General features: G+C 44.6%; 2 protein-coding genes, 1 non-coding gene and 1 pseudogene across 11 annotated transcripts; 2 read left to right on the forward strand and 2 right to left on the reverse strand.

The window, feature by feature from the left end:
• Positions 1-10,119: 10,119 nt before the first annotated feature.
• On the forward strand, positions 10,120-10,226 carry LOC148699860 (small nucleolar RNA R71). Its single transcript, XR_015973843.1, has one exon. It is a non-coding gene; the product is annotated as a small nucleolar RNA R71 (small nucleolar RNA).
• Positions 10,227-20,200: 9,974 nt separating this feature from the next.
• LOC149751218 (plant UBX domain-containing protein 7 pseudogene) lies at positions 20,201-20,650 on the forward strand (annotated as a pseudogene).
• A 1,929-nt stretch (positions 20,651-22,579) lies between these two features.
• Positions 22,580-50,247, reverse strand: LOC103696985 (homeobox prospero protein). 9 transcript variants are annotated; one of them, XM_039119890.3, is made up of 6 exons: positions 50,122-50,247; positions 49,667-49,752; positions 49,223-49,359; positions 49,097-49,137; positions 48,550-48,694; positions 22,580-23,120 (listed from the first exon to the last, which is right to left on the reverse strand). In XM_039119890.3, the coding sequence occupies exons 4-6, from the start codon at positions 49,126-49,128 to the stop codon at positions 22,854-22,856; spliced, it is 444 nt and encodes a 147-aa protein (XP_038975818.1). In that variant the 5' UTR covers positions 49,129-49,137; positions 49,223-49,359; positions 49,667-49,752; positions 50,122-50,247; the 3' UTR covers positions 22,580-22,853. The 9 variants fall into 9 exon arrangements, with proteins under 9 accessions (XP_038975818.1, XP_038975822.1, XP_038975819.1 ...); XM_039119894.3 differs by having other exon boundaries at positions 49,223-49,401; positions 50,122-50,236; XM_039119891.3 differs by having other exon boundaries at positions 49,888-50,223.
• LOC120105497 (uncharacterized) lies at positions 43,241-45,237 on the reverse strand. Its single transcript, XM_089927598.1, has 3 exons — positions 44,421-45,237; positions 44,212-44,263; positions 43,241-43,636 (listed from the first exon to the last, which is right to left on the reverse strand). Exons 1-3 carry the CDS (start codon positions 45,100-45,102, stop codon positions 43,393-43,395), a joined length of 978 nt encoding a protein of 325 aa, XP_089783724.1. The 5' UTR covers positions 45,103-45,237; the 3' UTR covers positions 43,241-43,392.
• Positions 50,248-60,948: the final 10,701 nt, after the last annotated feature.

The following is a 60,948-nucleotide window of genomic DNA, read 5'->3' on the forward strand; positions in this document are numbered from 1 at the left end:
GGGGGATGTGATCCCGGATGAAACGCCTAGAGCGGAGTTCCGCTGGGGAGAACCTCCTTGTTGATCCCAGATGAAACGGCTAGTTGGCGGAAGTCGCGAGGGGCGCGCCTCCCGTTCCTCCGGCGGGGGTTTCCCAGCCACACGCCGGAGAGGAGGTCCACGATCCATGGCAACCTGAATAGCTCTGGCTTGGCAGGCTCCACCGCGCCTGCACTTATATTTATAGTCAAACTATGGCCCCCCGGTCGTTCCGATGCGGGTGGCTCCAATAAAGGCGGGCGCACCGAATCCGGAGCCGTACCAGCTCTCGAGGCGCATCCTCCCACGATCTCCTAAGCGTCATTCTCCTTAATTGCATTCTTCATGTAGGACACTCCGGGTGGTGTGTATCCCACAGCCCACGTATCTCCGCTCGCGCCCAGGCCGCATCTGCCTCGAAGAACGCACGTATCGCGGCCGCTTAACTGACACTCCTTGCAGGCAGCAACTGGCGATCCGATTTCCCAGGTAACGCTTCAATTAGCATTTATTGCCCTTCTAGTGTTCCCCAGGTGACGCTTGGAGAAGAGGAGAAACACGATCGTAGCTGGCCACGGAGAAATCTCGTCGAGCGGCAAGCGACAAGCGCGTGGCCAACGAGCGGAATTCCCCGAGGCTCGGCCCTCGGATGCCAGGCTAACCCGATGATCATCCCGGGAGCAGACTAGCCTGAAGCCCCGACCGGTCGCCTCGGCTTACGCCAGCCTTGGCCGACCAACGAGCGGAATTTCCCGAGGCTCGGCCCTCGGATGCCAGGCTAACCCGATGATCATCCCGGGAGCAGACTAGCCTGAAGCCCCGACCGGTCGCCTCGGCTTGCGCCAGCCTTGGCCGACCAACGAGCGGAATTTCCCGAGGCTCGGCCCTCGGATGCCAGGCTAACCCGATGATCATCCCGGGAGCAGACTAGCCTGAAGCCCCGACCGGTCGCCTCGGCTTGCGCCAGCCTTGGCCGACCAACGAGCGGAATTTCCCGAGGCTCGGCCCTCGGATGCCAGGCTAACCCGATGATCATCCCGGGAGCAGACTAGCCTGAAGCCTCGACCGGTCGCCTCGGCTTGCGCCAGCCTTGGCCGACCAACGAGCGGAATCTCCCGAGGCTCGGCCCTCGGATGCCAGGCTAACCCGATGATCATCCCGAGAGCAGACTAGCCTGAAGCTCCGACCGGTCGCCTCGGCTTGCGCCAGTCTTGGCCGACCAACGAGCGGAATTTCCCGAGGCTCGGCCCTCGGATGCCAGGCTAACCCGATGATCATCCCGGGAGCAGACTAGCCTGAAGCCCCGACCGGTCGCCTCGGCTTGCGCCAGCCTTGGCCGACCAACGAGTGGAATTTCCCGAGGCTCGGCCCTCGGATGCCAGGCTAACCCGATGATCATCCCGGGAGCAGACTAGCCTGAAGCCCCGACCGGTCGCCTCGGCTTGCGCCAGCCTTGGCCGACCAACGAGCGGAATCTCCCGAGGCTCGGCCCTCGGATGCCAGGCTAACCCGATGATCATCCCGGGAGCAGACTAGCCTGAAGCCCCGACCAGTCGCCTCGGCTTGCGCCAGCCTTGGCCGACCAACGAGCGGAATTTCCTGAGGCCTAACCCTCGGATGCCTGGCCTAGCGCCGGAAGAATTTCCTGAGGCCTAACCCTCGGATGCCTGGCCTAGCGCCGGAAGAATTTCCTGAGGCCTAACCCTCGGATGCCTGGCCTAGCGCCGGAAGAATTTCCTGAGGCCTAACCCTCGGATGCCTGGCCTAGCGCCGGAAGAATTTCCTGAGGCCTAACCCTCGGATGCCTGGCCTAGTGCCGGAAGAATTTCCTGAGGCCTAACCCTCGGATGCCTGGCCTAGCGCCAGAAGAACTTCAAGAGTTAGGAGTCGGCGAGACGCTACCGAGAGTTAAAAAGAGGAAGGACGAAAGTGAAATGAAGAAACACTCTATTTGCATTAACTTTCATTGTTTCAGGGCCGAGACCCATACAACTTGGCAAAACGCCAACATACAAAAAAAAGGACAAAGAAAGGTACAGAGGGTCAGCTTGGAGGAACTCCTGGGTCGGGAACGCCGGGCACGTCCGCAAGGGGTAGGGAGGCGGTTGGAGAATCAGCAGGCAATGGCGCCAGAGGGGAGTCGAGGAGGGAGACCCCACTCAGGTCAATCCCGGGGTATTTAGCCGACACCCTTGCCAAGCCTTCATCGAAGCCTAAGACAAAGGAGTCGGACCCCGCGTCCGACATGTCACGGACGAACTCATCGGACTGACGATAGGCCTGTACCGCCTCCGACATGTCACGGATGAACTCGGCGGACTGACGATAGGCCTGTACCGCCAGACGCCCGATTTCCGCGCTCTTCTCGGCCAGCGCCGCCTCTGCTCGCTTCGTAATCTGAGCTTTTGCCTCCATGACCTTCGCCACAATCCGGTCGTCCGTCTCGGAGGAGACCCTCAGCAGATCAGCCCGAGCCTCCTTGTGCTTCGCCTCGGCAGCAATGCGAGCAGCCTCAGCCTCCTCCAGGCGCGAATGAAGCTCCTGGCCGCTCGCGCGGGACTCCTCCAAGACCAACTCCAATTCGCCCAGCTTGGCTTCAAGAGACCGGGTTCGGTTGCGGGCATTGTCGGCTGACCGCTGGGCCTTCTCCCACCTCTCCCGGAAGTCGGCAGCCTTCCGGGACTGCTTTTCGGCCCGCTCCTCCGCCTTCCTGATCTCGCTTTCGAGACCCGAGGCAACCTTGAGTCGCTCCTGAGCCTCCAACAGTTGCCTCTCGAGGGCGGCGAAGCCGAGTGCCCGCTCTTCGGCCACCTGGAGCCTCGACTCGAGGTCCCTGGTCGTCCTCCCCGCCGCAGCCTGGCCTCCCTCCTCTACTGCTTTCAGTTGGCTCTCGGCCCTCGCCAGGAGCCTCGCCTGTTCCTCGTGGCTCTCCTCCAGACGAATCATGTACTGGGCGAGCTAAAAGATAGGAAAAATGAGAGCGTCAGACGGGGATCAATAGAGCTTATAAGTGGCGGAAGCGACCAAAAGAACACTCACCGACATAAGACAGACGCAGCTGGCAGCCCCGACGTCAGGGATCCTCATCTGCCGGACCTGCCTACGGTCCTTCTCCAGCAGCACCGTCTCGATGAGGTTTCGGGCGCCGGTGAAAGTGAAGGCCGACCCCGACTTCGCCCCGGAGCCGAACGGTGGTTCTACAGCCTTACCCTTACCCATCGCTTGGGGAAGAGTCATGCTGACCGTGCTCGGGGCGGGGGCCGCTCCAGGAATCGACAGGGTCCCGCTCGGCCGGGGCCTCGACGCGCCCCTCTTTCTCGTGTCATCCGAAGCCGACCGAGTCGAAGGTCGGGTTGGGGACCGATCGCGTCCAACCCGGCCGTCTCGGGCGCGCTCGGATGACACCTCCGGAATAACGGTAGTCTCATCATCGGAGGGCAGATACAGCGCCAACTGTCGGTCCGAGCCCGCGGCGTCCCCCTGATCGGTGGGTCCGGACCCGTCTGTCGGCGTCGGAGTCGCCTGCTGGCGGGACTTCTTCGCCGGTGGGACCCCGCTCGGAGGAGTCCGTTTCTTCCTCCGGACCGCTTCAAGTAGGGACGTCCTACCAACAGCCATCGCCTTGTCCGACCGCATGACGTCGTCGATTTCTGCAAAAAGGACGAGATGGTCGGAGACTGAGAAGCTGATGGAAAGAAGAAACGAAAGAGGAGAAAAAAGCTAAAAAAGAAGTGGTGGCGGGCTCACGATCAGCGGGGACCGAGCTCAGGCCGACGTTCACCAAGGTGTCCTCAGAAATAAGGCGAGACACCGGGGGGAGCCGGCCCTCGGCAACCAACCCCTTCAAGACGGCGACGCCATCGGATTCCTCCCTCGACAACCTCGATAGGCCGATCGGGGACTTCATCGGCGTCTCCCAGGTTGCCCTGATTCCCCAAGAGGGATCTACGTCAATGAAAAAGAAACGCTCCTTCCAGCCGTGAATGGAGGAAGGAGCCTCCTTGACGAGGCCGCACCCTCGCCGCGCCGCAAAGCACCACCACCCTCTGTCCTGGGGGTGGCCGTTCAGGCCGTAGCATTCCCAAAAGACATTCAGGGTGGCGGGGACCTCGTGCATGCGGCAGAGAACCTGGAAGGCCGTTAGGGCGCGCCATGAGTTCGGCACCAGTTGCGTCGGCGCCACTCTTAAACCCCGAAGCACCTGCACAACTAAGTCCGAGGGGGGAAAGCGGAACCCGGCCCGAAGGATATCCTCGTTGATGGCGACCTTCCCTGGAGGAGGATGGGACATCCTCTTCTCAGGCCCCGGGAGCGTAACGTTGCAGGCTTCGGGAAGGTGGTACCGGGCCACGAACCTATCTAGGTCTTCGGGGACCAGATCCGACTGAATGCGGTCCGCTCTTACTTCGTCCATACCTAATGGCCAGTGGATCTACGGTCAGGACGGGGCCAAGAAGGGGGAAAGGACCGGAACGACTGAAGTACACTAATACGGAAGGAGAAAGTATGGAGAGCCCTAAATTGAAGAATGGGGCAACTCACCGGAAGGGAAGGAAGAACGGCTCCGAGAGCGTCAAAGGAGGAGCGAGCAAACAGTCCGACGGCAATGACAGCAGCGCAAAGAAGAAACTCGAAGATGCCTGCGAAGAGAAAAGCGGACGGGGGAGGGCCCCCGGTTAAATAGGCAGAAAGGCGGGTGACGCCTCGGTGACACCAGAGGACGCCTGGCTGCCGAAGGATCGCTCGCGCCCCAAAGGCGAATCGACGCCATTAAGGAAGGATGTCCGCCGAAATCCGCAGACTGCCAGATCAGCGACAACCACTATACGCCATAAAGGAGGCGGGGAACTCGAAGCGCGCGCGCCTTTCCGAGGGATGGCGGCAATCTCGAAGCATCACTCCCTTCACCCGTTCCCCTCCTGGTTCCAGGCTCGGAAGTGGGGGGCTACTGTTACGGAGGAATTTAGCCACCATGCCCCACGTGACCGGCACGCGCGCCCAGGAAGACTACGGCAGTCCCTTGATCCAGCAATCCGATCCCGAGTCGGATATCTTCGGCTCCGCAGCCCGACCCCGAGTCGGCTGCCCCTTGATCCAGCAATCCGACCCCGAGTCGGATATCTTCGGCTCCGCAGCCCGACCCCGAGCCGGCTGCCCCTTGATCCAGCAATTCGACCCCGAGTCGGATATCTTCGGCTCCGCAGCCCGACCCCGAGCCGGCTGCCCCTTGATCCAGCAATTCGACCCCGAGTCGGATATCTTCGGCTCCGCAGCCCGACCTCGAGTCGGCTGCCCCCTGATCCAGTCATCCGACCCAGAGTCGGCAATCTCTCGACAACAACAGACTGTTCCTCTGAGGCACGCCGCGGCCCCCTGCTCCACTACTCCCTGCAACGGCCGTATCCGGCGCTGCCCCACGATCTCCTGTAATAGCCGTACAAAGCGGAGCTCCACTATGCCCTGCCAGGGCCGTACCCAGCGCTGCCCCACGACGCCCCGTAACGGCCATGTCAGTGGCAGCCCCATCGTGCCACACGATGACGAATCCCGGAAAAACCCCCCAGCCTGATATATATGGGGCTGGGGGGGAAAGGGGGAGGGTAAGAAAAGGTTTTCCAGAGCATTCTCTTACCTGCTACTGCTATCTCTCCTTCTCCTTCAATCCTCTCTGACTTGATCGTCGGAGGGCCCCCACTACCCCAGTGGTGGTGCGAGGCTTGCTTGCAGGTTTTCCGGTGAAAGGTGGAGCGCAACCAACCCAACTCCAAGGGAACCCCGTTCACACCGCTGTGCCAATCATTCTCGGTTTGGACCACCAGCAACAGGAGACATACCAATCGGGCCTTTAAAAGCAGTACGATAAGCCCAAAGTGCATCAGTTAAACGCAAAGACCAATCTTTGCGATTTGGGTTAACCGTTTTTTCCAGAATATTCTTAATTGATCGATTGGATACTTCAACTTGTCCACTTGTTTGTGGATGATAAGGGGTGGCGACTTTATGGGTGATCCCATATTTTCGCGTTAAAGCCTCAAAAGGCTTATTACAGAAGTGTGAACCTCCATCACTGATGATGGCTCGAGGCGTTCCAAATCTGGAAAGAATGTTTTCTTTTAAAAATTTTAAAACAGTTTTGTGGTCATTATGTTTGCAAGGAATTGCCTCAATCCATTTGGAGACATAATCTACAACTACTAAAATGTACAAATTTCCGAATGAAGGAGGAAATGGACCCATAAAATCTATTCCCCAACAATCAAATATTTCGATAATTAAAATTGGGTTGAGGGGCATCATATTCCTATGAGTTATCCCACCTAACTTTTGACAATGCTCGCAAGCTTTGCAAAAGTTATGGGAATCTTTGAACAAGGTGGGCCAATAAAAATCGCACTGTAAAATTTTTGCAGCCGTTTTTTTAGTAGAGAAATGACCACCACAAGCTTCAGAATGACAAAAGAAAATGACACTAATAAATTCGTCATTAGGTACACATCTCCTAATAATTTGGTCTGGGTAGTATTTGAAAAGATAAGGATCATCCCAGAAGAAATTTTTTATTTCGGTCAGAAATTTTCTTTTGTCCTGTTTATTCCAATGAATCGGGAGTTCACCCGTGACAAGAAAATTTGCAATGTCTGCAAACCAGGATGATGACGTGATCTCAAAGAGTTGCTCATCAGGAAAAGTGTCTCTTATGGATGAATTGTCTATGGAATCTGGAAGAGTGAGACGGGACAAGTGATCAGCTACTACGTTCTCTATCCCCTTTTTATCTCTTATTTCTAGAAAAAATTCTTGGAGCAGAAGGATCCACCTAAGCAAACGCGCCTTAGCATCCTTTTTTGAAAGAAGGTATTTAAGGGCAGCGTGGTCAGTGTAGATAATGATTTTGGATCCAATCAAGTAAGACCTAAATTTGTCTAGTGCAAATACTACGGCAAGTAGTTCCTTTTCCGTAATGGTATAATTCTTTTGTACACTATTTAACGTCTTACTTGCATAGTAGATAACATAAGGCTTCCTTTCTTTTCTTTGCCCTAGAACTACCCCAACTGCATATTCACTAGCATCACACATATTTCAAAAGGAAGCGACCAGTCAGGTGGTTGCATGATGGGAGCAGAGGTCAGCAAGCTTTTAAGTTTATCAAAAGCTCTTTGACATTCTTCATACCACACAAATTGGGTTTCCTTTTGAAGGAGATTACATAAGGGTTTAGATATTGAGCTAAAATCTTTAATGAATCTCCTATAAAATCCTGCATGACCCAAAAATGAGCGTATATCTTTGATAGTTTTTGGGTTGGGTAAATTAGCAATTAAGTCAATTTTAGCCTTGTCTACTTCAATTCCTTCAGATGAAATGACATGCCCGAGAACAATTCCCCTAGTTACCATGAAATGGCACTTTTCCCAGTTTAAGATTAGATTCTTCTCCTCACACCGAATAAAGACTAGCCTTAAATGGTTCACACAGTTTTCAAAAGAGGAGCCGAATACCGAAAAATCATCCATAAAGACTTTCAAACAGCGCTCAACCATGTCAGAGAAAATACTGAGCATGCATCTTTGGACGGTTGCAGGAGCATTACATAACCCAAATGGCATTCTCTTGTAAGCAAATGTGCCAAAAGGACATGTAAAAGTGGTCTTTTCCTGATCTTCAAGATCAATTGCAATTTAGTTGTAACCGGAATAGCCATCTAGGAAGCAATCATATTTATGACCTGCCAACCTTTCTAAGATTTGATCAATAAAAGGTAGAGGAAAGTGATCCTTCCTAGTGACAGAATTAAGTTTTCTATAATCAATGCATACACGCCAACTAGTGGGACCTTAGTTGGAACTAATTCATTGTTTGCATTTTTGACTACAGTAACACCAGAATTTTTCGGGACCACTTGGGTTGGACTTACCCATTTGCTATCTAAAATTGGGTAGATCATACCCGCATCCAAAAGTTTCAGAACTTCTGCCCTAACCACATCCTTCATGTTTGGGTTCAATCGACGTTGAGGTTGACAAGAAGGTTTGGCATCAACTTCTAGGTGGATTCTATGAGTGCAAATTGAGGGACTAATTCCCTTGATATCAGCAATTGTCCATCCTATTGCTCCCTTATGTTCCTTGAGAATTTCTAACAATTTTAATTCTTAACTTTGTTCGAGTTGGGATGATATGATCACAGGAAAAGTCTCTTCGTGACCAAGGTATGCGTACTTGAGCTCAGATGGCAAAGGTTTTAGCTCAAGTTTAGGTGCTTGAACACTAGATGGTAGAGGACTATTGTTGCGTGTGGGCAATTCTTCAAAATGAGATTTTCACCTATCTGTATCCAACAAAGGAGCTGAATCTAATATAGCACTGATTTCTCTAAAGTTTTGGTTGATATCTGTATTTCCGAAATGAGTTAGGCATGTTTCTAAAGGACCAGAAGAAAGAGATGGGACAAGAGCATCTTCTACAATGGAGTCGATCAGATTAACTCCATGAATTTCATCATTTTCGTTGTCATTATCAGGTTGTTTACAAATGTTAAATATATTAAAATCTATAGTCATATTTCCGAATGACATTTTCATTATTCCATTTCGACAGTTGATCAAAGCATTGGAAGTAGCTAGAAATGGGCGGCCTAGAATGACAGATATTGGAGTGGTACAGTTCATGACAGGCTGGGTATCTAATACTATGAAGTCGACTGAAAAGTAGAATTTATCAATTTGGACAAGTACATTCTCGACTACTCCTCTTGGTATCTTTATAGATCGATCGGCAAGTTGGAGAGTAACCTTGTGGGTTTTAATTCACCAAGTCCTAGCTGTTCATAAACTGAATAGGGCAGTAAGTTAACACTTTCACCTAAATCAAGAAGGGCTCGTTGTATCCTGAAGTTTCCTATGATGCAAGATATGGTAGGACAACCAGGATCTTTATACTTAGGTAGAGTGTTGTGTTTGAGAATAGCACTCACCTGTTCAGTTAGAAAAGCTTTCTTTTGTACGTAAAGCTTTCGCTTTATGGTACAAAAATCTTTTAAAAATTTCGCATAAGATGGGATCTGCTTAATGGCATCTAATAAAGGAATATTAATCTTTACTTGTTTAAAGATTTCCAGAATTTCTTGGTCAGGTATTCCCTTTTTAGCTGCAAGCAAGCGCTGAGGAAATGGAGCAACTATCTTGTGATGCAGTATTGGATCATCTTGTTCATTATCATCTTCATCCTTCTTTCCAATAGATTTTTCAGGTTTGTCATCTTTTGTCGGAATTTCTTTGTTAATTATTTTTCCACTATGAAGGGTTGTGACAGACTTAACTTGTTCAAATTTTGGTTGGGATGAACTTGCTTCATGGACCTCATGTTGACCCTTTGGGTTAGATTGAGGTTGGGCTGGAAATGTCCCTTTTTCCTAACATTGAGTTGAGCCTCAATTCTACCTACAGAATTTTTAAGTTCTTGAAGTGATTGCATTGTATTCTGATTTATTTGAGTCTGCCCTTGCATGAAGGTTTGCAAAGTATCTTCAAGGGATTTCCTATGTGGTGGCACATAAGGAGTAGGAACAGAATTTCCTTGAGATTCATTGGTAGTGGGTCCATGTCTCCAACTAAAGTTAGGATGGTTCCGCCAATTAGGATTATATGTTTCTGGAAATGGTCTTTTATAAGTATTGGTGAAATTTGCTTGATCATGCAATACTTCTTGAAAAGCAGGGATTGTAGGACAATCCTTGGTCACATGTGCATTACTCTCGCAAATTCCACATATACTTTCAACAATAGTTTGTGCTTTTCCTATATTGGCTTTGCTTAATTCCATGGCTTCAACCTTCCTAGTCAGATTAGCAATTTTTACATTGACATCATTATCATCTTTAATAAGATATATTCCTCCTTTTGCATTAGGTGCTATTTTATATTTTTCATTTTTATCTGTTGTATCCCAAGCTTGTGCATTTTCTGCTAAAAGATCAAAATAATCCCAGGCTTCATTTGGTTCCTTACTCATGAATTCACCATTACACATCATTTCTACAAATTGTCTCATATTGGAGGACAAACCATCATAAAAGAAACTAATGACCCTCCAAATTTCATATCCATGATGTGGGCAAGCAAGCAAAAGGTCCTTAAATCTTTTCCAACACTGAAAAAATGTTTCTCCATCTTTTTGTGCGAAGTTCATGATATTTCTTCTAAGTGTGTTTGTTTTATGTGTTGGGAAGAATTTTTTAAAAATTCTCTTGTCATTTCTTGCCAGGTAGCTATGGTCCTAGGCCTTAAGGAGTGTAACCATGACTTAGCTTTTTCCTTTAAAGAAAAAGAAAATAACTTAAGCTTAACTACCTCTTCAGTGACATCATTGAAATGAAGTGTTGAACACACTTTATCAAATTCTTTCAGATGCAAATAGGGACTTTCAGAATCAAGTCCGTGAAACTTTGGGAGTAATTGGATTATTCCTGATTTCATGTCAAAATCTCCCGCAGTAGTAGGAATAACCATACAGGATGGGATACTGGTCCTAGTGGATTGTAGATAATCACGAAGCGTTCTAATAGGTAAGTCATCTTGAAATTCATTATCTCCCTGATTACTACCATTATCTTCCATTTGATTATTTGAATTTTGAACAATTAAATTTTTATCTCTTGATTCAACCCGAAATAATCTATTCGTTTTATCTCTCTCCCACAACAGCATAAACTGAATTTTTTTATTTATTTATTTATTTATTTATTTATTTATTTATTTATATATATATATATATATATTGTTGGTACAAGTACCACCTAAAGAGATCTAAACAAACACCTTAACAAAAATTTAATTAAAATTAAACATCCCCCAATAATTTCTAATGTTTTCCTAAAAATTCTACACAGCTCCTAACTGGTTTGAAGAGGACACCTAAGCCTCCAATCCGGTCTAGTAACCTTAGTCGACCAGGTAAGCTCGCAGGTAAGTGGAGGGGTCACGATGCGTGTAGCAAAGGTCCTACTTAAAACCCACTTTCCTCGAACAGAAACTGTCTCCCTTCAATCACTTAAAGGGACAAAGCTTGCCTAGACATCGACCGGGCCACAGAGCGAAATTGGTGCAACTTTCAGTGGCCTTCGTCCTATTGAGCTCGAATATCCTTAGAGGCCAACGTCTAGTTGATTTTAATTAGGCTTAGGATATTGATGCACTGGGATGATTTTTGGGCTAAGGACGAGTGATGAAATCCCAACCTTATCTTTTTAATGGGTTCAACCCTTAGATTATTTTATGCAAATGCTTTATACTATATGCAACAATTAAGAAGATTTTTAACATTTTATGTCATGACATTAAATTGCATTTGAATAGTTGATCAAGCAAACTAGCTAAATTAATTTTTTATTTCTATTTATTTTTTATTTTATTTTTTTATTTTATTTTTTTAACAAGAGTAAAATTTTAATCTAGGAATTATTAAAATAGGACTAGTATAAACAAAACAGGAAAATTAATTTAAATACTCACGGCCGGAGTTCGTTCACTCCGGGAATCCAAAAATGTGATCTTGATCTTTCTCGTTACTGTTCCCGCTGTGTCGCCCTTGAATCTGTAAAGATTTGAAATTTCAGCCGTGTTAAAAATAAAGAAATTGAAGAACTAGAAATTAAAAATTGAAATTTGCAGCCTTGTTCTCATTCGCACGTTGCAAATCCCCGGCAACGGCGCCAAAAACTTGCTACGTCTTTAATCTTGCTCTTTTTTAAAAGGAAAATTAAATGTAGAATACCCCAAGTATAGGGTGTAGCAAAGTAATATTCTCGGTGAGTCCAAAATCGAATCCACAGGGATTTGACAGTGAACAAAAACTAAAGGCTAAATAAATGTAGCCGTGTTAAAAATTTCAGCTTTGTGTCGCCCTTGAATCTGTAAAGATTTGAAATTTCAGCCGTGTTAAAAATAAAGAAAAATTGAAGAACTAGAAACTAAAAATTGAAATTTGCAGCCTTGTTCTCATTCGCACGTTGCAAATCTCCGGCAACGGCGCCAAAAACTTGCTACGTCTTTAATCTTGCTCTTTTTAAAAGGAAAATTAAATGTAGAATACCCCAAGTATAGGATGTAGCAAAGTAATATTCTCGGTGAGTCCAAGATCGAATCCACAGGGATTTGACAGTAAACAAAAACTAAAGGCTAAATAATATTCGGTTTGACAAAAATATAACTAAGGCATCAGGATTCAGCCTAGCACTTCATCATGCTTTTCTTAAAATTACCTATTATCTCAGTTAGATCTGAGTAAAGACCCAACCGGAAAGTGAAGCAGTGAAAATACCAATTAATCGTTAATAAAATAGATTTAGTTTTATGGGCAGCATTACAGTAATTCTATTTTAAACTACAGGGATTTCTAAGCATCTGTTATACCCAGGGAAATAACAAATCAGAAAAATATATAAGTTTGAAATAATTCTTATAAATCTACTACACCATAAATCAAAACATTAAAAACTCATTGATGATTAGAAAAAATACACGAAGAAAATGCTAGGCTTTTCCCTAGCCTTAGCTAAAAGAGATTTAGCTACTCATCTGAGATGGAAGCATATTTGTAAAAGGGATTAGCAAAGAAAAAGAATAAAACATAAACTCTTTCTCCTTTTCATTTAGAAACAGAGCATTTTAGTCTCTCCTTCGTGGCCTCCCAGGGGGATGTAATCAGTTCTCAAAAAGGAATGAAAGGTGGTTCCCTAGATTAAAAGCTTGGAGTCGAATGGAACCCCCCCTTTCCTCCACCGTATCCTCTTCCTCGCCCGGCTGGGAAGATCAGAAGAAGAGATGCGGATGTTTGGCTTCTGAGTTCCTCCTCCTTCTTTGCTCCGTCCTCCCTTCCTGATCCGTGGCCTCCTCCTGTCTCGCCCTCCACCTGATAGCCCCTCTTCAATCCCTCTCCCCGGCTGCCTTTTATAGACACCTTCAGCGTGTTGAAGGTGTGGCTGGGAAGATGGAAGGGTGCTGGAAGATCACGGTTGCAACTGGATGCGGATGTAGGGGCATTGGCTTCGGAGTTGGATCAGGGACGCGGCTGAAACGCTTGGAAGGAAGCGAAAACGTGGGATGAATGAAGTCTGGATGCCATGTATCGTTTGGAGACTCTTCAGCTACTGGGATGATCATCTGGAACGTTGGGAAGTTTTGAAAACGAATGGTTGCTGGGAAGATCATCTCAATCCGAATGGTTGAAATTGGATGCTGGAAGCGTTTTGAATCTGCGGGCGTTCTAGGAATCTGCTGGAACACATGGGGAGTTGGAATTTGTTCTCGAAACAGGGGAGACGGAAGGATGCTAATGAGATGCCATGATGCTTGGAGAGCATGGAATACGCGGGGGCGATGCATGCTCTGTTCATTGGGGATGTGCTTCACGGGTAGATGGGATGAGAAGCTGGGAAGACATTTATGTTGGGATTCTTGGGAAGTTGAGAAGACTTCTCGGCTGGGAGGAAACAGGGGAATGTTGCTGGGACGGTTCCACTGGGGTGTTGCTTCACGAATGAAAGAAAGAGCCAGTTGGGAGACGGGAAGTCAAACGGTTGTTGGGGAGCTTCGGAAGACCCGGACACGTTGGGACGACTCCTCTTGGTGTCGGATTGGACGTGTTCTGATGCATGAGAGCTTTGTTCCGAAACAGAGGAGGTGAGATGGATGTAGCCACGGACGGTTGGAAGACTTTGACGTTGGGAAGTTGCTGGGAAACGGATACTTGGTTTGAGAAGCAACTGAATTACTTTGGGACACTCGAGACGGCTCGGGGACACTTGAAGATGTTGGTAAATCACTTGCTTCAGCCCGTTGACGTGGATGCATGGGAATTTTAGGTTAGGAACTATTGAGTCGCCTCATTACAGACACTGGAGAATTTGTTGAGCTCGGGCTGCCAGGCATTGGGCTGAAACCCAGCGTTTTTGGGTCTCTTGAATTACTTGCACTCAAACATAAATAACACATTAATTAATTAATTTTATTAACAAAAGATTAGCTATAATACTAATTAAAATGGTATGAAGATTATACTTTTGTGCTCTCATCACACTGAACAACTATTAGCTAGACGATATCAATATGTAATAACTGATTGGGTACAGATGAAAGAGAGACTCAAAGAAAAATACCCACCCCGTAACTACCAGGACGATCTTCTTAATCGATGGAACACTAAATCCATATTTGTAAGGCATCCTGACACACAAAGCACTTCCACATGCCCTAATTCCTCAGGGCCTAAACCTTCTATAAGGTCCACTACTTCTAGGCCCCCTCCTACTGCCCATGTCCCAAACCGAGACACTAACGACAAGGAAATTCTTGGTGAGCCTCCCAAATCACATTCCAAAATTTGGTGTTACAAATGCCAAGATTTTGGTCACGTTGCCTCCCAATGTGTTAACAAATCTTTCATTATTGTTCAGCAAGAGCAGGGAGGTGACACAGATAACTTAGAGGAACAAATCTATGAACCAAACTTCGATGACATTCAGGCCACTGAGGAAGAGTGTGATGACAAACCTGAAATCCTAGGATGCACCCACACTACACCTAGCTCGCTTGCACAGTCAGATAGCGAGTCTGACAAGTCCACCATGGGTGTAGTTGAATATGCCCTCGCACAACCCATCGAAACTGATGTTAGGATTTCTGAGCCTGTATATGCATTTGCGCAACACATTCATAAGCTGCATCAGGAAATCCATAAGGACATTCTTGCATGTATTGCTAATATAAGATGCAAGCTAATTTTCATGCTCAAAATTTTAAACTTGGGGTTACGTAATGATCCGTCTTAAGGAATTGTAGTCTCTTAGTATTGGACCATTCAGGGTGTTGCACAAAGATGGCACTGATGCCTATGCCATTGACTTTCCATTTGATTTTGGTCATAGCCTTACTCTTAATATTAAAGATTTGGTTGTAATCCCTGTTGACTCTTTTGTTGCACACTCTCCTGCACCTGATGTTTATCCTATTATTGATTCCATGCCTTCTTCTTTTCCTTTTCTCCTCCATCGAGCACGGAAAGAGTATATTGATTCTGTTTTAACTGAGCAAATAGTTTTTGACAATGATGGAGACATTCAGCATTTTCTGGTTCGTTGGCGTGGACGACCAAAGTTCGGTTACACTTAGATCCAGCACGAAGAAATACCGCCAATTAACTCGGACTTGTTGGGGCTTTACCGAGGCTTAACCAAGCCGCTTTCATCGAGGTCAACTTCTTTCCACCCGGGAAGAGTTGGTGCGGACACTAGTGCCAGGTCGGACGGTCGCCACAGGATGCAGCTAGCTTAGCGGATCCCAGCCGATTCAGCCAACCCGATTTTATTTTGGATTAATTTATTTTAGTTGGATTTATTTTATATCGATTGGGTTTATTTGCTTATTGTCATTTGGGTTTATTTGCATATTGTCATTTTAGGGCCTTTTTGGCATTGTTTTATTTGTAGGGGTCTATTTATTATTTTATGACCCTATATATATGGGTCCACCCTCATGTTTAGGATTTGATGAATGATGAATGAAAATTAGCCTCCTTTCTTTCTGAAATCCTGGTATGAAGCCATGGCTAGAGCTAGGTGAGAAGCCTGGTTCTTCTTTCTCCCCCTCCTCTTCTCCTCTTCTTCCTCTTCCCCCTCCTCTTCTTCCCTCTTCCCTCTCCTTCCTGCAATTGTCCTGCATCAACTTCCTTGCTTAACAATAAAATCCTAAAGAAGAAGGTTATCAATTCGTCAAGCAAACCATCAAATAAGATGACTTATTTCAAACATGAAAAGAATAGGCATAAAACTTTACATATAGTTCTAATACAAATAAATCAAATAGTAAAATTATTACTATTAAACAGATTTGGGTTCCAAAAGAAACCATATGCACTAATCCCCAAGGACCCAAGCAAGCTTGGGTATCTAAAATGAAAAACTGAGATTATTTTGCAGATGTGCCAAAGCAACCCTTGAAACTCATGTGAAACTCTTATTGGGTGCCATGACATATGACTTATAGGTAAAATTTATTTCACCTTTTGTGAAGGTATGAATGTAATTTATCATGTTATCAATATATCATTCATTTCTTATATGATTATTTGAAATGTATTATAATTTGCCTTATAAGTCTCATATGTGCATCATATGTTAAATCATAATCATCTCAAATTGTTTCAATCATAAATAATTAATGTGTTATGATCATAATGAGAAACTCTCTTAAAAAGTTTTGTAATAAAGGTTTGTTTTTTCTTTTACAAGTAATTTTTAAGACTATTCTAAAATCTAAAATCAATAAATCTTATCTTTAAAGTGTTTCATTGAGCATAATCACTGTATCCTTGATTGCATGATTAATATCTTTCTATATAATTATCTCAAATTTTGCTAATTAATTTTAACACATCATATTTAATTTGAGTATAAAAATCTTTTAAAGCATGAATATTAATTCTTTTGAACTATCTCTCATAAGTCAAAATAAAATCTGATTTGCTCTAAAAGAAGATTGTTTATCTCCCTGAAACATGATTATTTATGTTGAAAGTTGAATAATAATCAGAATTTTGATTGCAACAACTGTTTAAGATAATTTGATTAAAACTTAACTTGTTATCTGAACATAAATCAATACATTTTGGATTAAAAATCTTTTTGAAAAATCCAAAAAAGAAATCCTTATGATGAATATCTTAAACAAACAGAATCCAAGAAACTAACATGATTTTGAAAATAATCTATTGCCTCACATGCTTGTTCTTGAACCATCTTGCTTAATGAAATTGTCTCTTTGGTTCAATTAACCTGTGTTTACTTATCTTTAAACAATCTCTTGAGTAGAGTGACTCAATATTCAATTATTGTTATATCTTATGTTAATTAGATTAAAATTAATCTGCTCATTTGTCTATTGCCTAATAGTTTTAATCTTGATTAGATTAGAATTAATCTGTTACTAAGGTTAAGTTCCACTGTGCATCCATATAATTTAGCTTAATTAACTCAAAAGTTTAGAAGTAATTAAAAAAATTTAAAAGCCCAATTCACAACCCCCCCCCCCCCCCCCTCTCGGGCTGCATCTATAGGCAACAAATCAATATTTAGTTTAACTTATATCGTTAAGTTTCTGGTATGGATACAAATTGATGTATTGGTCAAGATAAAAACCTTGGTAAGGAGCAAGAGACACTCTTTTCCTTCCATCCTTATAATCACCTTGCATTTAAAATAGATTCTTGTACTTAGGTTAGTCTCATTCATATTATCACACTAAATTCTTTTTTTGGGGGGGAGTTTTTATAGGAGAAGGATAGTGGCAAATCCATCTTCTTCCGCACCATTCTTCTTGGTAAACATCATTTTATTGTCAACTATCACAAAAAAACCCCTAGGCAGAGTATACACTGCCTCTGGGGGGAGCAACACACAGGTGGTGCAGCGGGGTCCCATAGCCAAGACTTGGACACCTTCTATGTAGTTCATGGGTAATAAAGATCAGCAACAAAACCTCCCAGTTGATCATGGTTACAGTTCATCATGTCTTTATTGAGATCACAAAGACTAACAATTTATTGCATGTTGGTCAGGGTCACGGTTCATCTTGCCTGTACAGCAAACATGTAGGCTAACAACTTACACCTCCTGTTGGCCAAGGTCCATTTATCACAGTGATTGACTGAGAATTTGAAATATTAACAAAATACAGTTCCCATGTAACTTATGGAACTATGGAATTTTTAGAATAACAATAAGTAACTTTCATAAAATCATAACCATAAGCAATGAGTCACATTATCATAAAAAAGCGTTCAAAAAAGCACAACCACGTAATTTCAATGAAAAGAACTAACTTCAAGGTTGCTGATAAAATGGACAAATAAATTAAATTTTCAAAATCTTCAGATGTACTATTTATATAAGTTTACCACTTATTCCTTTTCAATTATGGTAACTAGGAGCCTTAAGGGCAAATTTCATCTCAAGCCAAATCTCGAGCACAATCTTAACGAAGTCCAAATACAACAAAAACTAACCATAACGACCTGAATTTACAAATTTGAATTGTATAATTTTTAAATAGCTGATATACCTCATATGTAGAGATATATTGTTCAGAATTTAATTTGTTGTACTCCACTGTATGAAAATTAAAAAATATAATTTTTATTTGGAGAAAATAAGTCACAAAAATGTAATGTGCAAAAAAAATTAATCAAAAAAAATTTATTGTCCAGTAATTTATTGTACAGAAATTAAAATATAGAACATTCCATGAACAAAACTAGTGTTATAGAAAGAACATATATATATATATATATATATAATTAGATCTAGACGTTTTTCCTAATGGTTGACCCAAACCACTCGAACAAAGCTCATGTTCCGGATTAGATCAAGACTTAGACAGAGATTCTCTCTCGAAGCCTCTTTTTCTCTCTAAGCTAAACCTAGAGATCATAGTTCAAAGCCCTGGCTTCCTTTTAGCTTACATCCAAGTTGACCCCTAGGTGGACGCCCTACACTGCCTCAATACTCAAACAGTATTCCGGACTATTAATTTAACCCCAGCTAGATTTGACCATTTCTGATCTTTACCGTTAGATCCACCTGGCTCGGACTGATCAGATCTGTAGGGCACAATCACCTGACCGAACTGATCTGGAGGCATGAGAACGCTCTCTAGCAATATTTAATTTTGCTTTCTGGAATGATGTAAAATTAATAATATTTTAATGATATTAAATTGGTGTACCTGACTTGTTTGTCTGAAATAGGATTTAAAGCGAAAAGAGGTAAGTAGCCTAATGCTTCAATATGTGTTTTCCAAATTATTTGATAAAAAAATTTATTAGGCAAGTAACCTAATGCTTAAATGTGTGTTTTCCAGATTATTTGGTAAAAAAATTTATCAAATTCTGATATCTATTTTGTACTTAGTTAAATGGGTCAAGCATGTTAATGTTATGATAGTAATTATTTTAAATTATGTTATATATTATGAAATTTGAAAAATATGACTGGGCATATTATGAAAAATCTATTTTGTACCTATGTATTCTCAACATGGCTATGATCTGGCTCTATCAATGGGGATTATTCGTTGGCCCTGTCGACTTATAATATGTGAGAAACTAGTTTCGACACTGCACCACAGAAGATTAGAATAGTGGTATTTGGACATTGTGGCCACTGGTGGTTAATAATAAGTGTTTTTGGCATTTTGTGCGAGCCATACTACTAGGTTACGTGGCCATAGCCTATTGATGTTGGAATTCTGGTATCAATTTTTATAAAAATAATAATAAATTTCAAAAGAATATATATATAGATACGTTTATTGATGATTTATTTCCAAGTCAATATTTTATGCTTTAAATAAATATTGGCATGTTTTTTTCAATTTGGGGTATTATGTTGCTTACTCGGCTAGTGTAGTTCATCATCATGTTTTCTCTATTCCTCAAATGCAGATACATGATCGCACAGGATTGGGGAATGTGCTAGATTTTCTAAAGATTCTTTAAGTTAGTAACATTTTAGTTTGATTAGTAAGAGTATTTCATTTGATTTATGTTATTAGTTGGCACATGTGGACATATCTTATGTTGGAACTTTGTAAAATTGCTTTGAATAATTTATTGATTAAATAAAATTTTAAGATTTATTATTGCTTTGATCTGATCTGTAGCTTTGTATGTCTGCCGTATAGGCACCATACAGACATGCAGAGTCTGTTGCGCTCCGAGTTTAGGGCATGACACAAACTAAATATAAAAGTTGAATCGCATGCAGATATTAAACTTCTCTATTCAGTCCAATTCAAATATGGATTAAATCTGATTCAGTCCAATGCGACAAGGAATCAATTGGACTTCTTTTTGACCCAATACAGATACCGATTTAAAGTGGGGTAGCCAATCCCGATCCAACCCTACTCTACTCATGGTCCAATTTTCAATCCCTTCGAAATTGCTGTTTTGAATCAACCTAGAAGAACTTGGAGTCGACTTGAACTAGGAACACCAGAGAAGTTCGTCTCCTATAACATATAAAAGTTGACTCGAACTAGGAATAACAGTATCTAAAATACTTACATATAGACACGTATCCAATATCCGGTGGAGTTAGAATCAGAAAAACGAGAGTTGATCAACCCATGGAAGACTTTCCGAGCTTCATTGAGAAGGAAGCCCTAATTTCTTTTTTCTTGGAGAATGCCACGAGCTTCTCCTCCGACGCTGCTGTCAAGTATCTGCAGGCGACTAACTGGAGGTTGGAGGATGCTTTAGAACTATTTTTCTTGTTTCGTCCATCATCTTATCTCATATATCATGGTTCCTTCCACGACCCCAAGGTGGAAGCCCATTGTGGGAATAGGTGGCTGCGTGTAAACCTGCAAAACATGGAGGAATTCAGTTCCCACGTGCTCAACCGGGATACATGGTCGAACGGAACGATAGTGAACATGATTCAGGCGAATTTCGTCTTCCGGCAAGGGAACCATGACACTGATGAGGGGAAGAAGGTCTGCACCTACTACAATTTGATCTCGTCGCCTGCAATTCCTGTGATCAATCCCATCACCGGCCGGAAGATGAGGTCATGAAGCGCATGAGATCAGCGGAGAAATTGTTAGAGGATCTACTCCCGTTTGTGGATGACGGTCCAAAGGAGCACCTAGTTCGGTTTATGTGAGGTACTTCTGTTGGATCAAAGAGCCTGGAATATGAAAGTAACCTCACCTTTGAAGAAGCAGGCTTGTCAAATTTCATAATTTCAATGGTTTCGAAATGAGAAGGGATTATTGGGTTTTGATTTTTATGGAGTGCAAAGTTCACGGTGCCTTGTTATCGTTAGTTTTGTAGGTGTGGTCTTAGGGTTATATACTACGTAGTACAAAGTGTTTTTTGAGATGGTAATGTAGTGGAAAGTTGATGTTTTCTTTTGTTTGTTTGTTCTGTAGTTGTGGTCTTACGATGCCTACTGCAAAGTACGTACAGCTAGGCCTGGATATTTGTGGAAAAAAAAAGGTGCGTGAAGAAGGTCCTCGTTTTTGATGATATGAAGTTATTCGAAGGTTATGATTCTTTTTCTAAAGACTGGTTGATTTTTTTATTATTTTTTTTCTATAAATGGAAAGACTTTTAGTTGATCACAAGGCAACAAAAGGCAACAATTCCTTGAAGAGGTTTGGAGGCGACATTGTTAACATTACAAAAACTTGAGAACGATGGAATACGTAGTGTTTGATAATTGCATCGGTATTTATCTTTCTATTAGCTTACCCTTTTGATCTTCATCTAGTTATTGAAATTATTTCTCGAAAAAACTTAACCCTTTATTAATAAAGCTATCAGGGTAGGGTTAGCATTTACTTAACACAAAGAAGGTCAGAGAATTTATCTAAACAATTAATGTAACATCCCACGACTGAGGCCGCAGCAACCATCCCATTTTTCTAAAAAAAAGTCTCCTCACAAGCATGTAAATCAACATCATGTCATAAATCAAGCAGCGAAATAATTAATCAATTAATGAAATCTAAAATTTAAATAATGAATAATTTGGACATTAATCATCAATAATTTGGATAGTAGATATATTAATAATTTGGAATATTGTATACAATGTTTTCTGTTTTCCGAATTGTATAAATTTTTATTAATCATTTTTTTCGTTCTTGTTTCTCATATTGTTTCTTATACTCGTTTCTCTACCCGGTAAGTATGCAAGCTGGCGGGACTGTCTTGCAGCGGATTGCACATGGCAGGGATAGCAGAGTGTATAAAATCCAGCCGAGTGGTATGCCGGTTTAGATTTGGCTCATTAGGACCTATACCATATGTCATGCATTGTGGTCGTTTTTGACCCTTTTGTTTCAAACACAAAAACTAAAAATTTAAAAAATTGACCTCCTTACCAGCTCACTTCTTAGCACGAAATTAGATTTAGTTTCTTGAAATCATGCAAAAAAAGAGCATATAAAGATTCAGAGGCCTGCTCGGTTTAATGATTTCAGAAATTAGTGTTCAACCTGCAATCCATCCATGATATATATCATTGCCAAGCTGCTAAACTTACTATCGGTGTCTCATCTCCTTTCTTTGCCCTATTCTGAATCCCAAGCATTGTTAACTATAATGTCAAAGGTCTGAGGCTTTTCTCTAGCATTGACAATTTATTCTGATAAAACTCATCATTCTTAAAAAAAAAAGAAACGGATAATGCATTCATTGCAAGTGTGACATTCTAGTTTTATCAAATTCATTGTGATTCATAATGCATCAAAGCTGTTCAAAGTGGAAATCACAGATAGCCAAGAGCAGTTGACAAATATTGAATGCATAAACATGTACCCAATCAAGGAAGTAATCTCCGCTAGTTGTACTAAGACACTTAAACTAATCTCACCTTCACTAGAATATGGGGGATATAGAAGAGAACCAGCCCCCATGCTATGTAGCCTACTGCTCTTCCACCCCATAGGCAAAAGAATCCACATTATACCAATATACATCCACTGTCGATTTTAGGCTCTGATAATGGCGTACGAGAAGTATCATTAGTTCTGCTTTTGTTATTGCAGGAGAGCAATATGGTAAATAACTTAAATACAATAAGTTTCATTTCATGCCATACCAATTTTGACCCACCAACCTAAAACACTAAAGAAGCCAAGAAAAAGAAACTGAATAAGCACATGCAAAACCAAAATATTAGCGATAACTCCTTGAAACAGTTTGGTAAATACTTGGTCTCTGCTTGCTTTGGTCAAGCCTCTTCAATCTTTTTTGTTCAGTTAAGCATCCTTACTCAACATCAAAACCCTTCTCTTGGAGCTCCGATATGACCTCATTCCTCATGCGAAACCATAGCTTCTGAGCTTCCTGCTCAAATTTCTTAGACTGCAATTGTTTTTGCATGTTGTCAGAATCCTTGTCAAAATCTATAAATCCTTTGGGTCCAATGGTGGTGCCAAGAGTGCCTCCACTTTTAATGAATTCCTCAACTGCCTCTTTGTCACCTGGGTAGGGAAACCTCCTGCGCTCATACAGATGAGCCATCTCTTTCTCTTCCTGGATACAATGGGTAATTGCCTTCATAATTTGCTATCTAATGAACAACAAAATCACTTTCTTTTTGAAAAATATGCTATCATACTGAAACAAAAGCTGCAGACACCTGCTGTCTTTAAAGTCTTCTAAATATACCAATATGATGCTCATACAAAAAGGCAAAGGTTCACCTCTTATGAAAAAAGAGAGAAAGGATAAGTATACTGAGTCGTCGGCATGTTCATCATAATCACATTATTGTAATCAAGCTGATCATGTGCTAAAATGAACTCACAAATCAGGATGAAAGTGGTGCAACTTTTTTGTAGATGAAACATGCATGCATCAAATGCGCAGATGGACTTGCAGGAAAACACATGCATTGTGTGTGCGCCCAGACACATACAAACTAGAAGCTGAAGGGTCAAATTCAGACAAATGTAATTAGGTTATTGACAAAAGATTAAACTAACTCTAAATGTCTTAAAAAAGGAAAATTCAACAGATAAGCCAAGTATGTTATATTTTGAGAAATTCAAAGTGTGTGATATTTGACGGAGCTTAATGAAGGATAATTGAGAAATGAGTGAGATCATAGATTTTCAATAGATCTCTTCTTCACTTATCCATGCCACACTTTTCCTTAAAAAGATGTCAAAAGATGAAGACCAGGGATGTGGAGGTGCACCAAGACAAGCCAAAAAGTTATTAAGAACGAAGAATTCTTTCATTCTACAATAGACTAGACTTACCCAAAGTAGTCCTAAAGAAGCTCCCTACTTTATTATCTGTCACATGGTCCTGTTTGCCAAGGCTGCAACCATTGGGACCTATCTAGAATAATAATATTATAAGGTTGACATAACCAATAGGAAGGGCATTCCATCTGATAAACCATGGTTAGTTTGAAAAAGTAGGGATCAACATGGGAAAAAGTTAAGAATATCAACAAGTATAAATTTGACATTATTGTAAAAATAGTTAAAAGAGTAGCTATTGGAAAAGAAGGTCTAATAGAGTTATCAACACTTTAGAGAAACATGTATATCAAATTATGCACAAGTGCAGCGTAGCATATTTGAGCTTGGAAAAACATTTTAGGACAGGAACCAGGTTCAAGGTGAATTATGTGCTATTTATTTATAAAAAATATTGAAGCTCAAGGTCCTCCCTAGCCATATCTCCAATAGTTCTAAGAAAAGTCTATTGTACGACCCATACCATATCAGCAAGATACGGAGATTTGGTTCAGCATATGAGCCGAACTAGGCCCAATTTCGAGCGGTATCATGATTGAGAGAAAAAAAGTATTGGAAGTCTATCTAGGTCTAGATTGCATAACATACATATTGAACTAATAATGTACCATTATGATTCTCAGCACCAGCTTCGTAAACCTTGCCTAATACTTTCATTCAACAAAAAGGAAAGCAGAAATTGCTAACAATATAAATAGATTTTTTACATATTTATTCAACTAACTGCTAGTATTGCATGCCCTAATTTTTCTCGGATAGGGATATCAATCAAAGATCTAAATTGATGATAAATTGGTTTCCATGCCAAAGTTAAAAAAGAACCAAGTAAACCTAAGGTTTAGGGTCTAGTGCGAGTCAAAGGTAGCAAAGATGAGGAAACCTAGAATTTGGCTGCTAGGAAGGAGGAGGTCCAATCAATTTCCTTCGATAACTTCATCTTGGATGGATAGTTAGGCAACTTATCAAGGCATGCATTTGGATTCACAACACACTATTTGAAGATTCAAAATCTTAAATGCCATTATCATGCAAATAAAAATTATTAGTTGTACCTTTCTAGTTCTAACTCCGCCTTTGTTTCGTACATAGCTAAGCCCAAGTCCAGATAAAAGAGGATGGTCATGGTAAATTGTCAGTTAGCGTAAAACTACAGTAACAACTAACATGAATCCTAAGAATATACTGGGGCATTCCCTACTAGCGATAGGTTGCCTAGGATCCCTGGTGTAGTGAAAAGTGCGAAGTGTTAACTAGGGCACTTCTCAGAAGTGACGTGCCACATTGATGCCCAAATGTGGTGAGAAGCAAGCAAGGTTCTCATACCCTGATGGACTGGTGTGGGCTAAGTGGAGATCGATGGAACTAATAGATACAATGGCCAAGAGGAGAGTTGATGCAGGAGAATCTAAGAGAACTTTTAAGTCTAATTGGGCCCATTAAGTCCAATAGACCAGCTTATTAGCTATTAAGAGTAGTCTTCATCTTATGTCATGTTATGTCTAATGTTTTCTTTTAAGTTTCAGCCAATAGTTATGTTCCAAGTCATTTGAAAGGTCAAGTGACTTGCATGTGACCTTTTAATGAACTTGGATGGCTAAAATTTAATAAAACCTCATGTGATGAAGGGATGTGATGATAGGGTTGTTAGAGACATGGTATAAAGGTCTATTAAGAGTCTTTGTAGGCGCTTCAGCCATCTGATGAGAATGATACAGATAAAAGAATTCCTAGGGCTCTTGAACCCAGAATTCTTTTATTCCAAATTTAATTTTACAACTTCTTTGCTGTAATCTCTTCTGTTCATGTTGGAATTCTATTCTTGCTGCGTCAAATTGGTATCAAAGCCATGGCGGGACGTAGAAGAGGTAGAAGACATACAGGACATCAAGGACAATGAGATATGGCTGAGATGAGGCGTATGATTGAATATTTGTCATGGGCTATGCAATCCCTTCAACAACAGGAATGTCCGGAAGCCCATATGGAGATTCCGGAAGGTGACTGTGAACCCCTGGACATACCGAACAATAACACCAGGAATGAAGATTTTAGAAAAAGAGGAATATCCCTTCCATGATATTGGACCCACTAATCAAGTAGTATGGAGGTAGATTGGAAGAGAGGCTAGTACATGCACTTGATTTCAATGGAGGAGGAATCAAGGTAGAGGTTTCTAATTTCAATGGAAAAATGCATGCGGAGGATTATTTGGACTGGAGGCTAGCTTAAGGACTTACTTTGAGAGAAAACCTAAGGTTGAAGATAGAAAGGAGGTGCTTATGAAGCTGAAACTAAAGGTGCACTTCAATGGTGGAAGACAGTTGAAGATCAGCATCCTCGGCAAAAAAAGTTAAAAGTCGGCACATGGGAACCCATAAAATCAAAGTTGCATAAACAATTTTTGCCAGCTGATTGCATGATGAAGTTGTATGAGAACTTCCACACATTAAAACAAAAAGGAATGACAGTCGACTGCACTTCCGAATTTGAGAATCTCTCTATGAGGGTTGGTTTAAACATGATGAATGAGCAAGTGACATCTCGTTATCTTGTTGGATTAAATCAATCCAATAGAGATGAGATGGGAGTGGTTTGTTTGTTCAACCTAGAACATGCTTGATAATATGCCGTAATGGCAAAAAGGTGAGTATGGCGTTTTGGTGCAAGAGGCCTTTGTCAAGAAGGATTGAGGGTGCAATGGAGAGATTTTGAATAGACAAAAAGCTCCAAAGATGGATCAAGAAGCTGATGCATCTAGCTAGATAGGTGGCAAGTACATTGCTAATATTGACAGGGGTGAGAAGGGAAAAGATCTAGTAAGATATGGTGAACAAAACAGCTATGGTTCAAGTTCCAATAAGATGGACAGCAAGCTGCAATTACATTGTTTCTCTATGAGGAAAAGGACATACTTCCTACTTGCCCACAGCGAAGGGTCAACATGGCAGAACTCGAGGAGGAAGAAGCAGCTTTTCCGGATCCAAAATTTGATAAGCCCAATGATGAAGTAGATGATGTTGACATATATCCGGTAGAAGGGCAGCCTTTGGCAGTGCACCGCATGAAGGCAACACCTATAGATGAGAAAGAAGATTGGAGAAGGCGTGATATTTTTCGTACTCGTGTTTTGTGGTGGCAAGGCATGCAATGTCATTCTTGATGCAGGTAGTAGTGACAACCTTGTTTCAAAATAGGTTGGAAAACTTGAAGCTGCTTACTAAAATGCATCCCAACCCCTAAAAAATTGCATGGTTTCAGAAAGGGAATGAAGTACCTGTTGCTTTCCAACGCTTAGTTAAATTTACAATGGGTGGCAACATTGAAGATGAGGTTGTGTGATGTAGTGCCTACACTTATCTATTTCTCAGAGGAAACAAGAACTATACTTTGCATCCTCTTAGGGAAGAAGCCATTAATACCCCTAAGGATAGCAAGGTTAGTGGATTTTTGACTCCGAGAAGTTTGAAGTTGCAAACAAAGAATTGGGAATTATGCATGCACTGGTTGGTAAAATTCTAGAGGATAAGCAGCCACTAGAATTTGATGATTATCCGCTAGAAATTCAACAACTATTGGGAGACTTCAAGGAGCTGGCTTGTAATGTTCCACCAAAGAGTTTACCGCCAATGAGGAGCATCCAACATGCCATCGATTTGGTCATGAGAACATCTTTACCAAACCTACCAGCTTATAGAATGCCACTGCTACAACATGCTGGAACGCAAAAGCAAGTAGAGGACTCAATTGCAAAGGTTTTGGTGTGTGAAAGCAACAGTCCTTATGTTATTCCAGCTTTGCATACACCAAAAATGATAGCTTATGGAGGATGAATGGACAATTGTGCCATAAACAAGATAATTGTCAAATAGTGATTTCCCATTCCTTGCCTAGAAGACATGCTCGATTAGTTGACAGGTTCAAGAGTGTTTCTAAGATTGATTTGAGAGGTGATTATCACCAAATCAAATTGAGAAGCGGTGACGAATGAAAGATTGCCTTCAAAACACTAGATGTACTTTACAAGGGGATACTGATGCAGTTTGGACTGTCCAATGCCCCCAGCAGCTTTATGCAAGTTATGATAGAGGTACTTAAACCTTTTTCAGGATCATCTATAGTTGTGTACTTTGATGACATATTGATTTATACTCGAACTAGAGAAGAGCATTTGATTCATTTACGTGAAGTTATGGAGATTCTTCGCAAGGTGAAGCTCTATATCAATTTGAAGAAATACTCTTTCTTGTGCGATGAGGTGGTGTTTCTTGGTTTTGTTGTGTCAGCAGATGGCTTGAAACCTGATCTTGAGAAAGTGTGAGCTATAAAAGAGTGGCCTACACCACAATCCATGGAGATGTTCATATTTTCCGTGGGCTGGCAAATTTTTACAGGAGGTTCATAAGGAATTTTAGTTCCATCATGAGTTCTATCACTGAATGCTTGAAAGAAGCTAGCTATTAGCAGACAAAATCAGCACAAATGGCCTTCAAGCAGATCAAAACATTGATGACTAAAGCTCTAATTCTCGCATTCCCAGATTTTCAAAAGCTTTTCGAAGTGGAGTGGGATGCTTCGCATGTGGGTAAAGGGGTTGTTCTTAGCTTAGAGGGGAGGCCATTGAAGTTTTCCAATGAGAAGCCAAATGATTTATTAGGGTTAAGAGATCATGTCCTATTTATATGTGTCTAATACATTATATGTGGTATCCTTTTGAGATAGTAATAAAATTCTTTTCGAGAGAATTTCCTTCACCAAGCGAAGGGTTCTTCAATCCAATTTATTTCTATTTGTGTGTTGATCTTTGAAGTATGACCTTGTTGATCAAATCGCCCCTTTTTCCTTTCCCACTGTGTTAGAAAAGGATTCATGTAGCCAACCCAACTACTTTAGGATAAAGGCTTAGGTGAGTTGAGTTGAGTTGCTCCTTTCCTATTTTCTACTTCCAATGGTATACTAAAGCTATCTCACTTGTGCTTTTACAGGTTTACAAATATTAACACCATCAATGAAAAGAGGTGAGGTTGTGGATAAATTAGTGTTCTAAGTATCTAGAAAAGCCATAATGATGCAATCCAAGGTAGAATTGAATTATAGAGATTATTTTAATTTGTAGAAATAATGTTGTTACGGGGGAACTTAGCCACCATGCCCCACGTGACCGGCACGCGCGCCCAGGAAGACTACGGCAGCCCCTTGATCCAGCAATCCGACCCCGAGTCGGACATCTTCGGCTCCGCAGCCCGACCCCGAGTCGGCAGCCCCTTGATCCAACAATCCGACCCCGAGTCGGACATCTTCGGCTCCGCAGCCCGACCCCGAGTCGGCTGCCCCTTGATCCAGCAATCCGACCCCGAGTCGGACATCTTCGTCTCCGCAGCCCGACCCCGAGTCGGACATCTCTCGACAACGACAGGCTATTCCCCAGAGGCACGCCGCAGCCTCCTGCTCCACTACTCCCTGCAACGGTTGTATCTGGCGCTGCTCCACGATCCCCTGTAACAGCCGTACAAGGCGGAGCTCCACTACGCCCTGTCATGGCCGTACCCAGCGCTGCCCCACGACGCCCTGTAACGGCCGTGTCAGTGGCAGCTCCATCGTGCCCCACGATGACGAACCCCCCTGAAAGACCCCCCAGCCTGGTATATAAGCGGCTGGGAGGAGGAGGGGGGGTAAGCAAGAACTTCCAGAGCATTCTCTTACTTGCTACTATTATCTCTCCTTCTCCTCCAATCTCCTCTGACTTGATCGTCGGAGGGCCCCCACTACCCCAGTGGTGGTGCGAGGCTTGCTTGCAGGTTTCCCGGTGGAAGGTGGAGCGCAATCAACACCAACCAAGGCAACTCAAACGGAACCCCGTTCACACCGCTGTGCCAATCGTTCTCGGTTTGGACCACCAGCAACAGTTGGCGCTAGAGGAAGGGCCGAATCTCAGAGCGATCGTAATGGCACGGCGAGGTGGTCGTGGAGCTTCCAATGCCTCCGGTCGCGGGGCCTCTCGCGCCTCCGGCCGGGAGGCCGCTGCGTCTCCAACACATTCTCAGCAACACTCCACCGCTCCACCTCCCATTCAGATGGTCGAAGCCGCTCAGTTCGACCAGTTAGCCCAGCAGGTTCGCACCCTCGCGGAGGCAGTGCAGAACCTGCAGGGTGTGATGTCTCGGGCGCCGCAGCGGGCCCAGGAGCCGCTGCTCCCTGAGCGCTCACCTGTCCTCCTCAACCCGCGCTCCTTCCTCTCCCATGGGGAGGAGCGCCGGCGCGAGGAAGATTCTCGAGCACGGTCCATTCTGCCGGGACCTTCCCATCGGAGCTGCGCGGGGTACGAGAGGCGGGCCCGGGCGCGTTCCCAGATCCCCCAGTCCTCAAGGAACCCGCGCTCCAGTCGGTCCCCCTCTCGGTGCTCCTTGTCTCCCACCCATCGGTCGCGCTCCCTGGACCGGCGGGTGGACGATCTCCACCGACAACTCCAGGTCCTAAAGGGCCACTCCAAAGATCCCTTCGCCGACTTGGAGATCTCCTCCCAGCCGGCGCTTGCCTCGAGGATCCTGCGGACCCCGAATCCACCGGGGTTTAAAATGCCGGCGATCGAGCCCTATGACGGGGCGGCGGACCCGCGGGATCACGTCGAGAGTTTCAGGACCCTTATGCTCCTCCACGGAGCATCAGATCCTCTCCTCTGCAAGGCCTTCCCGGCGACCCTCCGTGGCCCGGCAAGGGCGTGGTTCGCCGGCTTGGAGGCTAACTCAATCCAGTCCTTCGACCAGTTTACTCGCCTCTTCATCACCCATTTCGCCGTCAGTAGCCGGCGGCGACTGGTCTCCGACTCCCTCTTTGATGTCCGGCAAAACGAGGGGAAAAGCTTGCGGATTATCTTACCCGCTTCAACAAGGCTACGCTGGAAGTCCGGAACCTGAGCCAGGAGGTGGCTCTTTCAGCCCTGAAGCGTGGCTTCCGGAAGGGCAGACTCACCTTCTCCCTGGACAAACGCCTGCCGAGGAGCTTCCCGGAGCTGTTGTCCCGGGCGAACCAGTATGCGGACGCCGAGGAGGCGGCCGCCCACCGGAGCAAGGAGGCCGCCGAGATCCCTCCAAAGCTCGGGAAGAAAAGGCGAAAAGAGGCACGCCAGAGGAGGAGCCCGACGCCCCAGCGTCGGCGCAGAAGCCCGTCGCCGGCGAGGAACCACGGCGCCCCACGCCCACGTTCTCCGCCCCGACGTTTCAGCCGGTACACTCCTCTCCTGACTCCCCGGACCCAGATCCTCATGGAAATCAAGGGGCGGGAGGACCTCCCGGTCCCGAGACAGATGAAGAAGATTCCTGGGAGGAGGCCCTCTCGGGCGTACTGTGAGTACCACCGGGACCACGGCCACGACACCGAAGACTGCTTCCAGCTTCGGGACGAGATCGAGGCTCTCATCCGCCGGGGGCGTCTCGGACGATATGTGAAGCGTCCAGCCGACCCGGCTCCTCCGGAGCCTCGGGAGCAGAATCGACCCATTACGGGCGTGATCCACACTATCACTGGGGGCTGCTCACGGCCCGTGAGGAACGCAGGGGGCTAGGTCCTTAGCGCACAAGATCATGAGGCAAGGCTATTATTGGCCTACCTTGTTGGAGGACTCGAAGGATCACGTGCGGAAATGCGGCGCCTGCCAGCGCCACGCCAACGTCCAAAGAGTCCCTTCTGTCCCCTTGGCACCAATCACTGCACCCTGGCCCTTCGCCCAGTGGGGAATGGATATCCTCGGACCATTCCCCGTCGCTTCAGCCCAGTGAAAATTTTTGATTGTTGCAATCGACTACTTCACCAAGTGGGTAGAAGCAGAGCCGCTGGCCACTATCACGGAGGCGCAAGTCCGGAAGTTCGTGAAGAAGAACATCATTGTCCGATTTGGGGTACCTCGGGTCCTCATCTCGGATAATGGTCGACAGTTCGACAACAAGCATTTCCGTGACTTCTGCGAGGAGTTCGGGATCGAGCATCGGTTCACATCTGTGTCGCATCCCCAAACCAACGGTGAGGCCGAGGTCACAAATCGGACGATCCTCCAAGGAATTAAGGCGCGAATCGGTCGGACAGGGCAAGCTTGGGTCGAAGAACTCAAGAATGTCCTATTGGGCGTATCGGACCACGCATCGGACCCCTACCGGGGAGACGCCATTCAGCCTAACCTATGGCACGGAAGCGGTCGTCCCCGTGGAGCTCGGACTCCCCTCACCTCGGGTGGCCGCGCACCGACCCGAGGCCAATTCGGAGCAACTCCGAGGGAACCTGGATCTCTTGGAAGAAGCGAGGGAAATGGCGCAGGTTCGGATGGCGATGTATCAGCGGAGGATGGCCCGATATTACAACTCCAAGGTCCGACCGAAGCTTTTCAGAATCGGAGATCTGGTGCTAAGGCGAGCTAAAGCATCTCAACCTGCGGAAGGTGGGAAGCTAGCGCCAAATTGGGAAGGCCCGTATAGGGTTCGCTTGGTAAACCGACCTGGCTCCTACCAGTTGGAGGCCCTAGATGGTCGAGAAATTCCAAGGAGCTGGAATTCCGCTAACCTGCGGATGTATTACCAGTAGAACAACAATGCCAGAAAGACAGTTCAAAAATGTATAACACTTTTCATTTCAATAATTTCTGGTTACAATGGCGTGCTCGTGTGATTACAAGGAATTCCCAGAGGGGAATTAGGGTGTAAAGAAAATAAAGAAGAGGTAGAGACTCCGAGGAGCTGAAGATCTGGGATCCCGAAACCTCCATCCGAAGCGGCTGCAATCCCACCGGAAGTGGGTGCTTCCAACCGGAGGCGCCATCGACGTCTCACGAAAAAGACGAAGAGCCGGCGCGGATGAAGAAGAAGTGGACGAAGGAGAAGTCCACACTGCTCCTACCCAGAGGCGCCATCCACGCCTCACGAAAAAGACGAGGAGCCGCCGCAGAAGAAGCTCCCGCTGCCTCCAGGGGAACGCCACCTCCAAGGGATATTCCGGTCCTCCCCAGTGTTAGGGGAGAGAAGGGATACAAGGGAGAAGAGCATATGGAGGCGCGGTCCCGGATCAAGCGTCTGGCGCGGAGCTCAATCGGGAGGCTGAACTTCAAGGAGGGGAGACGTGATCCCGGATGAAACGCCTAGAGCGGAGTTCCGCCGGGGAGAACCTCCTTGTTGATCCCAGATGAAACGGCTAGTTGGCGGAAGTCGCGAAGGGCGCGCCTCCCGTTCCTTCGGTAGGGGTCTCTCAACCATGCGCCGGAGAGGAGGCCCACGATCCATGGCAACCTGAACAGCTCCGGCTTGGCAGGCTCCATCGCACCTGCACCTATATTTATAGCCAAACTGCGGCCCCCCGGTCGTTCCGATGCGGGTGGCTCCAATAAATGCGGGCGCATTGAATCCGGAGCCGATCCGACTCTCGAGGCGTATCTTCCCGCGATTTCCTAAGCGTTATTCTCCTTAATCGCATTTTTTGTGCAGGACACTCCGGGTGGCCTGTACCCCTAGGTCCACATATCTCCGCTCGCGCCCAGGCCGAATCCGCCTCGAAGAACGCGCGTATCGCGGCCGCTTAACTGACACTCCTCGCAAGCAGCAACTGGCGATCCGATTTCCCAGGTAACCCCTCAATTAGCATTTAATGCCCATCTGGTGTTCCCCAGGCGACGCTTGGAGAGGAGGAGAAACACGATCGCAGCTGGCCACGGAGAAATCCCGTCGGGCGGCAAGCAACAGGCGCACGACCAGCGGAATTTCCCGAGGCTCGGCCCTCGGATGCCAGGCTAACCCGATGATCATCCCGGGAGCAGACTAGCATGAAGCCCCGACCGGTCGCCTCGGCTTGCGCCAGCCTTGGCCGACCAACGAGCGGAATTTTCCGAGGCTCGGCCCTCGGATGCCAGGCTAACCCGATGATCATCCCGGGAGCAGACTAGCCTGAAGCCCCAACCGGTCGCCTCGGCTTGCGCCAGCCTTGGCCGACCAACGAGCGGAATTTCCCGAGGCTTGGCCCTCGGATGCCAGGCTAACCCGATGATCATCCCGGGAGCAGACTAGCCTGAAACCCCGACCGGTCGCCTCGGCTTGCGCCAGCCTTGGCCGACCAACGAGCGGAATTTCCCGAGGCTCGGCCCTCGGATGCCAGGCTAACCCGATGATCATCCCGGGAGCAGACTAGCCTGAAGCCCCGACCGGTCGCCTCGGCTTGCGCCAGCCTTGGCCGACCAACGAGCGGAATTTCCTGAGGCCTGACAACCCTCAGATGCCAGGCTAACCCGATGATCATCCCGGGAGCAGACTAGCCTGAAGCCCCGACCGGTCGCCTCAGCTTGCGCCAGCCTTGGCCGACCAACGAGCGGAATTTCCTGAGGCCTGACAACCCTCAGATGCCAGGCTAACCCGATGATCATCCCGGGAGCAGACTAGCCTGAAGCCCCGACCGGTCGCCTCGGCTTGCGCCAGCCTTGGCCGACCAACGAGCGGAATCTCCTGAGGCCTGACAACCCTCAGATGCCAGGCTAACCCGATGATCATCCCGGGAGCAGACTAGCCTGAAGCCCCGACCGGTCGCCTCGGCTTGCGCCAGCCTTGGCCGACCAACGAGCGGAATCTCCCGAGGCTTGGCCCTCGGATGCCAGGCTAACCCGATGATCATCCCGGGAGCAAACTAGCCTGAAGCCCCGACCGGTCGCCTCGGCTTGCGCCAGCCTTGGCCGACCAACGAGCGGAATTTCCTGAGGCCTAACCCTCGGATGCCTGGCTTAGCGCCGGAAGAAGCTCCTGAGGCCTAACCCTCGGATGCCTGGCTTAGCGCCGGAAGAAGTTCCTGAGGCCTAACCCTCGGATGCCTGGCTTAGCGCCGGAAGAAGTTCCTGAGGCCTAACCCTCGGATGCCTGGCCTAGCGCCGGAAGAATTTCCTGAGGCCTAACCCTCGGATGCCTGGCCTAGCGCCGGAAGAATTTCCTGAGGCCTAACCCTCGGATGCCTGGCCTAGTGCCGGAAGAATTTCCTGAGGCCTAACCCTCGGATGCCTGGCCTAGTGCCGGAAGAATTTCCTGAGGCCTAACCCTCGGATGCCTGGCCTAGTGCCGGAAGAATTTTCTGAGGCCCAACCCTCGGATGCCTGGCCTAGTGCCGGAAGAATTTCCTGAGGCCCAACCCTCGGATGCCTGGCTTAGCGCCGGAAGAATTCCCTGAGGCCCAACCCTCGGATGCCTGGCCTAGCGCCAGAAGAATTTCAAGAGTCGGGAGTCAGCGAGACGCTACCAAGAGTTAAAAAGAAGAAGGCGGGGAGCTCGAAGCACGCGCGCCTCTCCGAGGGATGGCGGCAATCTCGAAGCATCACTCCCTTCACCCGTTCCCCTTCTGGTTCCAGGCTCGGAAGTGGGGGGCTACTGTTACGGAGGAACTTAGCCACCATGCCCCACGTGACCGGCACGCGCGCCCAGGAAGACTACGGCAGCCCCTTGATCCAGCAATCCGACCCCGAGTCGGACATCTTCGGCTCCGCAGCCCGACCCCGAGTCGGCAGCCCCTTGATCCAGCAATCCGACCCCGAGTCGGACATCTTCGGCTCCGCAGCCCGACCCCGAGTCGGCTGCCCCTTGATCCAGCAATCCGACCCCGAGTCGGACATCTTCGTCTCCGCAGCCCGACCCCGAGTCGGATATCTCTCGACAACGACAGGCTATTCCCCAGAGGCACGCCGCAGCCTCCTGCTCCACTACTCCCTGCAACGGTTGTATCTGGCGCTGCTCCACGATCCCCTGTAACAGCCGTACAAGGCGGAGCTCCACTACGCCCTGTCATGGCCGTACCCAGCGCTGCCCCACGACGCCCTGTAACGGCCGTGTCAGTGGCAGCTCCATCGTGCCCCACGATGACGAACCCCCCTGAAAGACCCCCCAGCCTGGTATATATGCGGCTGGGAGGAGGAGGGGGGGTAAGCAAGAACTTCCAGAGCATTCTCTTACTTGCTACTATTATCTCTCCTTCTCCTCCAATCTCCTCTGACTTGATCGTCGGAGGGCCCCCACTACCCCAGTGGTGGTGCGAGGCTTGCTTGCAGGTTTCCCGGTGGAAGGTGGAGCGCAATCAACACCAACCAAGGCAACTCAAACGGAACCCCGTTCACACCGCTGTGCCAATCGTTCTCGGTTTGGACCACCAGCAACAAATGTTAATATCAAATTAGATATGATCTTATCTTTCAAAACAAGTATTCAGTAAGGAAGAGATTTTAATAATATAAGAACAAAGATAATGTGTAAGAGGCAAGAGAAAATTGATTTAAGTGGAGAGGAGAAGAATAATAAGAGATGAAAGAAAGAAGAAAATGCCAAAAGTCTTTTCTATCATTTATCTTATGCACAGGTTGTAACTCATATAAATAAGCAAATTCTAACAAAACATTAAAAGAAATCCTAACAAGAATGCCAAAATGACTGCATTAGGGAAAGAAAGAAGAAGAGAAAGATAGGGCTTAGAAGGTATCATATGGATGCCCACAGGGTTTGGAACGTTCTTCCGCCTCCCTCCCTGTTTTATCTCTTCTTTTTCTTTGTTTTCCTATTGGAGAGCCCTCCAAAAAGGGGCCACATACAACTTAATAATGAGGTCGCATTTTTTAGTTGATTCACCACCTTGTCAACACAACTGAGCCCTCTACATATGATATGTGGCCCCAATAAATAAACAATAGCAACCATATGTTAGTTAAACCCAATAAATAGTAAAATAATAATAGCAAACAGAAAACAGAAAATTGACCCCAGCATATTGAAGACTTGAACATATGTTAATATAACATAGTGTTTTGAACTCTTGATATGTTCAATACTTGGCAATTTCTTGATTCCTAAGGCAATAACAAACAGTGAGATTATACTATTAGGTAAAAATGTTTTGCATTTTTTTACCCTCTACTGAATTTTGAATGATTTTAAGTGTTAACCCTATGGTTTCAACAAGTTACTATTTGATTTTGATGATAACAAACAAATGAATTTAGTTCATTATTATGATTATAGCAAATGAATAAAAATTAGAAATTGAGATTTTTTTTAAAGGCAGATGCTGGAATTCTGAACGTGTGTTAATATTTTTGACATAACTTTTTATTAAAATATAATATTAATGCAATTCTTGTTAAACTGGAAAGAAGACTTATTTATCTAAAACTTTTATATGCAATTCTTGTTTACTATTTGAATATTGGCTATGAGTAATAAGATCTGCAATCTATCTATCCATAGCTGTAATTCAGGCCGATATATGTTTACTTTTTTAGCTGTAACTTTTCAACCAAATGTCCTTTTGAGATGATTCTTGTCAGATTGGAGAGATAACTTAAAGGGCTACAACTTGTCTCTAGCCACTAAGTCAAATGCAGCCTTTTGATTCATCAAAAGGTGCTGCAAAGCAGGGAACCAAATCTGACCCGAATCTGCCTACATTAAATGTGTTGAAAAAGAATTCCCTAAGCTTTAAATTGTTTCAAACGGAAAAATGGCTTCTCAAGCCTATAAAAAGAGGTTCATACTTCAAATTGCAGCAAGAGAGAGAGTTCCATAGAGTTTGAAAGAAAAAATCAGAAGATAAAAAAGAGAGCATTCTAGTTCAGCCTATATTGGAGAACAAGAGAAGATTTTAATTCGTCAAGCTTCCTTTCTCTCTTCTTTCTTTCTTTGTGAGCTTCATTTATAAATCCAACTCCTTAAGAGTTATTACACACCTTGGGTGTGTCTCACATATTTGTTGTGAGAAGGTGAGAGAGCCTTCGTGGTTTTGAGAGTGAGGGATCGAGTAGATCTCTTGGAAGAAGTCGATGGACTTCTTGACTCAAAACAAAGTTTTTTTGAGAGGAAGAGATTTTTGTGTAAAGGTTACTAGCACCTTGAAAGCTAGTGTGTTGCTGGAAATTGGACCCGGGGGCTACCGCGAAGCCGGGGAAGGAGGAGCTTCGCTGCAGGGACGGTGGTCGGCGGCGCTCCGACTGGTGACGTCCTCCTGGAGGGGTGTAAGTCCTGCAAAAAGCCGGTGGCCGGGCTCCCCGGCGCCGGCCCTCCAATGCTTAAATCAGAGGGGGGCAGATATGTGTAGAGAGCAAGGAAGAGAGTATATGGAGAAGACAGCAGGAATATTTGGATAAGATGAAGAAGATGAAGAGGGTGATCTCCTCTATTGTGTCTGTGCTGTTTGCTTCTTTTCACCCGGTCCAGGAGGGTTCTGTCCGGGCCGCCCCCCTCCTTTTCCCCCCAGGTTTCCTTTTATAGAAGGATTTTTGTTACCTGGGAGGTGACAGGAGGTTTGTCCTCTTTTGTAATAATTGGGCACGATTTGGCCCATTAATGGCGTAGTGGAGAACGGGACCGAATCGGACCGGAATCAGGGAGTTGTCACGGTCGATCGGACCTGTTGGAGTGGTTGAACCGCCGGCTGTGGTGGGCCTGGGGTCCGTGGATGGTAAGTGCATTTATTACCGAATGAACCGGCGGTCAGGGAGAGCCATACGCTCTGATGGTTCAGTGATCCGGAGATCGTCTTGGGCCGTGCTCATTAAATGACTGGGTGCATCGGAGACTTGAGGGAGTCTCATGCATTAATGGCAGGTCGTGCCGAATACCTGCAGAGATCTTATGCCTTGATGGCTTGGAGATAGTGGCAGGCTATAGTAGAGTCGCGTGTATAGCCGCCGGACCTTTCGAGAAAGCTTGGCGGGGAGGAGTATTAGTTAAGGCATCGGCTCGGCAAGGGTGCCGAGCCGAGCTGGTCGCCCAGAGGGGCGCCCTGTGGCGGGGTTGCTTCGAGTACTCCTGGTCGGCGCCCTTTGGGCGAGCACCTTCTAGCCGAGCGCCTCTATTTGGCGCTCTCTCTAGTCAGCGCTTTCTAGTTGAGCGCTTCTCTGGTCGGCGTCCGCTGGTCGGCTCTTCCTATCCGAGCATCTCTACTTGATTATTTTGATTGGGCGCCTCTTGGCGCTCTCTCCGGTCGGCGCCCTTTAGTCGAGCGCCTTCCTGGTCGGCATTCTTTGGCCGAGCATCCTCCTGGTCGGCGCTCTTTGGCCGAGCGCCTCCGTGGCGGTATGACTTGGGGTTTTTCCCCCAACACTAGTGAATATCAAGAGAGATCCTTGAGTAGTGGAGTAGGCATTAGCCGAACCACTTTAAATTTCGGTGTCTTATTTCTTCTCTATTTTCTTTGCTTATCTCACTTTAAGTTTATCATAGCATGCTCATACACATAAAATTTCACCTCTTGCACTCTAGTTTTCAATTTGCATAAAGCTTTAAATGTTTCATAATTTTTGCAATTTGCATACATTTACAAACTTGACTTTTATATTTTTTTTTTTATAAACCCAATTCACCCCCCCCTTGGGTTGCCTAGTTGGGCCAACAATTAGTATCAGAGCAAGGGCTCTATTTATAGACTTAACTGTCTTAAAGTAGAAAATGGAAACTATAGTAGGAACCTCTCTTACCGAAGGTCAATCGACCAATAGGCCATCTTTGTTTAGTGGTTTAAACTATAACTATTGGAAGACTAGAATGTGAATATATATCCAAGCTGTAGATTATGAATTATATAAGGTCATTGTAAATGAGCCTAAAATACCAAGTCTGAAAATGAATGGGATAAAATTGATGTGAAACATATTCAAATGAATGCTAAAGCCATGAACTTGTTGTATTGTGCATTAGATCCTAATGAGTTCAATAGAAATTCTGCATGTGAAACGGCTAAAGAAATATGGGATAGATTAGAAGTAACTCATGAAGGTACTAATCAAGTTAAAGAGTCAAAAATTAGCATGCTTGTGCATAGTTATGAACTCTTTAAGATGAATGCCGAAGAATCTATTTCCAACATGTTTACTAGATTTACCAATATTACTAATGCTTTGAAATCTCTTGATAAATCTTATACTAATATTGAAATGGTGAGAAAGATTCTTAGGTCTTTGCCAAAAAGTTGGAAGCCAAAAATCACCGCAATACAAGAGGCAAAAGATCTTACAAAGCTTAACTTGGATGAGCTTTCGGATTCTCTCATGACCCATGAGCTATCCATGAAGCCGAAGGAGGATGATAGCAAAAGAAAGAAAGGCTTAGCTCTTCAATCATCCATCACCGACGAATCAAGTGAAGAAGATGAGGATCTTGCTTTGCTTACAAAGAAATTTAAAAGATTTCTAAGTAAAAGAAAGCAAGGGGCAAAAAGATTTCAACAGTGAGATGCGGCCAAAAATAAAATCATATGTTACCAATGTAAGAAGCCGGGCCATATCAAATATGATTGTCCTCAATTAAAGAAATCAAGTAAGAAGGATAAGAAAAAAGCCATGGTAGCGGCATGGGGCGAAAGTGATTCAAGTAGCTCCGATGAAAAAAATGATAATAAGCTTGCTAATCTTTGCTTCATGGCAAAAGAAGATAATGAGGCATGTGATTCTATGGATAACAATTTCTCATATGATGAATTGCAAAATACTTTTGAAGAATTGGATAACGAATTTAGAAAACTTGGCCTGAGAAATGTTTCTTTTAAAAAGATCGTTTCTTCTCTTTCTAATGAAAATTAAGTTTTGAAAAATGAGAATGAAGTTTTGAAAAAGAAAGTCAAAGAACTATCTTCAAAGTTAGAAATTTCATCTTCAAATGATATAAAGCATGAAAATAAATCTTTGAAAATAAAAGATCAAGATTATGAATTTCCAAATCATATTTTTAAACTTTCAAAAGCTTTGTATGGTTTAAAACAAACACCTAGAGCATGGTATGAAAGATTAAGTAAATTTTTTATTGATAATGATTTTACAAGAGAAAAACTAGATACTACACTTTTTATAAAATTAAAAAATATGACATGCTCATTGTTCAAGTTTATGTTGATGATATTATATTCGGTGCTCCAAATGAAAGCTTGTACAAAAATTTTGTTAAGTGTATGCAAGGTGAATTTGAGATGAGCATGATGGGAGAGTCAAACTACTTTCTTGGACTCTAAATCAAGCAACTAAAGGAAGGCATTTTCATTAATCAATCCAAGTACATAAAGGATTTGCTTAAAAGGTTTGGAATGAAAAATGCAAAACCAATTGGAACCCCAATAAGTCCATCAACTAAGCTAGACAAAGATGAAAATGGTAAGCTGATAGATGATAGAAAATATCGAGGTATGATTGGCACTTTACACTATTTAACCAAACCGGATATTATATGTAGTGTTTGTATGTGTGCTAGATTTTAATCATGTCCAAAAGAATCTCACATGATTGCCGTGAAACGTAATTTTTGATATTTATTGGACACTCAAAAATTAGGATTATGGTATTATAAAAATATTTTTTTTATCTTATTGATTTCTCCGATGCGGATTTTGCGGGTTGTAAAATTAATCGAAAAATTACTAGTGGTTCTTGTCAATTTTTTGGACATTCTCTAGTAACTTGGTTTAGTAAAAAGCAAAATTCGGTAGCTTTATCTACGGCCAAAACCGAATATATTGCCGCCGGTAGTTACTGTACTCAAATTTTATGGATGAAACAACAATTAGAAAATTTTGAATTTCATTTCTCTCATATTTCTATTAAATGTGATAATGCTAGTGCAATTAATTTAACTAAAAATTCTATTCAACATTCTAAAACCAAACATATTGAAATTAGACATCATTTATAAGAGATCATGTTTAAAAAGAAAATAATTTATTAGTACTGATTACCAATTGGCGGATATTTTTACAAAACCTCTTAACGAAGAAAGATTTTGTTATATTAGAAAAGAACTTGGTACGTCTAATCCTTTTGAAAAATAATATTTTTTAAAAAATATTTTTCTATGCTATGCATATAGATAGGGGGAGATATTGTGCATAACTTTAAATCTTATCAATCTCTCTATATCTTGATGAATTAGAATTCATGTTGTTCTCTTCTCATGTGCTAAAATGCAATTATTTAGGAAGAGAATAAATGTTATCAAATAAGATTGATTCATGAACAATTATTTGATTTACTTTGATATCACATCAATATTTTTTTAGATTTGATATTTCTTTTTTTTGATGCTAAAAGGGGGAGAAGATATATGATTAATACCAAGAGATGCTATTTGAAAAAAAATAATATATATAAGTTTGCATCCATTGTTTGTCAACATATATTGTTTGTCATCATCAAAAAGGAGAAGATTGTTAAACCCATGGTTTCAACCAAGGTTCGTGGTACCGATCGTACCGACGTACCGGTCGGCTCCGGTATCGGTACGGTACCAGTGCCGAACCGAACCGAGCCGAACAGATACCGTACCAATAGGGCACATTCGGCCTGGTTTCGACCCCATCGTCGTTTTTTTTTGTAGTTCTTTTATTTTTGGATATTTTTTGGATGTTTTTATGTTTAAGTTTAAGGTTAAAACTAGATGATGCAACTTATTACTTCCAAATGATTCAAATAATGAGATGAAGAACATAAAAAATTTTCAAATTAAGATACAATCAATTACATATATTTAAAGCACTCTCGAATATCTAAAATCGGGTCGAGTGGCGATGTTTCTTGTCAATATCTGGATCATCAACATAATATGGAGGCAGATCAACCCATCCCTCTAACCAAGCGGCATTGTAGTCTTGTATGCTCAATCCTCGAGGAATGCGTGTTGGGTCATAAGAACTCTCGGATCTCTCGCTGAAGCTCTGGCTCTAAGAGGTGTCTTGATAAGGGGCCCATCCGAATATGCCAGCACCAAAATCCGACCTGTAAGACCCTCCAGGCTGCGCAGGGTAGTAGCCACCGAAAGATGACTCCGATACACCATATCCATAGGCTGGCTGAGGCCGCGGATAATAGGAAGACTCGGAACTTGATACATCAATGGATCCGACTCCACATGGGAGGTCATCTGCAGCTGCATCCTGGCCTCTTGAACGACCTCGAGGAGCTCTTCTTCGATATGCAATGGTATCTGACCGGCCTATATCAGACGGCCTACCGTGGTCCGTATCTTGTGTAGCATGTGTAAACTGAGACTCACCGGTGTATCGAAAACCTCCCTCCAGCTGTGTCTCATAAGTAGTACCATACTATCCTCCACTTCCTCCATGGCTAGTAGATCCATCTCCACCAGAACCTTCATCGCTGTTGGTCCAAGTCTCCTCCTCGACACTCTCCATTGGGGCCCTTTCCTTTCCTTTTCTTGTTTGCTCGGATTGACGCCCTCCTGATCGAGTCGACTGGGTAGTAGAGCGTCCTCGTCCTCGCATGAGAGGATCATCTTTCTGAACGGGAGCGTCGTACCAGTCATGCGGTGACTGGCTTCCCTCTAGCCACGTCATATCAGCTGTAGGAGTGCGTGGAATGTTGCGCTCAGCCCATTGCTGTGAATCGACCATAGCCTCGGTAGCTATGATGCTGGCTGGTCGTCGAGGCGATCCTGGCTCATCAAGCTCGGGCTCCTGCTGCTGGGCCACAAGCCATCGAGCATAGGATTATCATCATCATCTGTAAAAGTCCTATAGATGGGATCTGCATACTTGAGCTCCACTTCCTCCTAAATGCATTTTAGCCTCAACCGCAGATTGTAGTGCACATAAACTAGGTCGTTGAGGCGCTTTTGTGTCAAACGGTTCCTCTGTTTGTTGTGGATGAGGCCGAAGGTGGACCAGTTGCGCTCACAGCCACTCGAGGAGACCATTTGGGAGAGGATCCGGATAGCTATCCGCTTAAGATTTTTTGCGAATCCGCCAAAATGAATCCACCATTCAGCTGTAAAAATATTGAAGATAATTACATTTTACATATATGATGGCCTCATAGTTGAAGATAATTCAGATGCAAAAATGTTTTGCAGATTTGTATTGTACCTGGATTCATAGTTGTCTTGCTCATGACAGTTGGTCGCTGTCCAAAGCTATGGCTGCCCTTTCTAAATAATTTGGTCTGTGGAAAGAAGCTTGTTGTAGTATGTCAATAATATAAGATCTGATATATTTACATATGTTACTAAATCATAGTTACCTCTTCTATACATGACGCGGCAACTTCTGGATCAGGCTCCATCTTATAAATAACATTACGCAGAGCATGAAGAAGTTCATCATCCCTACCAATTCCACTCTCATACTGAAACCGGAGATCAGATAGTATGCTGCACATAGATGACACCATCTTAGTATAATTATACAAATATATCAATCAGTATAATTATCAATATTATCGCTTACCTGCTAGATGCAATTTTCTACCCATTTGGGCTCCCCACCGCCGCTCAATGATGTCGATGTACTCCTGGGCATGGGCTACATCTGCCTCCATGATCTGAACCTTTACATTCTCCATCATGTGATACAAAAAGCCCATCTGGGGGTACCTCTCGCTATCCACGGCCCGCAGCACTTCATATAATGATTTGATAGCCTTGACTATCGCATTGGCCCGCTGCCAGAATGACTGCCTGCTTACCAAGTCTTCCATCCTACTTCCTTCAGCGCCGGCCTGGGCATATCTACTTTCCTGCCACTCGGGATTAACAAACATCTGACGTAGGGCTCCTTTCTTCTCGATAAGGCTATCAAGTGCAATGTAATTCGTAGCAAACCGTGTTAACTCCTGGTCTAAGAATTTCTCCCCCTGCATACTTTCTCATTAATGAAAGAACCCAAGTATGGCTATAAATATACCTGGTGATGCATTGGGCTATCTCCACCGTATGTTGCACCCTACGGATCTTTCCAATATCCATCAGAATGAGGTCGATGCAATGTGCAGCACATTGAGTCCAGACAATTTGTGGTCGCCGCTCCATCAAGACCTGCCCGGCCAACTTATATTGCGGCCCGTTATCAGTGACGACCTGCACGATATTCTCCTCTCCAATATGATCAATCACCTCCTCCATAAGTCTGAGGATGTATGAGGCGTTGTGCACCTTATCCGAAGCATCAACTGACTTGTGGAAGAAAGTCTTCGTATCATAGTATGTCACAAAGTTGATGATGGCCCGCTTTATCGGACCGGTCCAACCATCACACATCAGAGTGAGCCCATATGTAGGCCACTTGCTCTTATATGAGCCAATCCAATTCTCTAGCTCCTCCTTATTATTGTCAAGAAGCTCACCGTAGATGTCCCTCGGGCCTGGAGGATCGACACCGGGACCGGCAGACTGTATGGCAGAAATGGCAGACTTGTAGTATGTATTGTCTGCAGCATTCGCTGGAATATGGCTGAAGTGGAACCAGGATCCAATAGCTCGCCACATATCCTTCTTCTTCTCCTTCTACATTGTGTCTACCCTTTGCTGCTTCGAAACTCTCCTGGGGAAGGCATGCGGATCTACATCATGGATTGACGCACCTAGTGGAATCCCTCCGGAAGATTTCTTTCGGCCACCAAAACCACCCAGGATATATGCAATCCGGCTACGTCCTCTGCCCTCGCCCTTCCTGACTGAAGTTGTCCTTTGAAACTCTGGATCTTGTCTGCTTCCATCAGAACCGGCGCCCGACTCGAAAAACGAGGGCCCAAATCGAGCCCGATGCCTCGCCACCTCCTCCTGCTGCCACCGATCATCCAGACTCGCCCGCATGGCAGCCTGGATCTGTGCCTCCTCCTCATCTGGACCCTCGACCTCCTGTAACTCCATCAAGTGATAGGAAGGTGCTTCTGCAGCTTGGCGTTCCACCTCCGCTTTTTGCTTGGCAGCCCTCTCCTTGGCTGCTTTGATCTCAACGAGATTTTTTCTCATCAGCTGACGGGTGCTCGGTGGGCACTCCGAGCATGCAGATATCTCACGAGAATTACCGGCTAAGTACTGCTTTAATCTGGTTACTCCTCCTCCTTTGAAGCACTTGTGGCAATAATTGCACTGAAACTGGTACCGTTCACCGAGCATCTTCCCATGCTCCCAGCCAATATTACGCTCTTAGGGTTGCCCTCTCCTTGACGGCTCCATTCCTACAACCACATTAATTTTTTTCAATTTCTATTTTTTAATTAAAAATTAATGTTTAAATTTTTTAATTAAATTTTAAATTATATAAATTCTGTAAAAACAAAAGTTAATGTCACCATTAACATCGTCCATATATTGACAACATATAAAAAATTTAAGACGAAATAGAATCATTGAATCATTTCCTATTTTTTTGCAATTTTTGACTTAATTTTTTTAAGCAATTTAAATGAAATATTAAAAAAACAATGTAGGGAAAACAAATTTTACCTTATTTAGTTTTTGCTGGATTTTTCTTCAAGAAAAACGACGCTCTCCGACCTTTCTAATTTTTTTTCATGCCTTTGTCTTTGCCTTTCTCTTCTTTTCCTCCTCCTTTCTCTCTGTCTTTCCTTCATCTAAGCTGATGGATTTGACTTCAGCATTCGGTCGGCTTTTATAGCCAACCGTTGAGGCACTGTGGCACTTTGAAAAGTGCCACTGTGAGCCACAGCGCAGCACTTTCAAAGTGCCGCACAAACCGGCACTTTCGATTGAAGTGCCGCACAAAGCGGCACTTTCGATTGAAGTGCCGCACAAAGCGGCACTTTGAAAAGTGCCACAGTGTGGCACTTTGAAAGTGCCTCTGGCCAGCGCTGTGGCACTTCACTAAAATCCAGCACCGAACCGGTGAGCATCGAACCGAACGGTTTCGACCCATATTGGGTCGGAACCGTTTTATACCCCGGAACCGGACCGGTGCCAGTCGGGACCGGTCCGGTTCGGGCTGAACCGACCAGTACAGGTCGATTCAGCAGACCCTGGTTTCAACAGTTTACTATTTAATTTGAATGACAACAAACAAATGAATTTAGTTCATTATTATGATTATAGCAAACGAATGAAAATTAGGAATTGAGATCTCTTTTGAAGGCAGATGCTAGAATTCTGAATGTGTGTTAGTAGTTTTGGCATAACTTTTTATTAGAATATAATATTAATGCATTTTTTATTGAACTGGAAAGAAGACTTATTTATCTAAAACTTTTATATTCAATATATTTTCAAATTTAAACATTAGCTATGAGTAATAGGATCTGCAATCTATCTATCCATAGCTGAAATTCAGGCTAACATATGTTTACTCTTTTAGCTGTAACTTTTCAACCAAATGTCCTTTTGAGATGATTTTTGTCAGGTTGAAAAGATAACTTAAAGGGCTACAACTTGTCTCTAGCCACTAAGTCAAATGCAGCCTTTTGATTCATCAAAAAGGTGCTACAAAGCAGAAAACTAAATCTGACCCGAATCTGCCTGCATTAAATGTGTTGAAAAAGAATATCCAAAGCTTCAAATTGTTTCAAACGGAAAAATGGCTTCTCAAGCCTATAAAATAAGGTTCATACTTCAAATTGCAGCAAGAGAGAGAGAGAGAGTTCTATAGAGTTTGAAAGAAAAATCAAGAGATAAAAGAGAGAGCATTCTAGCTCAGCCTATATTGGAGAACAAGAGAAGATTTTAATTCGTCAAGCTTCCTTTCTCTCTTCTTTCTTTCTTTGTGAGCTTCATTTATAAATCCAACTCCTTGAGAGTTATTACACACCTTGGGTGTGTCTCACATATTTGTTGTGAGAAGGTGAGAGAGCCTTCATGGTTTTGAGAGTGAGGGATCGAGTAGATTTCTTGGAAGAAGTTGATGGACTTTTGACTCAAAACAAAATTGTTTTGAGGGAAAGAGATTTTTGTGTAAAGGTTACTAGCACCTTGAAGGCTAGTGCATAGTGAATATCAAGAGAGGTCCTTGAGTAGTGGAGTAGGCATTGGCCGAACCACTTTAAGTTTCGGTGTCTTATTTCTTCTCTTTTTCTTTGCTTATCTTGCTTTAAGTTTATCATAGCATACCCATACACATAAGATTTCACCTCTTGCACTCTAGTTGTCAATTTGCATAAAGCTTTAAATTCTCATTATTTTTGCAATTTGCATACATTTACAAACTTGATTTTTATATTCATTTTTTTTTAATAAGCCCAATTCAACCCCCCCCCCCCCCCCCCCGGGTTGCCTAGTTGGGCCAACATTAAGTTTTTGGGAAAGTAGATCTAACGATTTTTATTCCCTGCCTGTATTCTACTACTTCTATTTTTTGCAATAAACTTCTTGCAAAACCACAATGAATGCAAGCATATGCAGCATCTCTCACTCAAAACAATTGTTGCCACTGCCAACTATTTTTAAATAAACTGTACCATCACATCAGCTTCAGCAAAAAACTAGGAATTCCAAGTGATATGTAAACATGCAAGCAGATATATGCATACCCATTTAAAGATTAAAAGATATATGTTAATTTTGCTTTGTAAACTCATATGATTTAACTGAGCTTCTTGACATCAAACTACCAAAAGCTAATGTTCCTCTCCATATATCCTATTGAGTATCCAATGTAAGATAAGCATGTAACGATAAATATGTTGTCTACGTCTATTATAACTGTGTAGCATCATGATGTTATGAGCTTCATATTGAAAGCAGAGGCAGAAACAATTGTTTGGATACAGGAAGTTCAAAGGTTTCAGCATTAATGATTACAAATTGTAAGCTTAATTTAAGAAGTGGAAGAAAAAAATAGGTTCTACATTCAATTCAAAGTACTAGCAACACTTAGTTTGCTAAGTTCTGAGCAAGTAGATTTACATCCTCAATCCAAAGGAATGAATTGTTGTCAGCATGCACATGTTCCTCAAAATGAAACAAATGAAGGGGAAGTTTCACCTTTGGTCGAGGCTTAAGCGTCCACCAACCAAGTGGAGATGTTTCGTTCCACAACCAAGCAAGTCCAAAGATTGTGTACGTGTAGAGCATAGCCTTCCCCATCTGCTTCCAGAAGTAAAGATCCTCCTTTCCCAACCCAATTTTCCTAAACAGCAAACCAAAAATATAATGAAAAACAAGTATTAGAATCAACGAATCAGTTTGAGAAAATAACCAATCAAAAACATGTGGGACAGCAATCCAAACAACAAAAAAAGAAATTCATGATTCGGTGTGGCTTCAAACTTTCTGCGACGCATTTCATAGACTTGGCAAGCTAAAGAAACCAAAGATTGCACCAAATATATTTAAACTTTCTGTTTCAATTATTTTTTCCAGTGAATTGATCAATTAAGATCTGCCTTCATCTCTTTTTAGAAGCACAAGGGATAGGAGTTATCAAGTATACCACGATCCTTGTTCTTCCACAAATTACAAAGGGGAAGAGGAAACAACCAGAAAAACCAACATGGAAGATTTGAGAATGGCAATAGCTGGGTTAGGTCACCTGAGGAACTTTTGAGCTTTAAAGCTGGCCATCGAGAGAACCTGCTCACAGGAATGGAACGCTTCAGTGAGGCATTTTGATGAACAAATGAAGAGCAGAGAAGAGCACAGCAAAGCAGAGCAGTACCCGCTACTAGATGTACCCGCTACTAGATGAACCGGCACGAATCAGCTTAGTACCTCAAAGACCATCCTTCTTGAAGGACCTCCACCAATCGCCACATCCAAGAAGACAGTTGGATTCTTTGTTTTGGCCACTTCAACCTTGGCGTATAAAGAACAAATCAAGAAAGATTTGATCTGAATCTTTTCAAAAATAAAAATCTCATTCAAAATAATGATGAGAGGCTATAGTATAACACATATAAGCAATATAAGGGCATAACGAAGAAATTAGAAGAAGAAAAAGAAGAGGGGGACGGGGCTGTAAGATTTTCTTCCCCGTTTATGTAAATCTTTCTGTTCATTTTAACAGACAGACGAGAAAATCATAATCAAAATACAATAAGCATCATAACGGTAGGCAGAAATTTAGCGTAAAGCAATGGGATCACGCATAAGGGAAGCATACCAGAATGGATCAACAGTGGCATTGATCTGACCAAGCCGCGGAAACATGTTTTATGTAGTCACAGCATATGGCTATTTCCCATGAATCTAGATTAAAAACAAAGAAAATAAAAGGGGGAACAGTTTTAATCATTCCTAATAAAACTAACCTCTTTGTCCAATCGCCTTGAACTTTCAGGGGCAAAAAAGCAATAAAACTAACCTCTTTTACAAAACCCTAACCTGTTCATCGACAAAAAAACGGATTCAAGCCCAGCACCCTAACCAGAGCTCCCAGGTAATAGACCCATTACGTTGAAGAATAAAAGGACGGACACGATCGGAGACGCCAAGACTCAGGAAAAAAACTTTGTGAACACTCACTCGATCGTTGGAAAATGGAAATCTTAGAATTATCGGGGCAAAAAGATCGAATCACGGAAGGAAACAGATGGGAAACTGTAGACTTTCTGTTACCTGATAGAAAAGGGAAGAGAAGCAAAGCTGAGAGCAGCGGCTGCTCCTCTGCGCGGCCCCGGAACGAAACGAGAAGGAGCGAAAGACCGGAGAATAGAACCCAAGCGCGGTAGGCCCCGCTCCCGGGTGGTTCTATATACACCCCCCCCTATTGCTCAGGACACCCCCCAAAAATTAAAAAAAAATTAAATACTCTCTACACCCCCCCATTTGCTAAGGACACCCCTAAAAAATTGAAAATTCCTAAATTACCCCCCACCCTCCCCACCCCCTCACCTAAATTGCTCTCTACACCCCCCAAACCCCCCCCACCCTGCTCTTCCCCTCCAAAACACCCGCCGGCTTCTCCCTTCCGCCCAAAAAACCTCGCCTCAAGCACCTCGCCGGCGGCCAAACCCCCTCCGTCTCCCCCTTCTCCCTCTCGTCGCCGGTCGGTGCATTGCACCTCGCCAACGCCCAAAACCCCCCCGTTCCTCCTTCTCCCTCTCGTCGCCGGCATTCTCCCGATCTCCGACCACCTCGCCGGCTTCTCCCGGAACCACCTCCCCGGCCATCTTCCGAGCAACGAGCACCTCGCCGGCGCCTCCACGACCACCTCGAGGTAGCTCCCCCCCCGCCTCCAGTGCTCCGTTCGGCACTGGATCGCCGAACAGAACCCTTCTGTTCGGCTGAACAGTGCCGAACAGAAGCCTTCTGTTCGGCAACCCTCAACCGAACAGAAGGCTTCTGTTCGGCACTGTGCAGCCGAACAGAAGCCTTTTGTTCGGCGATCCAGTGCCGAACGGAGCACGAACCGTGAAAAAAAAATTTCGAAACAAGGTGAAACACGTACCTTTGCGGCCGATTCTTCGTCTCAAATCACTAGTTGCTTGTCCATGCTTCGAATGGGGCTTAAATCTCCTTCAAAGATCGCCTAAACGATGTAAATGGATCGAGGGGTTTAAGGGGGGTTTGAGGGGGGTTTTTTTTTTCTTTTCAAAACGAAACGGAGGAGGAGGAAGGGGGGTGTATGAGAAAATTTCAAGGGCAATATGGTAATTACACTAAAGGTTAGTTTGGGTATTTTTTTTTGGTTTTTGGGGGTGTCCTGAGCAATAGGGGGGGTGTATATAGAACTACCCCCCGCTCCCTCTTTCTGTTGGCCTCTTGGGACATGAATTTACCGTTATGCCCCTGTCTATGGATGAATTTACGGGAACTACTAGACGATGCGAGTTAATGTACAGGAAGGCGGCGGGGGTGGGTCCGTGCGAATGTGGAAGGCGCGGACCGATAGGGCAATATTCACGTATTGAACATGAAAATTTTGTAAGAAAAAAAAAAAGATTTCTTTCCCCCCCAAAAAAATGTAATTTTTATTTCTATAAACATATAGACAACTTTATTGGAATTATCCTCTTCATTCTTTCTTATAATTAAAATTATTTATAATTCAATTTTATAGTGGAATTCTCAATAAACTATTTTTTAATTATATACAATCAAATAGTTTGTAGCAAATTCCTCTCAAAAATAATTTAAACCAAATCCATCCAAAATTATAAATTTATCCATTCTTATGATTTTTTTAATATTAAGAAAAATATGTGTTAGAAAGTTATCTATGATCAGGTACAAGCATATTCATATTTGTATCCATATTTTTAAAAAATATAAATTCAAATATGGATATTACATGAATACCAAATTAGTATCCATATTTATTCTTAATGGATGCAGATATAAATTGAATATTAAGTATAACCATATTTATTCTGAATGAATACTGATATAAATCAAATATTATTTATATTTGTATTTTTTTCTATCGTAATATAGATATAAGCCGGATTTTATTCGGATATAAAACCAAATTTTATCATAATGCACACAACACATAGGTAAGAAAAGATTTAGAATTAAAGTTTATTAAATCGACACAAAGACCTATTTGGTAGAGGGTCACTGATTCAACCCAATTAATGTTAAAATATTAAAATAAAAAATTATGTAAGATAAAAATACAATAAAAATATTATTATTTTCTATATCAAATAGCATTCTTACTTTTTAAAATAATCATAAATTATCTATCCTTAGAAAGCATGGAAGTTAATATAGGAATGCATAGAAGTTATTTTTTAAATATTTTAATAATAAGGCATTGAAAATATCATAAAGAATAAAATAATGCATGTTCATTTTCATTTTTACCAAAGAGAAAATGATTTTTGTATATAGCAATGATTAAAATATGAAATGTCATAATATACATTAGATGATTATTTAATAATCTGAGTACATGTGAAGAAGTCAGCTCTCTTAATAAGCTAGAATGCATGCTATAACCTGGTAGTTGAGAGCTTGTTATTCAAATCAAAGATCACTAGTTCAAATTAGTTTCTTTTTGCAAATTTTTACCGGATGTCCGAATCCAAATTCGAAAAGTATTTAAAATCTAAATTTGGATCCAAGTCCAATAAGATATCAAAATTTCTATCCAAATTCGATCCACTTTGGATACAAAAATGGACATGGTTGAGATAGATCATGAGGCAATAAGTTCCATTATACCCATAGATTATATGAATCAATATTTAGGTTAACTTATATCGTTAAGTTTCTGGTATGGATACAATTTGACGTATTAGTCAAGATAAAAATCTTGGCAAGGAGCAAAAGACAATGTTTTCCTTCCATCTTTATAATCACCATGCATTTAGAATAGATTCTTGAACTTAAGTTAGTCTCATTCATATTATTGCCAACTATCACAAAAAACCCCCTAGGCCGAGTATACACTGCCTTAGGGGCGAGGAGAACACAGGTGGTGCAGTGGGGTCCCATAGCTAAGACTTGGACATCTTCCATGTAACGGTTCATGGGTACTAAAGATCAGCAACAAAACCTCCCGGTTGTTTATGGTTATAGTTCATCATGTCCTAATTGAGATCACAAAGACTAATAATGTATTGCATGTTGGTCAGGGTCACGGTTCATCTTGCCTGTACTGCAAACATGTAGGCTAACAACTTACACCTCCTGCGGCCAAGGTCCATTTATCACAGTGATTGACTGAGAGTTTGAAATATGAGCAAAATACAGTTCCCATGTAACTTATGGAACTCTGGAGTTCTCAAAATAATAACAAGTAACTTTCATGAAATCATAACCATAAGCAATGAGTCACATTATCATAAAAAAGCGTTCAAAAGCACAACCATGTAATCTCAAAGAAAAGTAGTAACTTCAAGGTTCCTGATAAAATGGACAAATAAATTAAATTTTCAAAATCTTCAGATGTACTGTTTTGGGGGAAAAATGGATCACCCAAAGCGCATGGTCAAACCGCCGACACTCAATGGTGAACGTAACAACAGCGAACATGCTCTCGGCAGTCCCGACCTCAAAGCGCCCGGTCTCGGCATCGACAACCACAGAGCTCACGACCTCGATCTCGACATGACCATTGCAGGCACAGTCTCGGCAGAGTTGAGCCTGGTCGACCTCATGACCAGGAAAGACCCAGTCAAAGGGAGAAGCAAACCTTCCCACCACATCGAAAATCAAGCCCTCCATATCCAGGATCAAATCCTGCAATCTCCACCTCAACGGCTGTCAACATTTGAATGCACCTGATCTCAACGGATCACCAGCTAGCCCGAAATTTCGGATCGTTATGGTAACTCATTGATTCACGCAATCACGCCCGATCACAGGTAACCGCTACACCCCCTATAAAAAGGAGGGAGAGCTCTAGGCAGGGAATCTCTTCTTGGGCCCCAGCCAATACATCCTTCTGTCATTCCTCTCCATTACTTCTCTCCATAAAAAAAAACCCTCTTACTTAAGCATCGGAGGGCCGGCGCCGAAAATCCTAGCCACTGGCTTCTCACAGGTCCGTCGGAGACAGCCGTCCGCCGTCAAGCCAGCCGGAGCTCCTCCTCCTCGGTCTGCGGTCACCCCCGGGTCCAAATTCCAGCAACAGTTGGTGCTAGAGGAAGGGACCGAGTCGTGACCATGAAATTAAGGAGTAGATGAGCCTTTAATGCCTCTCGGAATCGCGCACCAAGTCCTGGCCACTCAGTCTAGAACCCGCCACCAAGGCCTCCGGTGGATCAAGTTCCTCAGATCCAGCCAGAGCAATTCAACACGCTGGTGCAGCAAGTCTAGGCCCTGGCAGCAGCAGTCCAAGGCCTGCAACGCGTGGAGGCCCCTCCCGCGCCACCTCCGCGGGATCATGTTCCATCGGTGCTCCTTCCAAATAGACCTGTGTCCCAAGGCCGAGACCCCCATGACTCTTCGAGGATCAACAATGAAGGACAGCGCTGTCACCAGAGTTCAACCTGAGCGTCCCCCCGAAGAGAGCCACTAGGGAAGAACCATGACAAAAGACTGCAACCTTCTGAAGCAGAATCAACCCCGGGTCAGTCAATACCGGAGCAGACCACCATGGCGATCTTCCAAGGTGGAGAACTCGACAAAAAGGTCGAGAAACTCGAGCGGCAAATCGAAGCTCTCCAGGACTAGAGGGCAAGGCGCGAGGGCGACCTCGAGTTCACCACCAGGTCGCCCTTCTTCCGCCAGATTGAGGACGAACCGATCCCACCGAGATTCAAAATGCCTCAAATAGAGGCCCACAACGGGACCACCGACCCCCTGGACTACTTGGAAAGTTACCGAGCCCTCATGACACTGCAGGGATCCTCGAAGGTCGTGCTCTGCAAGGCTTTCCCCCCAACTCTCCGAGGAACGACTCAGCTTTGGTTCTCCGGTCTAATGCCGAGCACCGTGTCGTCCTTCAAGCAGCTGGGTAGGCAGTTTGCTGCCAATTTTGCCGCCAGCCTACACCAGCGACGAATGTCGGATTCTCTCCTCGACATCAAGCAAAAAGAAGGAGAGTCCCTCAAGGACTACATCGACCGTTTCACCACCGCAACTTGGGAGGTCTACGAGCTCGATCAGTCGATCGCGATGTCTGCGTTGAAAATAGGAGCTCGGTCCTACAGGTTCCTCTTCTTCCTCGAGACGAATTTTCCCACCAACTTCACGGAGATGCTAGCCGAGCTCGGAAGTATGCAAAGGCTGAAGAAGCCATGGCTTCTCGGCGAGATGCTACCGAGCAGCCCTCAAAGGGGTAGAAAAGACATCGCGGGGAGCATGGCCACCCAAGAAGTTGATCACCTTGTCGTGAGAAGAACCTGCCTCGATTGAGGAATCCACCTCGCCCGAGGCCGTGGCCCCGACCGAGATCGCCACCTCGGCAGAGAACACCCCCAAGGAGGTACAGGAACTACACTCCCCTCACTGCTGCCGATGCAGGACTCAAAAGCTTGGCAACGCTCTAGGAAATACGGTCACTTCCACCGAGACTACGGCCACGATACTGAGGAGTGCCTCCGACTCCGAAACGAGATCGAAGCGCTCATCCACCGAGGGGTGCTTAACCAGTTCGTGCGGAACCAGCGTAACAAAGGAAGACCAGCGGAGAATACTGCGCCGCTTGAAGGTCAAAATGACAACAGGCTCATCGCTGGCACCATCAACACCATAGAAAGAGGCCTAACCGAAGGGAGCTCAGCTGAAGAGCTGACCGAGAGGAAAGTCCCTCTGAAGCGTCAACGCACCTTTGAAGCCATCTCGTTCTCAGACGAGGACCTAAAAAGAGTTGAAACTCCTCATGACGACATTGTGGTCGTTTCTATGGTCATAAATAAATTTGATGTAAAATGCATTTTAGTTGATAATGGAAGCTCGGCAAACATTTTATATTATGATGCTTTCCAAAAAATGAGAATAACAGAGAGCCAGCTCCGAAGAATGAATGCTCTGCTGGTTGGATTCACCGGAGATTCAGTTCCGGTTGAAGGCATAATTAACTTACCCATCATGGTCAGGCTCACTCCTCGAGAAAGCACTATGAGGATGGACTTTCTTGTGGTCGCTTGCCTTCAGTCTACAACGCTATCCTTGGCCGACCAGGACTCAATGCCCTCCATGTCGTAGTCTCGACTTACTATCTGCTCATGCGGTTCTCTATCGAGCAAGGAGTTGGCGAAGTTCGAGGGGATCAGATGATAGCCAAGCAATGCTACATGGTGGCCCTCAAAGCAAAGCAACCAGTCGAGACACCAAGCCGAACAGAACAACCAACTGGTGCGTCAGCCCAAGTTTCAGACTAGGCACTGCCAATCAAAACCTTGGAGGTACGAGATGAGTCCAAGAGAGAACGAGCAGAACTTGGTGAGCTCCTCATTCAAATCCTCCTTAAAAAAGACTATCCGGGGTAGACCGTATAGATCAGCTCTGGCCTGAGCCCTCGTGAGCAGGATCGCTTGACGAATTCCTCCAATCCAACATGGACGTCTTCGCCTGGTCGCCTACTGATATGCCGAGGATAGATCCCGAGGTCATGGTCCACCAACTCCAGGTGAAACCAACCTACAAGCCCGTAAGGCAGAAGAAATAGAGCTTTGCACCTGAACGACAGCGAGCAGCGGCCAAAGAAGTCGACAAACTCTTCGAGGCCGGCTTCATCCGAGAAGTCTCCTACCCAGATTGGCTCATCAATATAGTTCTCATAAAGAAAGCTAACGAAAAAGTGGCGCATGTGCGTGGACTACACCGACCTGAACAAAGCATGTCCAAGGACAGCTTTTCCCTCCAAAGGATCAACCAGCTCATCGATTCTACCTCAGGACACCAACTACTGACCTTCATGGATGCCTTCTCAGGATACAATCAGATTCGGATGGCACCCGAGGACAAGGAGAAGACGACATTCCTCATCGACAAAGGCCTCTACTGCTACAAGGTAATGCCCTTCGGATTGAAAAATGCCAGGGCTACCTACCAGAGGCTGGTCAACAAGGTCTTTAAAGACCAAATAGGCCGAAACATATAGGTTTACGTGGACGACATGCTGGTGAAGAGCCATACGGTGGAGCATCATATCACCGACCTCGAAGAAGCATTCTCCACTCTTAGAAAGTACCAGATGAAGCTCAACCCCACCAAATGCGTCTTTAGGGTTACCTCGGGCAAGTTCCTCGGTTTCATGGTAACCCAACGTGGGATCGAAGCGAACCCCGAGAAGATTCGAGCACTACAGAAAATGGTACCACCAAGGACGATTAAGAAAGTGCAACAACTCACTAGACGAGTAGCCGCCCTGGGGAGGTTTGTCTCGAAATCAGCAAAATGATGTCTTCCCTTCTTCAAAGTCCTCAAATGGCCGAAGGACTGAAGAATACCAATAAGCCTTTGAAGAGCTCAGACGCCATCTCGCCTCCCCTCCGTTGCTCACAAAACCCCAGCAGGGTGAACCCCTCAATCTGTACATGGTTGTCTCCCCGGTAGCGGTCAACTCGGTCTTGGTTCGGAAAAAAGACAAATCTCAAAGGCCAATATACTATACCAGCCGAGTTCTACAGGACGCGGAGACCCGATACTCCAAGCTGGAGAAGACAGTCTATGCACTGCTCATTTCAGCCCGAAGACTCCAACCTTACTTCCAGGCCCATACCGTGGCCATATTAACCGATCAACTCATAAAGCAAGTCTTGCAACGGTCGAATCGGGCGGAGAGAATTGCGAGGTGGGCGGTCGAGCTCGGAGAATTCGACCTCAAGTACTGCCCGAGACCAGCAATCAAAGCACAAGTGCTCGCCGACTTCGTTATGGAATGCACCCTGCCGGATGACCCCGAGGCCGAACTCACACCAAAAGGGGACGCCCCAGAGCAGCCATGGATCTTTCATGTCGACGGCTCCTCGACCTCGGGGGGTAGCGGTGCAGGCCTCATTCTCACCAGCCTAGATGGAGTGATCGCAGAACAAGCATTACGCTTCGAATTTTCTGCCTCAAACAACGAAGCGGAATACGAGATGCTCGTCGCCGGGCTGAAGTTGGCGAAGGAGTTCAAGGTTGAAAAGCTGAAGGTTCTCAGTGACTTCCAACTGGTCGTGAGCCAGATCTTGGGAGACTTTGAAGCAAAGGAGTCGTCGATGCAAAAATACCTCTAGAAGGTGAGAGACATCACCTCCACGCTAAGCACCTTTGACATCCAGCATATCTCCAGGGCGAAGAATGCAAGAGCCGACTTGCTATCAAAGTTGGCGACATTCCACATGAGCGAGCTCCCAAAGACCACAACGCTCGAGTACCTTAAAATACCGAGCATTGAGGAGCCCGAGCCGGTCCTCTGCATTGAAACTAAACCAAGCTGGATGGATGCGTTCGTCAACTATCTGCAGAATGAAATCCTTTCCGATGATGAGCTTGAGGCCCGCCGAATCAAGCGTCAGGCTTTTCGATACCTCTTGTACGAAAGCAAGTTCTATCGCAAGTCCTTCACCTCTCCCCTCCTTAAGTGCCTCCATCCTTCGGAAGCGAATTATGCCATGCGAGAGGTCCATGAAGGGATCTGTGTGGGAACCACCTAGGAGGTCGGGCACTAACCTACAAGATTCTACACCAAGGATATTACTGGCCTACACTTCAGAAAGACGTTGCGGACTTCATCCAAAGATGCGACCGATATCAGCGAAATGCCAACATTCAGCGCCGACCCTCAATCCCATTGATCTCGATTAGCGCCCCCTGACCATTTTTCCAATGAGGGATCGACATCTTGGGGCCATTTTTTCAAGCCACGGGACAAAGCAAGTTTCTCATCATCTCCATCGACTACTTCACCAAGTGGGTCGAAGCTGAACCGGTGGCCCAAATCTTCAAGCCAAAATTGCGAGATTTTATCTGAAAACCAATAATTTGCAGGTTTGGGCTCCTCCGCGTCCTCATATCCGACAATGGCCGTCAGTTCGACAATGCCCGCTTCAGGGAGTTTTGCTTCGAGCTCGGCATCGACCATTGTTTCACCTCGGTCGCTCATCCACAGGCGAATAAAGAAATAGAGGTGACAAATTGGACCATCCTTCAGGAACTCAAGATCAGGCTCGACCGATTCAAAGAGCAATGGGTCGAAGACCTCTACAACGACCTCTGGGCCTATAGAACTACGTTCTGAATCCCAACTGGTGAAACTTCCTTCAGTTTAGCCTACGAGATAGAAGCAATCATCCCCTAGAGATCGGGCTCCCATCGTCAAGAGTAGAGAACTACGATGCGACTTCCAACTCATCGCGATTTAGAAAAAACCTGGATCTCCTCGAAGAAACAAGGAAAGCCGCTCGAATTCGCATGGCAAGATATCAACAGAAGGCGACACAATACTATAATTCTAGGGTGAGAGTCAAGCTCTTCAAAGAATGAGACCTCGTCCTAAGGAAAGCTAAGGCTTCTCAACCTACCGAGCAAGGAAAACTTGCTCAGAACTGGGAAGGACCATATCGAATTGCTCGAGTCCAACGGCCCGGAGCATACAAGTTAGAGTCTCTTGATGAGACTCCTATTTTCCAAAGCTGGCACTCTGAGAACCTTCGAATGTATTATCAGTAAAACCCCCCAGGGGTCTCTAGTGTTTGAGAACACAGCTAATAAGACATTTTTCATGGTTTCCTCTTAATTATTCAACGCTTCTTCTGATGATAATTTGCTTGTGAACTCCAGGATCCTGAGATGATTCAAGTCCTCATGGGGAATCTAGTGATATCGGGATGCCTCGACCAAGCTCGGGATGCCCCGACCAAGCTCGCGATGCCCCGACCAAGCTCGGAAGCCTCGACCAAGCTCGAAATGCCTCGACCAAGCTCGGGATGCCCGACCAAGTTCGGATGCCTGACTGAGTTCGGATGTTTCAACCAGGTTCAAGATGACCTCCTGTGACGACCTCGAGTCCTATCTAATGAACGAAATCGGAGCCATAGTCTAAAATACCTAAGGCAAAAACTACAAGTCAAGAAGCACTCAAGTTCCTACGGCCGAACAGCAACCCAGCCTTGACTCACACTACAACCGAGTCCAAGCATGATGACTTAGCAAAATTTTTCAAAAATCTGAGAATGATGACTAAGCGGAATTCTTCAAAAACATCAGAATCACTTGTGAGAGCCGATGATGAGCGAGGTCCAACCCAAACTATCAAAGACAAGGGTCCGTCAAGAAAGCAAGCAGAAGCAAGTTTAGAAGCACAACAAGATTGAAAAACACATCGCTTTCATTAATAAAAAAAGCCCTAAGGCTAAGTACAAAAACTAAGGTTGGCCCATACAATGGTTTCGGCGGCCAACCTCACTGGCAAAATACAAACAGGAGAAAAAGAAAAAGAGAATCAGGTTGCCTCTGGAGCAGAGCCGACTTCGGAGGCGACCTCGGAATCTCGGGAGCAGCTTCATGTGCGACCTCGAGAGCAGACTCGATAGTCACTTCTCCAGAGGGGTCCTCACGGGCAACTTACTTAGCTGCCCCGGCCTTGGCCTCGACAATGGCACGCTCGGTCTTGGCTACAGGACTCTCGAGCGCGTTGTCAAGCATGCCCTCATCCTCAGGGCTCCCGAGCGCACTGTCATCCTCGGCGACCCCTAGATGAGGTTGGAGACCGCTAAGATCGAGCTTAGGGCAAAGCTTCCAAACTTGGGACCGGCAATCCTCGAATCCGCGGATAAGCCCGTCAACTGCTTCTTCCTCCTTCAAGTCCTGGAACTTGGCCGATTCGCGGAAGATCTGCACCACGTTCCGAGCTCGCTCCGTCACCCTCTTCTCTCAAACCTCGAGCTGCTCGATCCACAGCCGGAAAACTCCCGCTTCATACTTAAGGCTTGAGAGCTCAGACTGGGCATCAGCCAAGCAGGCCTCGAGAGCATGAAGGGTTGACCTGGCGAGGGAATGCGAGGCTTCCTCCTTTCAAAAATGCTCGGCCATGAGCCCGAGTTCAGACTCAAGAGCCTC

The sequence above is a fragment of the Phoenix dactylifera genome, chromosome 15 (genome assembly GCF_051530095.1).
Source record: "Phoenix dactylifera cultivar Ajwa chromosome 15, Ajwa_hap1_PhDact_Kaust_v1.1, whole genome shotgun sequence".
In the NCBI taxonomy this organism is placed as follows: Eukaryota; Viridiplantae; Streptophyta; class Magnoliopsida; order Arecales; family Arecaceae; genus Phoenix; species Phoenix dactylifera.

Bases quoted from the DNA above. Each gene is read 5' to 3' on its own strand.
- LOC103696985 (XM_039119890.3), bottom strand. From the start codon at position 49,128: ATGGCCAGCTTTAAAGCTCAAAAGTTCCTCAG. The intron at 48,695-49,096 runs GTGACCTAACCC...TTTGCTGTTTAG, and splicing joins AAAGCTCAAAAGTTCCTCAG to GAAAATTGGGTTGGGAAAGG. The intron at 23,121-48,549 runs GTGAAACTTCCC...CATTGTATCCAG, and splicing joins CGCTTAAGCCTCGACCAAAG to GAAGAGAAAGAGATGGCTCA.
- LOC120105497 (XM_089927598.1), bottom strand. From the start codon at position 45,102: ATGTGGCGAGCTATTGGATCCTGGTTCCACTTCAGCCATATTCCAGCG. The intron at 44,264-44,420 runs GCACTTGATAGC...CCAATGCGATAG, and splicing joins GGTTTGCTACGAATTACATT to TCAAGGCTATCAAATCATTA. The intron at 43,637-44,211 runs GTACCCCCAGAT...ATCATATATGTA, and splicing joins CGGGCCGTGGATAGCGAGAG to AAATGTAATTATCTTCAATA.